Raw genomic sequence first — 72,089 nt, 5'->3', positions numbered from 1 at the left:
AGAAGTTAGCCCTGAGAAGAAGAGCACAAATATTCTTTCATAGGTCGAGAAAAAAAATCCAACTTTCCCAAAGAGTAATTGTGGGTCATGAAGTCCTTCAAATACTTTCCTTGTTCTCAATTAACATCCTTGTATATTAAAGGAAATCCCAGTGGAAGGCTAAAGACATTATTAAAACAGAGCAGAAGCTTGGATTTTGCAATGTAAAGATTTTTGATAGACACAGGAGACTGGATGTGGAATAATTTTTCACTCCTGACAATTAAAGGTCATTTTGTATGACATTGAAAGTGTAGTTTTCTTAAGGTTTTGATTCTTATTGTTTTTTCCTTCCCAAGACTTGGAGAGTTCCCCCAGTCTTGTGTTCTCCCCAGTGTTCCTTTTATAATAATATCCCAAAACATTGAGAATCCATGATGATCTTAGGAATGTCTTATAAGAGGGAGAAAAGCCAGAGGACCAAGTCTCTGCAGACAGTCTGGCAGGTCTGGAGTTTGGGCCACAGCACGTGTGCAGTAGGGAGGGATGTAGGGAAGGGATGGAGCCCCAGGTGTTTTGGAAATCTAATGGAGTCACATAGCTGTGGGAAGAAGAACAAGTAGCTCTACAGTGGCTGCAAATAGTGACACACCCTATTTATACCATCACAGCAACTATGATGTCCAAATAATTGGAACTTGCTGAACAAAGTCTCTTCCCTAATATCCAGCTCTATAGTCATGGCAGCCTTAAAGAAGTAACAGTCAGCAAGTGATTGCTATTGTTTTAGCATTTATAGAACGTCAGTTTCATGCTTGTGATACCATGAGAAATGAGGAATACAATACTGATAGCTTGATGAGATGAAATTGTCAAGTAAACAGAGACAGCCAGAACATCAGGTCATCAGCTTGGTCTAACAAAAGAGACAGGACAAATTTGCTGAATTCAGTGGTGGGTTTGTTTCCCTCCTCCCTCTTTCAATGTCCTTTTGGGTGACTCTTAGCCATGCTCAGTGGTTCTCAAACTTGGCTACATATTGAAATCATCCAGAGAGGTTGAATAAATACTGCTGCCTGCTCTTACCCTAAAAACATAAATGTGATTCATTGAGAGTGTGTTCTGGACATGAGAATTTTTTGAAGCCCATATGCAATTCCCGTATATAAGTCAGGTTGGAAACCATTGTATTGGTTTTGCTGTTGATGTTGTCCCTTTCTTTGGTCAACTGTCCCTGATAGCACTATATTTGAAACAACCTTGATCTGTCTTCTCCTCTTTTTGTGCCTTTTGGAGAAAAAGAAAATTAGTTTTAATAGCTAACTCCTCTTCTGTGTGTTAATAGAAGAGAACTCTTGCTCCTGTCCAGGTGGCATATGTGGTTTATGGGATCTTCTGAAGACAATGCCTTACCCTTTATCCACAGCTGAGGATCTAATGGTGTAGATTCTAAACAAATTGTTTGGCAACAGTCTTTACTTGTTTTATGAATTACTTAAGTCTCTTTACTTGAGACAGGTATATGAGAAAGACCTCTGTTCCATGTTGTGCTTCCTAACCAGCTCGGGTCTTTGTTCTGGATCAGGGGAACAGTTTTCTTTTAACTGGTTCCTTGAGACAGATGCAGAGAGTTCAGATTGAATCATATTTGCTCCTTTAACCACCCTCGTATTCTTTCTCTTTTTCTTCTGTCATCTAAAGTGCATATTGGATATTGTAAGGCCATAGGATGCCACTTGAAAGTAGCTATTAGGTCAAGGTGAGGGTGCCTAAGACCACAGACACAGGAGGTGTAGGCTATGTCCAACTCTCAGCCTTCAGGGGTAGGTTGGTCTATAAATAATCTATCACTATATAACAAATTGCCCCACAACCTGGAATGTTAAAATAAGAAACATTTATTATTATCTCATGAATTTCTGAAGGTCCCAAATGTAGGGGTGCTTACCTGGGTAGTTCTGGCTCAGAAACTCTCTTAGGGCTCTTGTCAAGCTGTCATCTGAAGGTGCCACTGGGGCTGGAGATTCTACTTCCAACCTCATTTGGCTGTGGGCAGGCCTCAGCTTCTTATTAGCTATTTATAGCAGACTTAGTTTGTTACTGTATGAGCTTCTCCATGGGGGTGGTCATGACATGACAGGTGGCTTACACCAGAGCAAGTGTCAGATTGGGAAGGGAAACCAGAAAGAGAAGCGATGGAGGTGGGAGGAGAAGGAGAGGGAGGGGAGGAAGATGTAAGCTGTGTTGAAAGTGATATTCTGCTGTATGTTAATGGTCACACAGGCCACCCTGGTACAAATGTGAAGAGCCTACATAAGAGAGTCAGTACTAGGAGGTAAGAGTATTGAGGGCTATCTTGGAGACTAAGTACCATAATTGGGTTGGACCAAGCAAGCAGGGAATAAATGAATTTTTGTGAGATTTATCATCTATTCCCATTCAGCACTTTTTTCATTTGTCCAATTGTGTAAGTCCTGGCCAACTAAAGGGGATAATTGAGTGAGTATTCCCACAACTGAGCACTTCTTGGATTCACAATACCCACCCACTCTGATGGGTGCTTACAAGATGCTTGGTTTGAAGAGCAGACTTTTTCCCACTGGTAGATGAACAATATTAAATGTTCATAATCTCTCTTCTGCTTTTGTTTGTATCTAATCCACACCCACATCATGACTTCTGAAATTTCCTTGTAATTCTACTCTTCTGTTTGCAACTTTAACCCACCATCTGAAGTAGTAACAGGTCATTCCTTGCTGAGGATTATGCTGGGAAAGGAAGCTTATGGATCATACAAGGAATCATGATGACATCTTGAAGCTTGTTGTCCTTCTGTAACTGTGATATTTTTGAGTAAGAGGATTGTCAAAGACCTTTGACTCAAATCATAGAGACACTTTTATTGTTGCTCTTATTGCTAGTGTTTGGATCTGGAATGTCCCCCAAAGGCCTATGTGTTAAAAACCAGATTTGCACTGTTGGCAGGTGGTAGGAACTTTAAGAGGTGGGGCCTAGTGGGAGTTTTTAGATCATTGGGGGTGTGACCTAGAAGGGACCCCAATCTCTTCCCCTTTCTCTTTTGCTTCCCTGCCATGAGGTGAACAGCTTTGCTCTGCCACATGCTTCCACCATGATGGGCTGCCTTGCCACAGGCCTTAAAGCAAAAGGGCCATGAGTTGTGGATAGGAACCTCTAAAACCAGGAGTCAGAATAAACCTTTTGTCTTTATAATCAGATCATCTCAGGTATTTTTTACAGTAATAGGAAACAGACTAACACAGTTTTTGCTCTATGAATTTATTTTTTTTACTCTTAAAAATAGCTGTAATGTGGTATAATGGACAAATAATGAGTTGCACAAATTTAAATGCACAAACTGATTAGTTTTGGCATATGTATACACCCATAAAATATCATTAAAATCAAGATAATGAATGTATCCATCACTCCTGAAAGTTGCCTGGTGGTCTTCTATATTCCCTTCCTGCCATCCCTCCTGGGCCTCTCACCCCTGAGCAATCACTGATGTCCTTCCTATCACTATAGATTAGTTTGTATTTCCTAAAACAGATTTTCTCGGTCTTGGCACTATTCACATTTTAGACCAGATAATTGTTTGCTGTAGAGGGCTTTCCTATGCATTGTAGGAGGTTTTTAGCATTCATGGTCTCTACTCACTATAGGCATGTAGCAGCCATGCCACACTTTAAGAAAAGATTTCAGCCATTACCAGATGTTCCCTGGGTGTGTGTGTGGAGGGGGAGTAGGGGGAATCTGATCCTGTTTGTGAAGCACTGTTACAGAGTTACCTACAAATGAAATTGTAGGGTATGTAACTTCACTGTGTGACCTCATTCCCTCAGCATACTTATTTGGAGATTCATTCCATAGGGATTATTTTCATCAGGGCACTTGATCAGAAGTCTCTGAGAGTGAATGTTTTGTTGTCAAAATAGGTCATAGGTATTGAACAATGTAGGAGTTCAAATCTAGCCCTCTGAATCTAACATTTCTACTTAATGGCTGTAATATATTAATGCCATGAAAATAGCTGTCTTGTGCACTTTGTAAGATTACTGTAAAAATCCAATCTGAGCTATATAACATGAAGTACTAATATTTGCATTAATTTTGCAGAGTCTGTGAAGATATTAAGTATTTGTTTATCAAATAACCTAAACTGTGTCATCTCATTTAAATTTTTATAAAGTACATTTATAGAGTAGTCAAAGTACTGTGAAACAAACCTTGGCATTGTGGTTAAATCAAACAAAAGAAATATAGCAAGATGGTGGCATATTAAGATGCAGAGGTGGCAGAAAAATGACAGAGTGAAGGATGCACTGAGGGAAGGGTTGGTAGAAAGATTTCCTGAAGGTCTGGGTGCATTTTTCAGGGTAAATTGCATCTTACTGGATGCATATCAGAGAAGGAAATTCCACTGTAATATAAACATGGAAGCAAGGAGGCATAAAATAGCATGGTGTCGCTTGGGAACTATGAGTAGCTTGATTTTTCAGTATGGGAGATGAGCAATAAAAGCCAACTGCTAGGGATATATTTGATCTTGATAATTAGTTTGGACTTTTTTTTGCAAATGGTAGAAAATTAGAAAAGTGTTTTAAAGTAAGAAATACAAACTGGTTAGTGTATTGGAAATACTACTTCAGTGTTAGAGTACAGAATTGATTTAAATGCCTGTTCTCATTACTAAAGTCTAGGGATTTTTACTTCATCAATATTTTATTGTTTCATTGTCATAAATTAAAATTGATTTGTGCAATTATGTTTCATTACTAAATGGCAAAACATGACTTCTTGAAAAAGAGAAGCAATTGCTTAATATAACTTCAATTTAGACAGCCAGGTAAATATACAGAAAGTTTTTGTTTGTGTTTTAATGGGGGCTTTAGTTCAGTAATGACAGTTTGAAACTGCTTTCTGGTTGAAGGGTGGGTCTTGGGAGCATGAGCCATGATGAGCAAAACCGCTCCCAACACAGTGAGCATGGGAAGCCGTCTGCTCTGGAGAGAAGGGAGAGGGCATGTTGCCCTTTACAAATGAAATGAGCCTCATGGCCTATTCTGTACAGAAGAGAGAAGCAGACTTCACAAGCTACAAAATTCCATGCTGTATTTTCAAAAAGATAAGAATCTTGAGTAACAGAGATCCTTACTATTTTATCCTCCTGGATGACATCAAGACTCCTTTGTATATCTGCAATATCCTCTTGTCCTGGGCACACAAAATGACACTTCATGGATCCTAGATGTCTTCCTGGACAATCCTGAGTCCTTTTTCAAATGTGTGACATCAATGCTCCTTTCATATAGCCTCTGTGAGCTTGCTTTCTTTCACATACACAATCTCCCTTTTCCTTCCCCATGAACGCCATGATATTTCATTATACTTACATGAGTGTCATGTGTTATGGTTTAGATGTGGTGTCCCCTAGAAGCTCACCTGTGAGACAATGCAAAAAGGTTTGGAGGAGAAATGATTGGGTTACAGCCTTAGCCTAATCGTGAATTAATCCCTGATGGGATTAACTGAGTGGTAACTGGAGGCAAGTAGGGTGTGGCTGGAGGAAGTGGTTCACTGGGGGCATGGCTACAGGGTATGTACTTTGTATCTGGATAGTGAAGTCTCTCTTTGCTCTCTGATCACCTTGTGACCTGCTTCCCTCCACTCTACTCTTTCGCCATGATGTTCTGCCTCACCTCCAGCTCAGAGGAATGGATCCAGCCTTCTATGGACTGAGATCTCTGAAACTGTGGGCCCCTGAATAAACCTTTTCTCCTCTACAATTGGTCAGGTCCTTTAATAACAGTAGTGGAAAATCTGATGAATACATAAGGCCATCTCCTAATCTGCTAACCACAAGGCAAATCTTAGAGGGTCTCAGACTGTACCATTGTATCAGCCAAAACTTGTCATATTAATGTTGGAGAGGAGTGTGTGGTTCCTTCCTTCAGTGAGAATTCTTGCTTACAGAGTAGTGCTTATAAATAGCAGTCTTGTTTTAATATTTTGAGTCTGAATTGATTGTTTCACAACAGTACTAAATTAGTCTACTGTGTGTGTACTGGGCCATTCATTCTCCCATGGAAAAAAAAGTGTGTGTGTATATATATATATATATATATATATATATATATATATATATATATATATAGAGAGAGAGAGAGAGAGAGAGAGAGAGAGAGAGAGATATGGGTATGTAGAAATGACACAGCCTGGCCTGAATTCTGGGATCATTCAGGAATTTTTTCTGGAACTTGACTTTTTCAATAGCTGGTCTAGAATAAATAGGGTCATGGTTGCATTGTTTCTTTGCACCTGTTGAATGTTATTGGAGACTCCAGAATATGCAGGTAGAAGGAAAGGCATGAGAATACAAAAATTACTCCAAGACATTCCAAAAGGCAACTATGATCCTGGTGAAATCCTCACTCTGGGGAGAAAGGGTAGGGAGTATTCACATATGTTATTCCTTCCCATGGTGAACCTGGAGACCTGGACAGGACCCATCACGACCATGGTTATTCTCCATCAAGTATGTCAACTGTCCTATTGAAACCCAGATGCACATGTCTTAGGAAATCAATAGAAATAAGTGGTACTCAAGGAAAATGGGGCTCCCAAAAGGGAGAACAAGAAAACATAAAAAAAGCCTTTAAATATTTGGTGGGTCATTGCAAGTTAGAAGGATTAGATTATTTGATGTAGTTCTCAGCAATAAAATTAGAACCAGAAAGAAGATAGGTCCAGATAGGGAAGTTTTTAAAAAGCATTTTTATTAATGTATTACAGTTATACAAAATAGTGGGGTTCCTTTTGACATATTCATAAATGCACTTAACAGTTTGCTCCATTTCAATCCTCAGTACTTCTCCATTCCCTCGCCTCCTCCCTCCCCTTGCTCTACTCTCCTGACCTCACTATATATACATGTAATGGAATTCACTATAACGTGTTCATACATGCACACAGCATAACTCGGTCAATTTCATTCCTGATAGGGAAGACTTTTATACAGTAAATGGTGTAAGCTTTTCACAAGCAGCTTTTCACCATTTGATGTGTTCAAGTAGAGACTTCATGCTGTCCTGTGAGATCACAAGGGGTGCTTTTGAGTCAGGTTAGATATGGTCTATGCCTCTTTGAAATGTAATATTCTAAAATTCAAACAGTAGGATAAGCTCGATGTCAATATTGTGAACTGTAATCTTTATATAACTTGTTTTCTCTCATTGGAGGAATCAAGGCACTACTAATTTTTGTTCTGGATTCCGAGATGCCCTCGTTCCTCCTCTGTGATTGTTGCCACCTTTAGTCTGGCAGCTGTTTTATTTTGTGTTTTCATCTGTTTGTTTGTTCATTCCACCGATTATTTTTTACAAACAGTGACATTGAATTACTCATCTATATTAGATACTGTGCTAAGGACACAAAGATGGAAATGATACACTCTCTCTCTTGTCCCCACGAAGGTGGGTGTCTGCTTGGCTCTATGTGATGCTTCTAACTTTTTATTGATTATTTAGGCCCTTAAAATATAGTGTTATTCATTCACCCTGAGGTTCCAAGGGGGCATAAACTGAAAACAGATGTCCCAAGAATTGGGAGAGAAGGTATTTGAGAGATATCTCTCAGTGTCATATTTAGATACTTTCTTCTTGACCATGACTCAGTGGTTGAATTTGTCTATGGTCAGTGTTGAAGGGCACAGGCTTCAGACTCCAACGGCAGGGTTTGCATTGTGCTTTCTCTGCTGATTAGTTATGAAATCGAGTTACTTAACCTTTCTGTGTCTTTATCCTCTCACTGGGAAAGGGGAACTCTAGCTGACCCTATCTGTGAAGGTTCTCATGCACATCAGAAGTAATGTTTGTAAACTGCTTACCACAGGGCTTCACACATGGTAATTACTCAACGATGATAAACTATTGTTGTTGCATCTTAGATGATTTTACTTCTACTTTAGCACATATTGCATTGAGTTTTAGTAACTACAGTTACTTGCTTACAAGTCTGTCTCCTTCACTGCACTGTGAAGTTTCTAAAGCCCTGACCTCACCTTCATCTTCACTGTATCAATGTCATAGTGCTTTCCATTGTTGTTCACGTCAGGGCAAATGCTGAAAATCTTAATGTTTAAGTGACATATTAGGAAAATGAGAAAGACTTGATCTGGCCACAGCGGACTAACCCATGACCCCAAATTCTGCCCAATGTCCCTGAAGGCTGAGAACACTACTCTCTTGGGACAGTAACAGGGGCATATCTGTTAGGAAGCTCTGACCTTGTCCAGTGCCCGACATAGTGGTGAACAAGGAGTAGCTGAGTAAATCTTCTATTGATTTTTTTTCTGCCTTGAGAAGATTTCTACTTCACCTTCCAGCTCCATTGTGGTGCTTTAGAAATGAAATGCTCTTTTTCTGGCTTTTTTAGAATAAAGTGTATGTCTTGAAATCTTTAGCTGTTTTTTTCCCCTCAAAATTTCCTTCTTGGTTTCAAAAGGAATCTGTGAGCTTTTTTTTTTTTTTAAAGAAGGCATATTTAAATGTTTCTTCTGATAATGTCACCAGATGCCCTGAAGTTGCCAAGGAGGTTAGACCTCGATTTGCATCTTAATTATCCATCACTTGCACATGCATCTCAATTTTATAATGAATCATCAGGATCTAAATACATAGTATTTTGGTACACATTTGTAAGTACTTTACCTTAAAATCTCTTAACAATTGTTAAGGGGAAATGCCTACTTCTCAACTTCCCTATAGCCCATGAGGAAGACTACTGTCAAATAACTCAACTGGAAAGTAGGAATGGAATTTGAGTAATTTCTCCCAAGAAGTTATACAAGTGGCAAATAAACACAGAAAAAAATACTCAACATTGTTAGTATTATGGTTTGGATGTGAGGTGTCCCCCCAAATCTCATGTGTGAGACAATGCAAGAATGTTTGGGGGAAACCTAATCAGTGAATTAATCTCTGATGGGATTAACTGAGTGGTAACTGGAGACAGGTGGCATGTGACTGGAGGAGGTGTGGCATTGGGAGTGTGGCTATGGGGTATATGTTTGTTTTTCTTTTTCTTTTCACAGACTGCATTTTGATTCATTGTACACAAATGGGGTACAACTTTCATTTCTATGGTTGTGCACAATGTAGATTCATACCATTCATGTAATCATACATGTACATAGGGTAATGATGTCTGTCTCAGTACACTATCTTTCCTTCCCCCACCCCTCCCCATTTTCCTCCACACAACCCAGAGTTCCACCATTCTTCTCTTACCCTCCTACCACCCCCTCTCACCCCCATTATGTATCATCATTCACTTATCAGAGATATCATTCAGTCTTTGGTTTTTTGGTATTGGCTTATTTCACTTAGCATAATATTCTCTAACTCCATCCATTTACCAGCAAATGTCATAATTTTATTCTTCTTTATGGCTAAAGTAGTATTCCATCATATATATATACCACAGTTTCTTTATTCATTCGTCAACTGAAGGGCATTTAGGCTGGTTCACAATCTAGCTATTGTGAATTGAGCTGCTATGAACATAGATGTGACTGCCTTACTGTAGTATGCTGATTTTAAGTCATTTGGGTATAAATCAAGGAGTGGGATAGCTGGGTCAATGGTGGATCCATTCCAAGCTTTCTGAGGAATCTCCATACTGCTTTCTAGAATGGCTGCACCAATTTGCAACTCCACCAGCAATGTATGAGTGTACCTTTTTCCCCACATCCACGCCAACCTTATTATTGCTTGTGTTATTGATAATAGCCATTCTAATTGGAGTTAGATGAAATCTTAGGGTGGTTTTAATTTGCATTTCTCTAATTACTAGAGATGATGACCACTTTTTCATATATTTGTTGATCACCTGTATATCTTCTTCTGTGAAGTGTCTGCCCATTTCCTTAGCCCATTTATTGATTGGGTTCTTTGTATTTTGGGTGTAAAGTTTTTTAAGTTCTTTATAAACTTTGGAGATGAGTGCTCTGTCTGAAGTGTGTGTGGAAAAGATTTTTCTCCCACTCTATAGGCTCTCTTTTCACATTATTGATTGTTTCCTGTGCTGAGAAAAAACTTTTTAGTTTGAATCTATCCCATTTATTGATTCTTGCTTTTATTTCTTGTGCTATGGGGGTCTTGTTCAGGAAGTCTGGTCCTAAGCCACATGATGGAGATTCAGGCCTACTTTTTCTTCTATTTGCTGAAGGGTCTCAGGTTTAATTCCTAGATCCTTGATCCATTTTGAGTTGAGTTTTGTACAGGGTGAGAGATAGGGGTTTAATTTCATTTTACTGCATATGGAATTCCAGTTTTGCCAGCACCATTTGTTGAAGAGGCTATCTTTTCTCCATTGTAAGTTTTTGGCACCTTTGTCTAGTATGAGATAACTGTTTTTATGTGGGTATGTCTCCGTGTCTTCTATCCTGACCATTGGTCTACCTGTCTATTTTGGTGCCAATACCATGCCGTTTTTGTTACTATTGCTCTATTGTAGAGTTTAAGGTCTGGTATTGTGATACCTCCTGCATCACTCTTCCTGCCCAGGATGGTTTTGGCTATTCTGGGTGTTTTTATTCTTTTATTTATTTCATGATTGCTTTCTCTATTTCTATGAGGAATATCATTGGGATTTTAATTGGAATTGCATTAAATCTGTATAGCACCTTTGGAAGTATGGCTATTTTGACAATATTAATTCTGCCTATCCAAGAACATGGAAGATCTTTCCATATTCAAAGACTTTCTTTAATTTCTTTCTTTAGTGTTCTGTAGTTTTCATTGTAGATGTCTTTCACCTCTTTTGTTAGATTGATTCCCAAGTATTTTTTTTTTTGAGGCTATTGTGAACGGAGCAGTTTTCCTAATTTCTCTTTCAGAGGATTCATCACTTATGAATAGAAATTCATTAGATTTATTCATGTTGATTTTATATTCTGCTACTTTACTGAATATATTTATTAGTTCTAGAAGTTTTCTGGTGGAGGTTTTTGGATCCTCTAAATATAGAATCATGTCATCAGCAAATAGTGATAACTTGAATTCTTCTTTTCCTATTCATATCCCTTTCATTTCTTCGGTCTAATTGCTCTGGCTAGCATTTCAAGGATGAGGTTGAATAGAAGTGATGAAAGAGGCCATCCCTGTCTTGTTCCAGTTTTTAGAGGGAATGCTTTCAGTTTTTCTCCATTAAGAATGATGTTGCCTGTGAGCTTAGCATTTACCATAGATAACATTTACGATGTTGAGGTATGTTCCTACTCTCCCTATTTTTTCTAGTGTTTTGAGCATGAAGGGGTGTTGTATTTTATCAAACTCTTTCTCTGAATCTATTGAAATAATCATATATTCTTAATCTTAAGTCTATTGATGTGATGAATTATATTTACTGATTTCTAGATGTTGAACCAACCTTGCATCCCTGGGATGAACCTCACTGGATAGTGGTGCACTATTTTTTTAATATGTTTTAGTATGCAGTTTGCCAGAATTTTATTAAGGATTTTTGTGTCTATGTTCATCAGAGGTAGTGGTCTAAAGTTTTCTTTCCTTGATGTGTCTTTGTCTGGTTTTGGTATCAGAGTGATACTAGCTTCATAGAATGAGTTTGGAAGGGTTCCCTCTCTTTCCATTTCATGGAAAACTTTGAGAAGTATTGTTATAAGCTCTTCTTTGAAGGTCTTGTAGAACTTAGCTGAGAAACCATCTGTTCCCATGCTTTTCTTTACTGGTAGGCTTTGGATGACTTCTATTTCATTGCTTAAAATTAATCTGTTTAAATTGTGTACATTCTCCTGATTCAGTTTGGGTGGATAAGATGTCTCTAGAAATTTGTTCAATGTCTTCTAGATTTTTTATTTTTTTTGGAGTATAGATATTCAAAGTAGCTTCTAATTATGTTTTGTATTTCAATAGTGTCTGTTGTGAAACTTCCCTTTTCATCACAAATTTTAGTAATTTGAGTTCTCTCTCTCATCTTCGTTAGTGTGGTTAAGAGTTTATTTTGTTTACTTTTTCAAAGAACCAACTTTTTGTTTTGTCAATATTTTGAATTGTTTCTTTTGTTTCAATTTCATTGATTTCAGTTCTGATTTTAATTATTTCCTGTCTTCTAGTGGTTTGGTGTTGATCTGTTCTTCTTTTTCTAGGGCTTTGAGATGGAATGTTAGGTCATTTAGTTGTTGACTTTTTATGCTTTTCTTGAATGTGTCCCATGCAATGAATTTTCCTCTTAGTGCTGCTTTCATAGTGTAACAGAGATTTTGATATGTTATATTGTTGTTCTCCTTTACTTCTAAGAATTTTTTTTATCTCCTCCCTGATGTCTTCTGTTATCCATGCTTCATTCGATAGTATATTATTTAGTTCCAGGTGTTGCAGCAGTTTTTGTTTTTTATTTTGTCATTGATTTCTAATTTCATTCCATTACGATCTGATAGAATACAAGTAGTACAATAGGTAGTATCTCTATTTTTTTGTATTTACTAATGATTGTTTTGTGTCGTAGCATAAGGTCTATTTTAAAGAAGGATCCATGTGCTGCTGAGAGGAAAGTGTATTCACTCATTGATGGATGGAATATTCTATATATGTCTAAGTTATTGATTGTGTTATTGAGTTCTATGGTTTCTTTGTTTGGTTTTGTTTGGAAGATCTATCCAGTAGTGAGGGTGTTGTGTTAAAGTCACCCAGAATTATTGTGTTGTGGTCTATTTGGTTCCTGGAATTGTGAAGGATTTGTTTGATATACATGAATTCGCCATTGTTTGGGGCTTAAATATTTACAATCGTTATGTCTTCCTGATTTATGTTTGCCTTAAGCAGTATGAAATGTCCTTCTTTTTCCCTTCTGACTAACTTCGACTTGAAGTCCACTTTATCTAATATAAAGATGGAAACCCCTGCTTTTTCACTGAGTCCATGTGCATGGTATATTTTCTCCCACCCTTTCACCTTTAGTCTGTGGATGTCCTTTTCTATGAGATGAGCCTCTTGAAGGCAGCATATTGTTGGGTCTTTCTTTTTAATCCATTCTGTAAGTATATGTCTTTTTTTTTTTTTAATTTGTTTTTTAGTTGTAGATGGACACATTACCTTTATTTTATTTATTTTTTATGTGGTGCCGAGGATCAAACCCAGTGCCTCGCATGTGTGAGTTAGTAGCTCTGCCACTGAGCCATGACCCCAGCCCCAGTATGTCTTTTGATTGATGATTTTAGGTCATAAACATTCAGGGTTATTATTGAGATATGATTTGTATTCTGGGTCATATTGGCTTATTTTTGCTTTTTAACTTGACTTGGTTTCTCCTTTGATTGGCTTTTCCTTTAGGGTGGTTCCTCCCTTTTCTGACTTACATTGTCTTTTATTTACTTCTCATGGAATATTTTGCTGAGAACATTCTGTAGTGCAGGATTTCTATTTGTAAATTCTTTTAGCTTTTGTTTATCATGGAAGAATTTTATTTTGTCATCAAATCTGAAGGTTTTGCTGGGTATAAAATTCTTGGTTGGAAACCATGTTCTTTCAGAGCTTGAAATATATTCTTCCAGGCCCTTGTAGCTTTTAGGGTCTGGGTTGAGAAATCTGCTGATATTTGTATTGGTTTCTCCCTATATGTAATGCTTTTCATATAGCATTACATATGCTGATGCTTTTCTCTCGTAGCCTTCAAAATTCTATCTTTATTTTTTATTTTAGGCATTTTCATTATAATGTGTCTTGGTGTGAATCCGTTGTAATTTTGTACATTTGGTGTTCTGTAAGCCTCTTGTATTTGACTTTCCATTTCATTCTTCAGGTTTGGGAAATTTTCTGGTATTATTTCATTGAATAGGTTGTTCATGCCTTGGTTTGTATCTCTGTGCCTTCCTCAATCCTGATAGTTCTTATATTTGATCTTTTGATGATATCACATAGTTCTTGGATATCACATGATATGATATGATCTTTTGATGATATCACATAGTTCCATTCATGATTTCTTACCATCTTCTCTGTTTGGTCAACTTCATTTTCAAGATTAAATATTTTGTCTTCATTGTCTGAGGTTCTGTCTTCCAAGTGATCTAGTCTGTTGGTAATGTTTTCTATTGAGTTTTTTTATTTGGTTTATTGTTTTCTTCATTTCAAGGATTCCTGGTTTTTTTTTTTCTTCAGAATATCTGTCTTTTTACTGAAATGATCTTTTGCTTCCTGCAGTTGCTCTTTTAACTGTTTACTGGAGTTAAACAGTTTGTTGCTTGCATTTGCTCTCTTATCTCATCCTTTGCTTCATAGACCATTTTAATTATGTATATTCTGAACTCCTTTTCTGACATTTCTTCTACCATGCTGTCATTGGATTCTATTAATATAGAATCTTGGTTTGTTTGGAACACTTTTTCCCTTGTTTTTTCATGTTGTTCATGTATCTTTCCCTCTAGCAGTGCAGATCTTGGGTATTGCAGTTTCCCCCTTGTCGGTTTATAGTGACCCTGCAGGTTTCCAAAACCTCTCCTTTAAGGGGGAGATCAATAATAGCAGCAGCACTTGGCACAGACAATATGTAGTCCTAAGCCAAATAGCCCCTATGATGATGTGAAGAGTGTTGTCATCATAAAAAGAGAGGATAAGTTCAATTATTATCTATAGTATATTCAATAGTTTTACAATGAGGTCTACAGTGTCTAATCATGGACAAAGAAGATGGGGAGGGGTGTAGGATGTAACTATTAATGGGATAAAAAAAGAGTATCTAGAGGCACTAGATCATAGGAAGAATGAAAGCAGAATCAAAAGAAGTTGATTGTTAGCATGAGAAAAGGGAGAAAGAGACTCTGAGGAAAGAGGTAAACAAGGAAAATAGAGTGAGAAAAATAAAGGAATAAAAACTTAAAAATTTTCAAAAAGGAGAAAAAAATTCTACACTATAACAGTCATATACTATTCAAACCTCCCAGTCTTCAGTAGCCTGATGCATGAGAGTTACCTAACAGTGAGCTTCCAGTCTCCAGCAGGCATCTCAAGATGGTAATTTCCCCAACTAAAGATGGCTGTTTCTGCTTCCAGGATAATCCAAGATGGCTTCACTGACTTAGAAAGGATTGGCAAATGAGGAGCTGCAGCATGGGGCCTGAGCACTGAGCCCACACCAGGTGTGGGTGGGTCATGGGTCTTGAAGACGGGGAGCTGTCAGTTGGGCTGGGGGGTCCTGCAGGTCCTGACTGTTGTCACAAAATGTCAGCAGCCATGTGTAACCAAACTTGCGGGTACTATGACAATGAACTTCCAGGTAGCAGGAAATCAGCTAGTGATTTGTGGGTCGTCTGCTGGCTAATGGTGGATGATCAGCAGGTGGACCTCAGGCGATGGGTGATTGGTGTGTGAAAGGCAGGTGATGGGCTGGCAAGAGGTGGGCAAATGGGCAAACAGTGGATGATAGATGGCAGTCAGTGAGTGATCTGCACTCAAAAAGTAGGTGATATGCTGGCAGACAGGGGAGATCACTATGGATGAAGTGGGTAAACAACAGGGGATGAATGAGCAGCAAAGACTCGGGGTATATATTTGTATCTGATAAGTGGAGTCTCTGATTCCTGATCACCATGTGAGCCACTGGCCTCCACCACACTCTCCCACCATGATGTTCTGCCTTACCTCCAGCCCCCAGGAATGGAGCTTGCTGTCTATGGATAGAGATACCTGAAGCTATGAGACCCTGAATAAACTTTTCCTCCTCTACAGTTGTTGTGGTTGGGTCTTATAGTGGTTAAAAAGCTGACTAAAAAAGTTAATCATTAGGAACATATGAATGGAAACCAAAATGAGATGCCTCTTGGATGTAGACTATTTGAATGATTGTAAGAAAAAAGATGGGAAACAGCAAGCATTGTGGAGGATGTAGAAAAATTGGGATCTATTCATATATTGCCAGTAGTGATGTCTATAAAAACCATTTTCAAAAAGAGTATTAGGCTTTCTCTACATGATAAACAGTTATAAAAAACCAACAATTTCATTCATATCTATATGTATATACATATTAATGTATATATATATATATACACACATACATACACACATGTATATATATATATGTATATATACACATACATACATACACACATACACTTAAGGGAAAAGCATATTTACTCAAAAACTTGCACATGGGTATTTATAGCAGCATCATTTATAATAACTACAAGGCAGAAACAATCTGGGTGTCCATCAACAGATATCTAGATAAATAAAATGTGATGTGTTCATATAATAGAACATCAGTCAGCCCACAAAAGATAGGCTCCAATGTGGATGTATGTTGAAAACATGTTATGTGAAAGAAACCAGTCACAGAGGCCACATATTGTATGAGCCTGTTAACATCAGGTGTTCAGAATAAGCACATTCGTGAAAAGAGAAAGTAGTTGAGTGGTTACCTGGGGCTGGTGGGAGAGAGAATAGTGAATGACTGCTAATGGGTACAGGGTCTCCTTTTAGGATGATGAAAATGTCCCATGATGAAACAATGGTAAACTTATTATATATAAATTATATCTCAATGGAATTATTAGAAGAAATGAAAATGTATGCATATATGTTCACAGTTTACACACTGCCATTCAGCTTATATCTAACACATTTCTAGTCTCCCCTCCCCCACTTGAAGCTTGGATGTTTGGGTGTTTTTAAATGGCTGTGCAATATCCCAAATTATGGGGCATTTGATCGTTTCCTATAATTTGACTTTCTATCACAGAATTGCCTGAGGCTGAAAGACCCTTGTTCTTGGTCTCTTTGCATTCTACAAATGACCACAGTGGGGGAATGAGAAGCATTTAGAACTGATAGGTCAGAACAGTGGGGAAAAGAGGGGATTGAGCCGTTTCTGCTGATGAAGCTGGAGTCCTGGAGAGGACAGGAAGTGGAACAGCTGCAGCCCAGCCATTGGCTCCTGAGGGCCTTTCCTTGTCTGACCCTGCAGTTTTTCAGTTATTAAAATTGGATCATCTGACTTGTCCCCGATATGATGAACTTCTTCAGAGTTAACTCAGTGTACCTCTGTGGCTGATGATTTTGCTTTTTGACTAGGCCTGCTTTGCATTTCTTTGTGGAAGTCAATAGGTCTTTTCATATTTTAGACCTTATTTTAATATTTTTGCCTTCTTTCCTATCTCAGGCTTGTGGGTTTATTTTTATCATTGCTGAGACCTTGAAAGTGGTAACTATTCTTTCTTTTATGAATATTTTGAAATCTATTTGCTGTTGGTTTCTGATAAGTTCTTTTATCAGGTTAATGATATTTCTTCTATTTCTTGATAATAATTTTTCTTAAAGATTGGGAGTGGATATGGAATTTCACCCATTTTATGGAACATCCATCATGATGGTTGTGTACATATTTATTTATTTTTCTCCTTTAATCCGTTCATGTGGTGAATTGCATTAATGCATTTCCCAGTCGTTTTCAATCATTCATTTGGCATTCATTTCACACATATTTATTTAGTGCCTTCTATGTGGCAGATGCTGTTCTGAGCACTGGTGTTATAGTAATCAGCTAAACAGACATTATTCTTTAAAAATACTGCTAAATGCAATCTGCTAACATTTAATTTTTTGCCTTTAGATTTAAGAATCTATCTCAAGAAATATTCAGAAATATGCACAAATATATATGATAAGGAATACTTATTAGACATTGTTTATAAATGTTAACATTACCATTGGTGGGGGAAGGTTGAAATACATTTTAGTTCCTCCAGAGTGTGACATAATATATAGTAGTTAAAAAGAGCCTGAGAACTCAGTACCTATAAATGCAAAAAGACATAAAATTTTAAAGTTGTGGGATATATATACATATAATATATACGTAAATATATGTATTTTATATTCATATGTAAATATATCATATACTGACATTTTTGTAAAACTGAAAAAAGAAACCCCCCTATGTTTACATTTTCTATAAGCATAAAAATATCTGAAAAGAAATGAAACAACAAACTATTAACAGGGGATTTCTTGGGGTTAAAGGATGAAGGGTACAGAGCATGAAAATGGATTTTTAAATCTCAGTCTCAATGTATAGCTTTTGTATTGCTTAATTTTAATTTTAATTTATTTAAGCAAGCAGATATTAATGTTGTAATTACAAAAAGGAGAAAAATTAATGATAGAGCTTGAGGATTAGAAGAGGGTGTACAAAAACATGTTGAACATAACTCCATGGGTTAGTGTTCAATTGCAAGCAATGAAACGTGTTAGCTAGATTTAAGCAGAATGGGATTTCTTACTATGTTCTTACAATATTCATTGGAAAATCTAGTGAAGCAAGGCTATGTTAGTATGTTTTGTGCTGCTATAATAGAGAAACTGAGACTGGGTAATTTATAATGAACATAAATACATTGGCATATGGTTCTGGAGACTGGAAAGTCCAAGATCCCAGGGTTGGCATCTGACATGAGCCCTTTTGCTACATCATCCATGGTGCAGCAGAAGGGTAAAATCTCATGCATAAGAGAGAGCAAAAGGGAGCTTTTGATTTTATAATGAACTCGATTCTGTAACAAACCTACTTTCTAGCTAGGGAACCTACACCAGGAATCATCGCATCAATTTATTCATGAGGACAAAGACCTCATGACCTAATCACCTTTCAAAGATCCTACCTCTAACACTATTGCATTGGAAAATTAAGTTTTCAACACATGAATTTTGGGGGAACACACCGAAGCCATAGAACGGGTGGTAACATGATTTGCAGGAACCAGTCCTAGCCTCAGAATCATACTGCCTCCGTTGTGATCAGGGTAGTAGTCACAATTGCTGCTAGAAGCTGCAGCCAGGCAGCTGGGAATTACAGAAGCATGCCACTTCCATGTTCTGCACCATCTGCATCCCACAACCTCTCTCCCTCCCTATTTAACTTCCAAATTCTAGCCCTGCATGAGGGTATCTAAGTGTCAGAACCTGTCTCATCTCAACCTAACTACAAAGAACTCTAAAAATGTAATTCTCAGCTTTCCAAACACTGCAGCATAGGAAGATGTTCAAGGAGGTTTGAAAGATATTGAACCACACACAGTGTTCACCACAATGAGCAAATAGCACAGTGCTTTTCAAATATAATACATGGTTATTTTCCCACAAAAACTGGGAAAATCATTGATTTACTGGCAAAAGCTTTTATTCATATGTAAAAAATATATGTTTATTATGGAAAAATGCCAAAATAAGCAAGCATAGAAAAGAAAAAGGTAATAAAATGATCTGAAATCCCACCATGTGTTAATGTTTTGATTGTTAATATTGCTAATATTTTGATCTTTCACACCCACCCACACAATCCCTGCCTCACACTTAAAAACATAGACTTATAATATACGACAGAAGCTGATTTAAATGTGACAAAGTTAGATGTAATGTTTAAAAAGTAAAGTTAATTAAAAATCATAAAACATGTACTGACTTAATAACTTAATTTAAAAACTCATTGAAATAATAGACCCTAATTTTTTTTTAAGTTCACTTTTAAATCATTTTCATCAAGTCAAAAATAATTAGGTTATCTTTTCTTCATTTTTTAATAAACTCTCATTTTTGGCTCAATAAGGGTTTGTTTTTAATTAATTTTCTTGTTTTTTAATTTAGGAAAACATATATTTTAATATTCCCTCCTTTCCCTGTATTCAGGAAATTCTGTATACATAGTTTTTAAACAATGGAAATATCAGTCCTTGGCCATCTGCATGGCCACACAAGCCATAAACCTCTCAGTACTTTTGTTTCCATGTTGGTAAAGTCAAGAGGTTGAAGCAGATTCTCTCTCAGGTACAGATCTATGAGGAGACTTCCATCCTTAGGGAGAAGTTAGAGGCTGCACAATCCGGGCTTTGATTTCCAGGCCTGCTTTCATATACCGGGTGACCTTGAGCTCACTATGAACTGCTGGATGCCTCCATTTATGAATCTGAGCACTGAGATTAAAGGAGCTTCTATTTACTTCCTGGAGTTTGATGAGGGCTGCCAGCTCCCTTGCAGCGAATGTCCTATATACATATTATAACTAATTAAAGTAAGAACAATAATGTGGTCCAAGAGATAGCTAAACAGAGTTCTTTAATTCACTGTAGATTTTAATCTTGGGTCGACATTGAGAGATATAAAAGCAACAATGACTACATTTTAAGGTAACATCAACAACCAAAAGCACAGGAATTTATTTTGGATCATGAATGGATTATGTGACCACTCCAGATGAAAAGTTCACATAGCAATATATATTACTCTATAAATTTATCTATCGAGTGACTTATATTCCATATATCTACATGTATTTATTTCTAAATAAATAAAAATGAAATGTGTTCATCTCTGGGAATAGAATTACAAATCATATTCTGAATTTTCCAAGGTAGTAATTGAATTGTTATTTTCTTTTAGTGAGCAAATAATTCTTCCTGTATGTAGAAATATACAATCAAGTGCTTTGTTTGAAAATATTTTTAAATGGAAGTTATACTTCATTGCACATAACCTAAGGCTGGGCAGGTAGGTGGGATAAGAAGAGATTGTATCTATTAAGTTGTTCTTTGTGTTAGAGAAAATACTAGTCAGTAGAGTGCTCCAGGGCTTTGATTAGATTCTCACCTGTCCAATGACCTTAACTTTTGCTTCCAGTTTTAGATTTATCTGTAGGAATCAGTGTCCTTTCTCCATCATCATTTAAAAGTGTCCTGTGTAGCATTTGCAGCTTCAAATTCCCTTCTTTGAAATACTCCTTACCTTCCTCTCACCTCCCTTAACATGCTGTCTTTTCTTCTCCTAGGCACCTACATCTTTCTGCCATGTATTCTGGTAATTTGTGTTCTCTATGAGTTTAGCCATAAACACACTCTGCCTCTGTTCTGAGTTGGTATTTTCTTTTGTAGGCTCATAATAAATACATGTTATTAAGAATTGGATTCAATATTGTTTCTGGGCTAGATCCCACAAGAGTAGCTGTTCAGTGGATACCTATTGAGCTTCTGGAAAACAAAACAAAACAAAACAAAAAAAACACCAAAAAAAAAAAAAATTCCCAGGCCACAGAAGCACCATTTAGTGCCACAAGGGCTAAAATTTATTAAATGACTCTCTTCTCAGACTGTTATTTTCTTTAGGATGAGTTACCCATAGTTAAAACTACATTGTCTTTGAGGGAGGATTGTGAGCTCTTTCTTGGTACCAGCTCCTAAATCCACGTGGGTGTCTCTGAAGTCAGAAAATGGCAAGGTAGTTTATCAACAGCATTTGAAATTGCCGGCAATGGAATACTTTTCAAGTTCATGCCACATTTCACCCACTTTTTCTGTTCAAACTTCTTGCCCCTCTGATTTATTAGTTAATATTTCCTTTTCTTGTATAGATTGACTCTAGGCTGTTTATTTTTTAGAGTGATTCTGCTGGGATAGCTGCCAACCTCTATTAATGGCACTATGTGAATGTTTAGGGAGATGAGTGGGAGTTTGGGGAGAAGTTAGGGATGACTTTTCTTTTCCCTAGGGAAGTAGGCATTTCATCAATGATAGCAGGAGATCAGATTGCTCTTCCAGCATGTAAGCCACCCACTTCTGCCTGTGTGGATACCCTGAACTGATTAAGGAAAGCTGAAGTCAAGAGATTACCATGAAATGGCCATTATTGAATTTCCCCATTCAGCAACATAGAGTCACAAGAGAGAAACCAAATTCAAATGGAGAGCATAAGACAGTAATACTTGTTGAATAACTAGGTTTGTGATCTGAAATTTGGACCCACTACATATATATATCATATATATTTCTCTTAGGTGATTTTGTCTAATTACCCTGAGTCTGATACATTGTCTGCCCCAATCAAGTTGAATTTCTAGACTACAGTTCTTGGATAATGATGATTTCACCAGAGATGTGCTAAGCTCAACAACCTTTTCTACTTAGCCTTTTCAGCCTTCCCTTAGTAAGCCTTTGACCTTATTACCATGATTCTTTAAATTACAAGAGAGATTTAGGGAGAGGAGAAAGCAGCCTTGATATGGGCTTGGGGACATGTGTTAGAGGTAGTATGTTTGGGTTATACATGTGGCAGAATTCTGAGAGAAGCTTGGAAGAGTTTTTATAACAAATTTCAAGAAAATTATCTCATGTTGATTTAGTTAAGAAATAATGTTTAAAAGTATTATTGAACAAATATATACAACTGCCTCTAATTGTTTTCAGAATTTCCCCTGAATACTTATAAGGTAAAAATACTATTTTTTTCCTGTTAATCAAATAATTCATGTGAGTGTAAGAAAATTTTTTAAAAAGAGAGAAAAACAGAAAAGAAAGTAATGCAGCTGTGTATTAAAATGGCATTCTTTTTTCTCTATTTTTTAAATTGGTGCATTATAATTACACACAATAGTGGGATTCGTTGTTACATATTCATAAATGCACACATTATAACTTGGTCAATATTGATCCCTTTTCTCTGCCCATCTCTTTCACCCTGGTCTCTTTCCTCTACTCTACTGATCTCCTTTCTATCTGCATGAAATTCCACCCTTCCCCCCACCATCCCCTTCCCCCCATCTCTCCCGCCTCCACATATGAAAGAAAACATACAACTTTCAACTTTCTGAGTTTGGCTTATTTCACTTACCATTATGTTCTCAAATTCCATCCCTTTTCCTGCAAGACATACTTTCATTCTTCTTTACAGGTGAACAAAAATTCCATTGTCTATATATACCATGTTTTCTTTATCCACTCATCTGTTGATGGACACCTAGGCTGGTCCCATAATTTGACTATCTGTGAATTGAGTTGCTATGAATATATATTGCTATAGTATGCTGACTTTAATTCTTCAGTATAAATATCAAGGAGTGGCATTTATTTAGCTTTATCATATGGTGGTTCTGCTCCTAGTCTTTTGAGGAACCTCCATACTGATTTCCATAATGGTTGTAGTAATTTACAGTCTTACCATCAGTGTAGAAGTGTTCCTTTTCCCCACACCCTCTCCAGCATTTTTATTGTTTGTATTCTTGATGGCTGCCATTCTAATTGGAGTGAGATGAAATTTCAGTGAAGTTTTGATTTGCATTTCCCTTGTTGGTAAGGATATTGTACATTTTTAAAATATATTTGTTGACCATTTTATTTCTTCTTTTGAGAAATGTCTGTTTAGTTCATTTGCCCATTTTATTTATTGGATGTTTGTGGTTGTTGCTGCCAAGTTTTTTTTTTTTTTTGTATTATTCATATATTCTTGGTATTAATCCTCTGTCAGCAGAGTAGATAGCAAAGATTTTCTCCTATTCTGTAAGTTTTCTTTTTATGTTTTTAATTGTTTGCTGCACAGAATCTTTCTAATTTGATTGCATTCCATTTATTAATTCTTGGTATTATTTACTGAGCTTGAGGAGTTGTTTGGAAAGTTGTTAAAGTGTTGATCCTATTTTTTTTTTTTCCAGTAGTTGCAAAGTTTCTGGTCTAATTCTTAAGTCTTTGATTCACTTGGAGTTGACTTTGTGTAGGATGAGAGATAGGAATCTAGAGTCATTCTTCTACATATGGATATCCAGTTTGTCTTTTCCCCATTTGTTAAAAAGACCGATTATTTTCCGTGATGCATGTTTTTTGTGGTTTTGTCAAGGATCATATGACTGCATCTGTGTGGATTTGTCTCTGTATCTTCTATTCTGTTCTTTTGGTCTGTGTCTGCTTTGATGCTAATACCATGCAGTTTTTGTTATTACAGTTCTGTAGTATAATTTGAGAGCAGATAATGTGATGTAAATAGCACTCTAATTATCAAGTTTCAGCAGAAGCTAAGGAAAATGTAGTAGGTTTTGTATGCTCCACATGCTGAAGTGAGGTATGTACCACACAGGCAGGATGCTTGAGAGATGAAAGAATTAGTCAACAGCTTTAACCCAGGGTCATCTCCTGTCCTGAGAGCACAGAAGAATCACTTATTCCTTGCCTCAGTCATATGAGTCTAGGGTTTTCAGGAGATCTACTGGGAGGACTTGACATTTGCCCGCTGGAATTTGGTAAACTCAGAACCGAGGCCCGATTCTTTCCATAAGAAATCCCAAGGTAAGAGGCTGATCAGAGCTGCTCGGATTGAGCTGTGCTTCCTTTGAATGTGAGACAAAGGTATGTGTTTCTGGTGGACCAGTTGTTAGCTCCACTGAAAGGAACAACCTGGGATTATATTAAAATAGAACCTGTCCAGAATACTTTGTGAAGATGCCATGTCAGCTCGACCTGGATATGGACTATTGACAATCAGGAGCATTAGAGGGGAGGCTTGGAAGGTGTGAGACAGAATTATAAACAGAGGCACCCAGAGATGAATTTCAGAGGAATTTTGCTAAGGATCCCTGTGAAAGGAACTGTCAACTCTGGACTGTCATTTCCAGAGGTCTTCAACACTTAAGAACCCTGGAGTCCTTCAAGGAAAACCTTCCCTGCTTATGTCTATTAACCCTTTGCCCTCAGCCAACCCTGGAGAGGCCACACCTTGCAGGTAGCAAGTTGTTCAGGGTGCAAAGCACAAAAGAGAAGCTGAACTGTCACCTCCTTGTCCACCGTGCATTCTCAGAGCTGAATTGGATCCAGGCCTTATTGCTCATTACAGGAAAAGAGTCATTCTAATTGGATATGAATTTGAAGTTTTAATATTACAGCTGGTTGTGCTTCTGTGATCCTTAGATTAGATTGAACTTTTTATTATTCAGAGAAACAGATTATTCCTTTATTAAATACTCACCAGAATAATTTATGGAAACTCTGAAATCTCACCTAAGGGGCAGAGCTTGATGAATCCCTAGATTAGACCTGTAAGAGCACAGTGCATTTGCAGAAGCCACCATTCTTTCTGGAAAACCTTCCTAATTCATATCCCTGTAATATCTTTTGTCCTACTGCAGGATCAGTGTGCTCAGTACACAGTGGCCCTCTGTGACCTTCAGGATGAACTTCACAGTAATTAACATCTTTCCAAAGTCTTCTATCTTCCACACCTGCCCCTATCTCCATTGTCTTTCCAGAATCCTTGTTTATTTTTTCTCAACCTCTGTACTCTCTCTGGAGAGCCCTGCTCTTGCCACACAGTTGTCTTAACCTTCTACACGTTAAGCCATTACAAGGTGCCAGAATGGTTACTTTCTGCTTTCGTCAAAACCGCAGTCAGTCACCTGAGATTGTGACCATGCAGAGATGACCAGTGCATTCTGGTTTCTTTCTTTTTCTTTGCCTACCTACATTTTATTAAAACAAAATTGGGATCATATTGTGTCAATTACAGTGTATGTTTCCCATCTATTATTCATAGCCTAGCCCTTTACTAAAGTCTTTAAAAAAGCAGATGAAAATAATGAAATCCTTTAAAAAATAGATTGAGATGAACCTGGATAAATAAGGCAATTTAATGCTATTAATTTTCAGTAAAGGTCAAGGCAATTGTGTGATTGTTAAATGACTGCCATTAAGGACTATTACTATGCTCTGAAAATCTGTTTTCTGGCTGCATGTTGTTGAAGAAGTAAAGCACTATACATGGGAGAGCTTTACACACCATTTCAGCCCCAAATAGCGCTCAGAGGCTGTGAATAACAGAATTGTTCCTTTCACCATGAGCCCGGTCTCTGTTGAACTATCAGAAACACCTGGTAATTGTAGGGAGACAATAATCTTGGCACTATTTCATTAATTATGCCTCCTTCCCAGCTGGTGTTTTTATTTCTGGAATGTTTTGTCTTCTTTGTGTAGACTTCATGCCCCTTGGGCAGGGAACACATTTTCTTTTTTGTCTTGTCTTGTGCTGTTGCCTAACAGACACTGAAATATCATTTAAAAATGGATTTGATTCATTTAGCACTTCTCTAAATGAATTTAGTACTCATCAAAGATTGACAATGCCGAAGGTATTTTTCAGCCTTGTGTCCTGCAAAAAATATTTTCCAAAGTTTTAGTTTTTCTAGCATTGCCTGCTGAATGGGGTGTGTGGGCAAAGGTGATTTCTTTGGAAATGAGAATGCCAGACATTAAAGATATTCATGGCAGAAAGGACGAACCCTTTCAACTAAGGCGTGACTGAGAAATCGTGGCAAAGTTGTACTTGTTTGTCCAAGTGCAATTGCAAATTGACAAGCTATGATAGGCTTGTTTCATTTGGTTTACACATTTGTAAGAAGTTGCATAAGTTGACAATTAGGAGACTTGCATCAAAGCAGAAGATAAAATAGAAGAAAAAAAAAAAAAAAGAGCTGGCCACTCAAGGCCCACATTCCTTCATAGCAGTCTTCAGCTGAGTAGTCGCCATTTTGCTTTTGGACAAAGGCCTTCGTACTCCCTAAGGCCACAGGGCCCACTCCTCCCTAATGTGTCTCCAACCGTCAGGCAAGGTGATTGGTACCATTCACCATTGTGCTTGCAGTGCATCCCCACCCCACATTTAGCTGCTTCAACCATTCATGCAGCTTGCCTCTGCCTCTGTGAGCATTTTAATTTTCATGAGCATCTACCTGCCCAGCAGTTGCAAAGTGCAAATCCAGGTATCCATCAATCACTGGAGAATTCTGAAGACAATGGCATCACAAAGTAATCAGTTTTGAGAGAGATAATAGAAAGGATTTGAAAACAAAAAGCGTCTTTGAAACTCCTTACTAATAAAATAAAAACAGATACCAGCCTGAAGCCATAACACTGTTGCCAAGTTCTGGAAAGCAAGTGGCCTACCACAATACTGTGCTTGAGCTAAGATGTATACTTCTGGATTCTAGTTAGAACTGATGCAGGAAGGAGCACCTGCTGTTTGTTGGGATCATACTCTGGTTGATGAAGTGATGGTAATCTCTGCATAAGGTCATTGCTTATTTAAATAGTTAGGATTATGTATTTCTCTTCAGATCCCAGCTGTCAGGAGGATCATTTATCTTTCTGAGGACTTCTGAAAGCTAATCACTTACTCCCAGATCCCTGACAATTAAGTTCTAGAACAGCTGCCTATGCTGCCAGCCCAACTTCTCATTAGGAAGTACAGACGTTATTTCAGAATTTTTTTTAAGTGGTTTAGAGTTTCTGTTTCGTTGTTTGCAAGCCTCCTGTCTCCAGTGCCTTCTAGTCCCGTAAAATGCATCCTTTCTATCTGGTTATTTAAGACAGATGTTGGGAGTCATATTTGGCAATTTTCTCCCCCCACTCATATCCAATCAAGTCCTGTTGATTCTACCTCTTAAATCCTCAGGATCCATTTGCTTCTGTCTTTGCCAATTGCCACTCTCTGGTTGAAGCCAGTACCCTTTCTAGAAGAGCCTCCTAACTCATCTCCCTGCATTGTTTCTTGCTGTACTGGAGACCTATCTCCTGGGGGCCACTGTGGCTGTCCACTGCTTTCAGGATGAGGGCCACAGTCACTAATAGCTCCCCAGGCCCTCCACCTCCCACACCTGCCTCCATCTCCGTTGTCTTTCTAGGATCCTAGTGTCTTTTTCCCCAGCCCCGAATGCCCGCGCCTCAGGCCATCATGCATTCACTCTGCTCTTGAAATACGTAGCTGGCCTTGACTTCACATCTACTTTCCATCTTAAACCTTCTTCCTCCAGTCCTTCTTTGTACTCTGGAGTACTATCGTAGCATCTGTAATTTCCCTTTTGAAACAACTCATATTTTGATTTATTTGTTTTCCACTAAGCTGTAAGGCTTATGATTTTGTCTTATTCACCATTGTAACTCCACTGCTGAGCACTGGGCCTGGAACTTGCTTCATGCTCAAATATATTAAAGAAGCTAAACATGAAACCACAAAACTCGGACTACATGAGACTGTATGAGAGGTGAAAAGCCTGAGCAAACTGGTAATTAAGCATTAGGAAATTGTGCAGTTTTATTACAGAAGTCAAGTGGAAGGATCATAAAATGCAGAAAAATAAAGATACTAAAAGTCTCTCCAAATCCTCCCTTCGAGATAAATAAGAACAAATGTAAATATTTCCACATAAATCATTCCTATATTTGGTCTATATACATGAAGATGTAGATGTAGCTTGGTCATCTGATTTTTTTTTCTTTACTTATTATGAAACCATTTCTGTGCTATCAAATATCATTTTTAATGCCCATGGTATGAATGTTTTAATATTGATATCTGCATTCTTGCCTATCATAGACTTTGTAGATGATTGCATTGTGATTTTTACTTTTATTTATGCCTTAAGTATTTGTGTTTATTAAAGGTCATTCCATCACCTTGCCCTTAGCCTTTGGAATGGCTGGCAAAAGTTTTATTACTGAAAGGTAATAAGGTCAAGGAATGGCTAAGCATGAACTCTGGAGCAGGGTTTCCCAGACCTGAGGCATTGTTTGTCACTAACCAGCTCTGTGACTTTGAGCATGGTATTTACTTATTTTATTCTGGTAAGAACATTTAATATGAGAGGACTGTCTTAACCCTGTTTAAGTGTACAACATAGTTTTGTTGACTACATCATCATGTTATACAGAGATCTCTAGAACTATTATTCATCTTATGAATAATAACTTTATATCCTATGATAACGATCTTCCCATTTCTCCTCCCCTGCATCTGTTACCTCCATTCTACTCTGATTATATAAGTTTAACTATTTTACATATGTCATAAATGTGGAATCCTATAGTATTCTGCCCTTATTTCACTTAGCATAAAGTCTTCAAGATTGATCCATGTTGTCCCATATTGCCGACATTCTTTTTAAATTTAAGTCTAAATAATATTGCATTTTATGTATATACCATATTTTCTTTATTTATCCACTGGTTGACATTTACCTTGTGTGTATATCTTGGCTATTGAACAGTGCTGCTGTGACACTTGGGAGTTCCTTACTTTCTGTGGATTTAACTTCCTTATCTGTAAAATGTAACATGATCCTAAATCAGATTTTCTACAAATCTTACTCAGAATGCTTCAATAAACCTTTTCCTTACTTTCCTGCAACCCTCTCTTCCAATCCAACTTCATCTGACTCTTGAAGTACAGCTCTGATATTTTTATTGTTGTTCAGTAATCCTCACTGCCTCTCTAGGTGGAAAAAATGTTTCTAATCTCCTTAACTGTGTGTTTGAGGCCCTCCATGAGGGTCAACCCTACCTCCATGACCCACTTGTTATTTTCCTGTGCTTTATCTTGGCTCCTGTCAGTGATTTGGCTTGGAATGTTCTACCTTACCTTCACTCATTCATATACTTATAATTAAGGGTTCAGTTCAAACTTCTAGGAAGTTGCTCCTATTTCCCTTCCCTTAAAGTGCACCCTTTCTTCTGAATGTTTATAAATCTTTACTTCTCTCCAGTCACTTATATGGCTTTAAGTTTTATTTTGGTTATTTGTGACTTAGGGATCTCAGTGTGTAGGGACATGGACCCATCACTCTCTTATCTGGCTTGGTGTTTGCCCCAGAACCATGCCTCTGTAGGCACTCAGTTAATATGTACTCAATTAATGAATGGATTTCAAAGATTTGGGGCCTAGATCTCACTGTACTTTTTTTTTTTTTTTTTTTTTTCCCCGTGCTGGGTATTGAACTCAGGGCCTTGTGCATGCAAGGCAAGCACTATACCAACTGAGCTATATCCCCAGCCCGATCTCACTGTACTTTAAAAGAGAAATTAGCTTTCTGAGTCACGGTGTTTAACTCATATGTTTGTGTGATGTGAAAAATGCAATAATAATATGCATCTGATTTAATTCTGCTTTATGAGTTGCTGTCTTTCCCTAAACTCACTGTTTTTTTCTTGAGTGTTCTATGCCAATAGAATTATTCAGTACCAATGGATTCAAAAGCTGTTTTCAGCATGAATTGCTCTCAGTCTTTTTCTTTTCTTCACTCCATGTGTATATATAGCATTTTTCTTATAAATAGGTGCCATTTATCATCACTGTTTATTGTGGAAACATGGTTCTGCCTATCACTCTTTCCCCATTGTGCTTGCTGCTACCTGCTTGCATTCTAGAATTTTGTCTGTCAAAGCATAGCAAAAAGACAAGGGTGAAGACGAGGTCATGAGTCAGGTTCTTCATCTATCTTAGAGAGCAGCGGTCTTGTGCAAGTTGGAGGGTGGCTGCCCTTTAAGTTTTGGTTGGCATCAATTGTAGAATGCTTGAGTCAGGGAGCAGACAGCAAGGGAACTGATTTGCCTGAGTTTCATGAAGCAAAGTCTCAATCCATCATCAGGTCAGCATCTCAGTCCACTTCCCTCAGAGTTAGGGCAGAGACCACCAGATTTTGGCAATGGACTACCCAGTAGTCTTCATTATAAGTTTAATTGTAAATATGGAGTTTAAGTGGGAGGTGGGGAAAACATGTTCCAGGTGCTAGTAGGCAGATGTCTTTGTCTACAGAAAGCTATGGGGATTCATTTTCAAAAAGTTTTAAATCTAAACATTTTTCATAATTGAAAGTTTGTGTATGTAGCTGGTAGAACCCAATATGCCACAAGAGCAGCTTGTTGCAGTGTTTAAAAGCTAAAATCAGAACTACAGTCTGTGAACACCCCCCTCCCCCACAGATGGTTTCCCACTTCCTTGATGGCATTTGCATAAATATCCAAATAATTTCCACATGGTATAACTTCGATTAGAATGACAATGAGCCTTATCAATTGCATTTGGGAAGGGGAGTCCCCCTTCAGTTTGGCATTAGAAATAAAAAAGCCAGAAGGAGATGAGAGGAAAGAAAGAAAGGTTCAGACCCAGAAGGCAGAAGCTTAGGTCAAGTTCAGCCATCTTTCAGTGACTCTGTTGTCAGAGACAGGGGACTGATTAAGAAAGCAGGATTTTCTACGAACATGAGCACAGGACTCCAGGTTGTTGTGTTCCTTTTTATTAAGATCCAGTTGTCTGCACACAGGGAATAAAGAGAGAATGTATATTGGTTTTAGATTTCAGGAGTCTAGATTTTCTCTTAATCATCACAAGCCCTAAAGCTTGCTTCTCGCTGCACAGAGTATCATAAAACATACATAAAGTTCACACAGTATAAATATTTTTCAAATATCGGCATATGGACTTACTACGGAACTGTGTTAAAAAATTTTAAAATCAAACCATCAACAGAAACAAGGAGTTGATATTATTGTTTTATAAAGAGGGTTTGAAATTATTAACTTAATCATCAAGTGGTTCATGAGCTTAAAGCTGTTGAAAGACATAAAGAGCTATGAGAAGACTTGAGAAGAAAGGTCAGATGGCATCTTTTAAGTACATCTTAAAGGAAGTGAATGAAGGCGGTTTGGAGTTTTCCTTTGATAAGATAAGACTTTGGAAATTCTTGACATATTGCCCTGTCACTACAGATCCTCATCTCCTGCCTTGTGTCGCCTCCCCACCAGCCTTGACTTTCTAGGAGCGAGTGAACAGCTGTAGCTGCCAGCCTGCATGATCTCAGCAGGGCCTTCCCACCCCAGGGTAAAGGCTTCTACGTGGTTCTGTCTTGAGGATTGGAGGCTTCCCTACCACATGCATCTAAGGGCAAAGGCATCCTCTTCTGCTGCTTGTTCTTTCTACTCAGGATGTCATTCAAAAATCCTGTTTGGCTATGACAGAATTCCTAGCCATTATCTCTGGTTTGCATCTGGGTTTCCCTGCACTTGATCAGCATTCACCCAAGTTTGGTCTTTTCCTATCTGCTCTGCAATCCCCTGAGACACTAAAATGTCTCAAAATGGTAAAAATGAAGATTCCTAGTGTTCACCCCAGACCTAGTGAACAGCACTTCTGGCAGGGACCATCATCCTCAGCTGTCCCAGGGATTCTTTCTTAGCAGTACCACAGCAGGATGTAGTGAGTTATCTCCAGCCTATGCTTCCAGTGATTATTAGGGTCTCCATATGTGAAATCCTCCCAAGCATTTCTTGGGATATTTGTATACTTTAAAAAATCCTAACTCTTAAGAAAAATCAGTTGGGAAATTGGAAAAATGAAAAAAAAAATTATGATTCTCTTGGAGGAATTGAAATTTATCAATTGATATAGCATACTGTTGATTAGGAGGAATCCATTAATGGCAAATAGAAAGCAGAAAACATGAACAAGAAGAGTGGAAAGTTAAGGTCAATACTGTCAGGAACCAGGACAAACATGCAGGACAGAAGTAGTCACCATCTCATCAGTGTTGCTGGTCACCGTGGCCATATTATGAACATTCAGTTGTGGTCCTATCTACTGCCAACAAGTGAGTTGATCTTGCAGATAAAACAGCTATTTACAAATTTATCTATATAGAATACTTTAATCTTATAAATGGTATGCTGAGAAATGGCAACTTTGGGGCAAAAAAATTCTTAAGTTGGTAATTTGTCATGTGGTTCTGTGTAGTGTTGTTAATTTTGCTTGGAGTTTTAAATATTGCAGAATATGAATACTGCTTAACCATGTTTGCTGACTTTTCTGGTACTTGAACATATGTTATAAATTGTAATTCATTGAAAAGCCTAAAATTATTTTTCTTGCTAACAAAAAAATTTGTTCAGGTTTAACAACATGTACTCTAACATTCAATTTGAAGGTACCCTTGTATTCATGCTTAAAATTTTAGCTAGTGCCAATGTAAAATGAAATCAACATTTACAAGCATTATATTTACAATCTTTCACTTAAAATGACATATATTTTTTTGTGTGTTAATGTTGCCTTTTAAAATATTTTCTATTGTCTAATATCTATTAGGTAGAGATATTTTTATGACATTAAATATATTTGTGTGATAATAAATGGGAGATAATAATGACCCCTGTATAATTATTTTCAACAAGGTATCTTTAAAACTTTTAGCTTAAATTTATTACATGAAAATGATTTGTTATTTTTCACTCTTTATTCTCACTGTTATACATCTTCTAATATGTAAAAAAAAATTTATGGAAAACCAGAATAAATTGTGATTTTTTAAAAAATTTACTTTTATTGTAAACAAATGGGATACATGTTGTTTCTCTGTACATGAAGTAGAGGCATTCCATTTGTGTAATCATACATTTACATAGAGTAATGTTGTTTGATTAATTCTGTTATTTTTCCCCTTCCCCCCTACCCCTCCCACCCCTCTTTTCCCTCTATACAGTCCCTCCTTCCTCCATTCTGGCCCCCCCACCCCCATTATGCGTCATCATCCACTTATCAGCGAGATCATTTGTCCTTTGGTTTTTTGAGATTGGCTTATCACACTTAGTGTGATATTCTCCAATTTCATCCATTTGCCTGCAAATGCCATAATTTTATTATTCTTTATAGCTGAGTAATATTCCATTGTATAAATATACCACAGTTTCTTTATCCATTCATCAATTGAAGGGCATCTAGGTTGGTTCCACAATCTGGTAAATTGTGGTTTTGAAAAATTCAATTTTGTGTTCCAAACCTTATAGATAAATATGCAGAAAGAGGATGCTACTCTATTTTCTTTTTCTATATTGTTTTCAGGTGGATATTAGCAAAAAGTAAACACTTCTAAAGAGTTTGCTGCCTATTAGACTATTCTAAGTGCTTTATGTGTATAAAGTTACCTAGAGGTAGTTCACCATTATTATAATTTTTGATGAAAAACCAAGGAAAAGGATTGTATTGATTTTTTATTGCATTGATGCACAAAACCCTAGTTCATTTATTTAACTGCTGTAAAATATTTCATCACTGATCTCAATATCAGGGATCTAGTACCTATGAATGAACATCTGTTTTTAATTTTCCACTTTAAGGGACAATGCTTGTTTGTATAGATCTCCTATGAGATATGTAGGTGCACACAAGTGCTACCATTGTTTCTGGCTTACAAGACACATAGGTTTTCAATGTTTAAGCACTAGGTTTTACCAAACTGTTTCCCTAAGGTCAAACAATATTAGGCTCTCTCCTATGCGGTTCAAGAATGTTCTTATATTCCCATTTTTTCCCCAACAATACTTGATGTGGTCATGTTTTCTTTTTCTTTTTTCTTTTAATGTTTGCTTGTCTGATGAAATGGTATCAGGTTGTCTTCATTTGTTGGTTGCCATTATCCTTATTTTAAAAACAATAATAAGGTTTAACAAAATTTCATAATCAATTCAATGTGATGGACCTAGATTTATGGAACATAGAAAAGCAAAATTGGATCAATGAAATATATTTTTCCCTTTTTGATAATTTTTTCTATGCTTAACTTTCCAGTTGTATATGGCATGTTATAAGAAGAAAGTTGAATCTGACTTCTGGAAACTTCTAATCCCATGTATACTCCCGAGAGTGTCTAATGGTTATCATTGAAAAACAATAGTGCTGGGGTAGGTAAGAGTTGCATAGTACGTCTGACTTTACCAGCAGAAAATTGTAGTAGTGAGCAAATCTACCTAGTACTTAGGTTTGTCATCTATAAAAGGAGTTGGACCAGACAGTTTTATTTCTCTTTTCTCAAATGAAATTTTGTGTTTTCCCCCAAGTTATAAGACAGATAAAAACTGAGAAACTTTTGTCAAAAGGTGATAGAGGCCTACTTAGCTCTTAGCTTCTCTTTTCCCCTGTTGTTTATGCCACCTCTGTGGAAATTCCCAGGACTCTAGGACATAATTTAAAAACCACTGGGCAAAATGGTCTCTGAGACCTACTCCCATTAATAATATTCAGCAAAAGTGAATTTATGTATTCTCAAAACTGGTCCAATGTTGTCAAAAACAAATGCTCCCTCATTTGTGACTATTTTGATGAACTTGAGAGACCATGAATCAGATTGCATCCTTTAAATACCAGACAGCCTTTAATGAAATGGATAATGCTGGTATTTGTCCCCATTACAAGTTTTTATATGTACACTGGTAAGAGTCTTGGGGCAAATGTTCTGGATTAAGTGACCAATGAGGGAGACATTTCATACATGAGAAATTGTACTCTGTATTTACATTGGGCTTCTACTTACTTCTTTATCCAAATGGCTATAGTTGCAATAACTAACCTCAAAATGTACTAGATGGAATTCCAGAAACAATTTTAGTATTGTATATGATTTTGGGTTTCTGGTCTTTTGGTACATACTACTTTAAATGTCTCCTCCTCCAACTCTTTATTAAGAAGGAAGATCAAAATGGATTCAAGGAAGCCAATTAGACTATATTTTCCTTCCTTTTGCCAATTTTCTTTCAGCTTATGCTATCTTTTCTTCTGAGAATAAATCAGTTTACATTTTGCATAGAGAGATCTTTTGCATTTTTAATATTCAATTCCCAGAAAAATACTCCTTGATGCAGTGGAAAGCTTATAGTAATTAGTCCCTTGAATTTGATAAACATATTTATGCGATTAAACCTAGCGATCACCATGCAGACACACATATTTATTAACTGGTATCTGAAGTATTATGGAACAGAAAAAGGTACATGTGGAAATGATGGAAAAAAAATTAATCAGGGATTTAAGACAAAGCAACATGATGAATAATTTATTGCCGTTAGATAATTTTATTTATTTATTTTTAAATTCCTGAAAGCATGAAAAATTAGGTTTCTCAACTATTTCCCTCTGCTAAGGGAAAGAAAGCAACTAAGGCCATTAATATCACATTACTTTATAGGAATTGGATCTCACTGGAGGTGCTTGCAGTTTTTAAACCAAATCATGAAACTTTATTCAGCGATGATGATAAACTCAGATTGACCAATTTGATACAGACTGATGAAATATGATGCTGTCTTTGTTAATGGGGAAACAAAAGATGATAACTAATGAGAATTCCCAAGAGTTGCTCTTCCCAGAAATGTAGATATTTTTTAATTGCATATTCACAGTGTCAAAGGTGAACCTCATACAAGATAAACAAGCAACTAAGAACAGAGAGAAGGGAACAGTACATTGAGTAGGGAAGGGATTTAAAGAAGAAAGTGACTTTGTCACATCATAAGAGTATGAATGTAGAGAGAACCCTATTTAAGCTTGATCATCATAATTCAAAGATGAGTTTGGAATTTTAAGTATCAGAGAAACTTTTTTGTTTGAGTAAATTTTCATCCTCTTTTGTCTTGAATAATTGAAAAAGTTGAATCACTATTTCTGCCCTAGGATTTTCTTATAGTTTATTAAAGATATTTTTTTATAATAGAAAAATTTTAAAGCATAAACATAAAACAATTGGGGATTAATAAAAGTATTTTATGACTCAACCATATGCTAGAAGGTACCCATTGAAATTACGTCCAGAGAGTTACTAAGAATTATTTTTTAAGGTGATATTAAATAATATAAGAAATGTTCATAAGAAATATAAGAAATGTTATGTGAAAAAAGCAGAGTACAGTCTGGAATGTTCTTGATTTTACAAGGAAAAGATATATGCTTAAAAAAAGGATAGGTAGGAAATAAATGACAATTCATTTTCTAATCAGTGACTATAAACAAAAATATATGAGTAGTTTCCTTTGATTATTACATTGTTCTATTATAAGTTTCCTTGCATAAACATTTTATTTTTTCTAATTATTTGTCTCATACTACAATGTCTGATAGCTAGCATATTCTTGCTAATTATTTAATAAATATGACAGTGTATTTTCATGAATTTAAAATACCCAAAGTTCAAATAAGGAAAAACATGATTAATTGCTTGGTCTAGTACTGAGTTGTTTTAATGAGAGGTTTATGAATTTTGTATGGCCTAGTGCTTAAGAAGGCAGACTTTGGAATTCAAATGCCTGGAATTTGGATTCAAATTCAAATTTGATATTTAGCTGTGAGGCTTAGAACATAGTGTCTCAACCTCTCTGTTAAGATTCAATTTGTTATAGGCATATGGAAAGATCTGAATGAAATAATTCTAGTAAAAATAGTTAACACATTGCCTGACACATTGGAAATGTTTAATATACGAGCGATGCTTTTATTATTATGAAAACAGAAATTATAAACTTAAAACAACTTATTTTAGATGGTTTAAAACTAAACCAGAAGAAACCTATAGGCCACAAGACCCAAAGATTTTAATGAGAAACTTTAAGGGATTATTATCACCCCAACTATTTTAAGATTTGACACACAGTTGATTACTCTGTTGTAAGGATTAGGGAGATTGTATAAAGTAGTAGGTACATTTAATACCATTTATATAAATGTTTTTCATCTCTTTCTCTCTATCTCCATCCATCAATCTACCTACCTGTTTGTACAGAGAGATATCTAGAGTGATGTTGACACCAATTATTTTGGACTGGTGAGATTTTCAGTGATTAATTGCTTTATTCTTCATACTTTACAATAATCATTGAATATTTATGACTATGTATTATTTTAATAAAAACTATGAAGATATTATTTTAAAAATTGAAGAATAAAAATGTCAATCTATCCTCTGTTACAATAATTATAGATCCAATTTAGTGGAAACAGAATTAGCAAAATCTTACTCTACTTAATAACTGATAGGCAAAGAAGTGATGGAATTGAATGTACCTATTATCTCTTCATAATACAGACTAGAAGTAGAGTAAATTTACCAGAGAATTTGTAATTAGGAGAGATGTGGCTTTCACACATTTTAAAAGTTTCATTTTGCACAAGAAGAGGAATATGTTTTATGTTTTGGAGACTAAGCAATTGTTTTAATTGAATATGATTTTGCAGAGTCTATTACAAAGAAAAACTCACATTGGAAAGAATGATTTGAAAATATTTCTGTTATTTCTAGCAAAGTATTTTTAATATAAATGAGAAAGAACCACCTCATAACTACTGAGTAACAGGAAATCTTTGTACAACAATATCCTAAATAGTGAATATAATATAATACAAAGCTGCTCCCCTGCCCTTTACGCTGCCGTCATTTCCCCGCCTCCCAACCACTTGTCAGTCTGTGAACATCCTAGCTAGCTATTGGTTCATCAGTCAGCTTGCAAGTATCCTTCTCCCGTTATTGGTCCCCTGTTAGCCCGCAGATTTCGACTGCTTAAGAACAGCTCCCCTGCCATTTTCACTCTCTCCTCCTCAATTTCATGCTCTCTCTCTCTCTCCTTCTCGCTTTCATGCCCTCTCCTCCTGGCTTTTCATTCTCTCTCTTGCCTGCTCTCTCTCTTTTCCTCTCATTTTCTCTCTTACCCTGCAGGGAGACACTGTTTGCTTAATAAACTCTCTTATGTGAGTTCCCATGTCCGGAGTGGTTTCTGTGTTCTTACATTGGTGCCATGACTCCGATGGGTTCTTCCACTGTCTCTTAAGCAAGTGGAACCCCATCTGACACCCCAGTGCCCCCTGGACACGTTCTCACTTTCCATTCGCCTGGACGCTCTGCTCTGCATTCATCACTGGACTTCAGATTGGTGAGTTCCCTAGGCGGGTTCCCCTAGGCCAACTCAAACACTCCTCTGCTGACCTGAGAAGCGACTGTTGAGTGTCTGGGGCCCTCAAGGTGGCTGAGGGGTTGGGGTACCCCCAGTCATGACTTTTATAGTTATGGCTGGCCCCCTTAGTCGGTCTTATCTGCTGGGTGGGTTCCTGATTTTATAGTGGAGATTCTCTCTCAGGGTTGAGGCCCCTCTTCACGCTCAGCTCATGCGCTCTCTCTCTCTCTCTCTCTCTCTCAAATCCTGATGTCAGGTCCTCAACTCTCTCGGCTTTTGCCTGGCACAAAGACTGATGCTTGGGTGACAACCCCTTCTCGTCTCCAACCAACTACTGACTCAGCTGTATCAGTCTCCACCATGGGATCTGGGTCCTTCCTTCCAGCAGATTCACCCCTGGGATGTCTATTAGACAACTTTGGAACCCTTCACCTGACCCCTGGCTTAAAGTCATCAAAACTGAATGATATTTGACCACAGTACCCTTTAGATAATCAATTCAAAATGGCCACATAATGGCACACAGCTTCTGTAAGTGAGCGGGCAGATGGAAAGGGATTCCTTATCTTCAAGTCTTTTCTTTCTTGCGCTTCTTTGCTCTTCCTGCAAATAAACTCTTGCGTGAGTTCCCGCATCCGGAGTGGTTTCTGGGTTCTTACAGTGAACCCCTTCATATAAACTCAGATTTTAACAACTCCAGCTGTTCACATAGTGGATGCTGTGGGGTACCTCAGAGACCCCTCCAGGACTGTAGTGCATAGGCCCCCAGGTGCTTAACAGGAAAGGTCAAAAAACGTTATGCCCCTTCCTGGGGATAATCAGGTATCTCTCAGGCTCCCTTCCCATCCCTGCCTTCTCAAAAAAGTTGTTTGTCTTGGTAATATTAAGTGGTACATGTATTGATTTATCTTTTGGGTGGTCCTGGGGCTAAAACCTCAGGTTCTAATACATGCCAAGCACATGGTCTCCTACTGAACTACACTCCAGGTCCCTATTTCTTTATTTAATATTTTAAGTAACATCTATATATTATTCATTAGAAAAAAAAATGAGGAATATCTGTATACATGCTACCTTCTACTCTTTCCTGGATATTTTTAGTTATTTTATTCTTTTCAGCTCTTCCAATTGTTACTTTAAAATTACATATACTTAAATCTCTTGGTTTTTGAACTAGTAATCATAAGCAGTGTCTATTTGTATAAAATTGGGAAATTTGCATGTTGATCTTCTCCATCACTCTTTTCCCCTGCTTCTGCTCAGCTAGTCCATTGACTTTGCAGAGGAGATATCTGTAAGTAAAAGTTCGATGTGTGTGTGTGTGTGTGTGTGTGTGTGTGTGTGTGTATTTGTGGGGTTTGTTCCTATGTGCACAGGTATAAACATTTGAGAGGGAGACAAAGAAAGATTCATTATTCTGGACTTTTAAAAAATTTGTATATGTCTGTAAGTAGATTATATAACTTAAAATAATAAACAGTACATAATACATCATGATTATATAAGTTTTATTCATTACAGAACTACACCAAGATGCTGATGATTAAATCCGAGGAAATACAGAGCTTGTCACTCAACCTGTGACATCTAAAGGATAATATTCTCAGTACTAAGATCAAATGGCTTCTTTGTTCTTTTACTCAAAGGTCAGCTTCACATGTGGATGATGACTTTCTTATGGAGCTTTTTGTCCTCTCTCCTCAAGAATTTCTAAATGCATTTTATGGGACTCTCATTTAGATTTTCCACATTCTCTGAACAATTCAATTGAACCATTCTTCTCAAGGTGTCCAGCATCTTGCCTTGTTTCTGTGATACTAGATACCTGTCTTGTTGCTCTCTTGGCTTGGTTCCACAATTTGGTCCCACCTCTCTTTTTTCTACTTCTTTTTTTCATTTAAGTGCCATGTCTAGAGAAGATTTTGGAGGATGAGTTTTCTGAGTCCTCATTGGTCCAAAAAGATATTTATTTTGTCAATACATTCATTTGACAGTTTGGCTAGTCATAAAATTATAAGTTCAAATCATTTTCCCTCACACATGGGAAGGCTTTATTTTCTTTCAGAGTTTGACATTACTAATGTTCATTCTTTTTCTTTTACTATCAGATATTTGTCCTCCTTCCTAGAGTCTTTTAGAGCTTTCTTTTTTAAACTTAAAGTTCAGAGATTTCACTAGAAAATGGATCAGTGTGAATCTTTTGTCATTCACTCTTTTTGACATTGATGACTTTTCAATCTGAAAATGCATACTCTTTTGTTAGGGGAAGTTTTTCTTATGCATCTCTTTCCTTTAATTCTCTCTCAATTCTCCTTATGGAATGCATAGTGGACAGATGTTGTGCCTTCTGGATCGAGCTTCTGTGTGCTTTAATTTTTCTCTGCTTTATCATTTTTGTCTTTTAAGCTTTAAATTCAGAGTGATTTATTTTTGTTTTATCTTTCAGATGTCTAACTTGGTTGTCAGCCATATCCATTCTAAGATTCAATCTTGTAGTGAATTTTATATTTTGATAATTAGATGTATAGTTTCCAGGAATCCTTTTTTATTCTTAGATCATACTTTTTGAAAATGGTAACTTATGCTTATTTTATGTATATAATATCCACTCTATTAATATCTTTGGTGATAGTTACAGTTTAATTAGAATTGTTTTCAATGATTTGTATCAGTTCTGTTTCCTCTACCATTATTTGGCTCATCTGCTTTGATCATTCTTTTTCCTACATTTGTTTTTGCCAAATGTTTGGCAAGAGCACTAGATTAATTTCTATAGCTAGTGTAAAGAAATTTTTTTACTAAAAGGACTTATCCCTTGAATGGAAGATGTGGTAGATTTAAAAGTGGCTGCAACTCTTTGGTACTTTCTCCCTCTATAGGTAGGGGTCCATATCTCTGCCCCTTGATTCTGGATAAGCTCTGTTACTGCTTGACTAGTAAGATCCAGAGAAAGTAATTGCCTCAAGTTCTGTGTCTAGGCCAGAAGAAACAGCAGTTTCTACCTCTATTTCCTGTCTCTTAAATACTAGCTCTTAGAATCCAGCTGCTATGTAGAGGGGAAGCCCAAGCAACCCTGCAGAGAGGTTTATATAAAGAGGAACTAGGCCCCTGTCTAAGGCCCTGGTCAAGCTCTTAGCCAGAAGCCAGCATCGTTTGTATGAATGAGTCATTTTGAAAGCAGAGACTCCTCCAGCCCCAGGTGAACTGCCCTACCAATGCCATGTGGAGCACAGATGAGTGTTTCCATCAAGTCCTGCCAAAAGGATAATTTATAAGAAGAGGAATGCAATATTGCATTTTGCTGTTTTAAGTCACTGAGTTTGGGGGTCATTTGTTACACGGCAATAGGTAATGGGGATAGAGGCCAATTGTAGGATCTGTTCTTTGCCTTTCCCAAACTCTTCCCTCAGAAGGAAACCTTCTGAGGTTTGTAGGCAGAGAGCAGCAAAGCAACAATAAGGCCCAGGCAACATTATGCCAATTAAATAAGGCTAGACACAGAGTATACACGACATAATTCCATCTACATAAATTTTTTGAGTCCACAAAACTCATCTATAGCCATAAAAGTCAGATCAATAGTTACCTGGGAATAGGGATAGCAATGTTCTTTATCTTGATTGGGGTGGTGGCTATATAAATACAACCATTTGTCAAAACTCATCAAACTGTTTTCTTAAAACAAGTGCATTTGATTGGATGTAAATCAGCAATGATTGATTTTTAAAAATATATGATTACTTTTCTCTTTCACTAAATATTTCAGGGGCTCCACATTGCTTAAGCATTTAAAATATATCCAAATTCCTTCCTCTGAGATTCCAGACTCTTCATGATGTAGAAAACACATTTTCTGTGGCATGCCCAGATTCATCCACGTCCACACTCACCCACCACCTGCTCACCACTCCCAACATGAGTGCTTCTTCCCAGATTCCAGCACTTGATGCTCCTGGTTTCTCCTCATGAAAGACTTTCCTACCATCATTTCTTAATTTTCAAAATGCTATGTATCTTTTAAAGCTAAAATCTATAAACACTCTAGATTCCAGAGCATACTCTGGCAAACCATATTTGCCTTTCTTTTTGTGAGCTGCCACAGTGAGGATGCTTCCTCCATCCTCATGGAATGCACGTTAGTAAGTCTTGCATAAGGATCAGGTGTATGTGTGTGTTTCTCCCTCACCAGATCTAAGTTCCCAAAGAAGAACTTTCTTATTGAACTTAGAATTCCAACAGTTCTTCCTATGTGATAAGTGCTCAATCAATATTTTAACATATCTAGTTCTGTTTTAGGTCTGATTGATACTTATGATTACGTTCTTCCTTATGCAATAATTGTTTTTCTTGATATTACAACTTATCTTTACTTTTGTCCTGGTATATGACACTCCTATTTATGCTTCTCAGAAGTCCCACTTTGCTGACATTCACCTTTGATTCTAGGAAACTTCCTTCCCAAAATCATCTGTTCCTCTGGTGTATGCTTGCTGGCTTTTCTCTGTGTCTACTGGACTTTGGCAACCTTGGGACTTCCTCACCTTGTGCCACCTGCCCTACATGTTAACATCACTACTACTCATGCTACTTCTGCCTTATTCCATTAATTATCCCTTCTTTATCTTCTTCAGCCACCTCTGTGCTCTAGAAATCCTTGGAATCTCTCACCTACAGGCTTTCTACTTTCCTATTTTGTTGATGTTATCATTTCATATTTAAAAACTTTTATTTAACATTATTTCAGTAGAGGTGAACTTATGGTTTCAATCTGCTATCTTTAGTAGAAAACTCCATTATAATATTCTAAGTATCCCATATCCCATGCAGTTATACAATATGTTCCATTATTGTGTTGTTTTTGGTAAAACCACTTCTCTCTTTGGGACTTTACTCCCTCATCTGTAAAATAATTGGGGTGGACAACATAAACTTTAAAATACTATTTCGATTTTAACAGTGTTAGCACACTGGGATTTAAACAGATGAAGACATATTTTTCTAATACCAAGGATTATTTAATTGCATACACCTATTATAAGATGCCATTACTGGGGTTAGAGAAGAATGATGTGGTTTTAAGTGAGCCTATGATACAATCTAGCACCCATTGCCACGAATACTTTTTAAGTGAGAAGGAGGACATTCCCCCTTTTACACCATGAACCCTTATGTCCAGTTTGCACAGAGACCTGATCTTCCTGCAAGAAACCAAAAAAGTGGTTAAGAAATGGAATCAATCTCTTCTAATTTCAAAATGATCCAACATGTGAGGTAGCAGCTCTAATGTGTATGGGTAGTTTTTTAGGATGATCTTTATGGTGTGCAAAATGAGGGTAATCTTTTAGATTATTATTTATTGACATGCTTTATAAGTAAACACAAGTGATAACACATGATGCTTGCCCGTCCAAACTCTGGGTCCCATGTTATTTATCAGTGACTACAATATTTGCTCAGACATCTTCTCCAAATTTCCAAAGGCATGCACCACTGTAACAGGAGTGAGAGTCTCAAAGCTGTGCTCATGTGAGTTGAAACCCTTATCCTGGCAGAGTGAAATACAGTTTTCTTCTGGTGGAATGTTCTAGAAACTTTAGAGATGTACTTAAAAATATTAGTTATTTTTTATTTAATTAACTTAATTAAATACTTCAGAGATTTGGGGCTATTACTAGTGAGGATGGAGGATACACAGGAGAAAGAACCGAAACTAGAGGAAGGAAGAAGAAAGGGAAATCCTTTTGTAACAATGGCACTAAGTACAGTCATGCACTCCATACAATGTTGCAGTCGGTTATGGCTGCATATTCAATGGTGGTCCCTTCAGATTATAATGGGGCTGAGAAATTCCTGTTGCCTAGTGAAGTAGCCAATGTAACTCCATAGCACAGTGTTCACGTGTGTGTGATGATGATGGTGTAAACAAACCTACTGGGCTGCCAATCACTGACAACGATAATAAAAGACTATGCTCCTAGTTTATGTATTTGCAGCACTGCACTCTTTATCATCATATTAATGTACTCCTTCTACTTATTAAAAAATGTTTATTGTGAAACAGTCTTCTGGTTTAAGTTAGCAGCAGCCTCATACTTCTCTGGTTTGCTGCATCTCTGGTTTACTGCATCTCTGGATGCATCTCTTGATCTCATAATTTCTCTTGTGCTTGATTTAATCATATTATATAACCTAGTTTGTGGTAGGCTATACTATCTAGGTATGTGTAATTGTGATGTTTGCACCATTACCTAACAAAGTATTCCTCACAATGTATCCCTGTTATTAAGTGATGCATGACTGTATGTATTACAACTAAAGGATGAATTTGGGCTCTTTTTGACCAATAAGGAAAGGAGCAATCTGCAAGAAAATACTACCATCCTGGTGCCTGTATTTCAGAGTCAAGAAATAAGAAGCAAAACCAGGGGGATTGCAAATTCTGGAGAGTACCTTGGGAATAGGAGTTGCTTGCTAAGAAAGTAGACCTAACTCACTATTAATATTAATGCTCTGGTTAGACAGAAGCAAGATCACATTCCTGCACCTTCCAATTCCCCCAGGGTGCATTTTAGCTTGCCTTTCGTTCACCATAGAGACTCGTGTTACCAATTTAATATGTAAACAGTTTCATTGTTGTTCAGGACCTCTACCTGGAAGGGGTAACAAGGGAATGTTTGCCAGTTCCCTTTAGGAGAAAGGTACCTTAAGACAAGATTTATTTTTCATTTTCTTCTTCAAAATGACACAAGAAACTTAAATACTGACAACGTCAAAAGGAAGACATCAAACACAGGCACATACATAATTTATTGAGTGTACAGTACTGACATGAAGCACGTGCATTCTGAAAGCTCATGCTTACAACTGGAGTTGCAATGAGAATAAGAAATAGTGCAACAGGCATCTGAAGTTCCAGGCAAACGCTGCTTTGAACCTGGTGCGGTGAAACCCACAACTGCCATCCTCAATATCATTCCATCCCAAATCCCTTAGTTTTCTCACGAACATGCGCCAAAGTAACAATGTATTCCCTAAATGACTCAAATCCTTCCTTTTCTTGCTCTGGGGAGGTCTGATGGGGATATATACAGCAAGTTGACTCCTTTATCTTCAAAAACTACAAATGGTGATTTTTGAGCCTAACACTGTGGAGTTCTCAATTTCAAAATGCACTTTTAAACAAAACTTTCTCAAACTTCAGCAGAACAGTTCCTTGAGTGGCTCCCAGAACACACAGGGTTTATTGGAGAATATCCTCGTGAGACCCACTCAAGCTTTCAGAAGCAGAGGTGCTTCCTAGTGATTGTCAAGGAAGTGAAGGAAACCCTGTTTGCAGGGTGATGTCCTCCATACAGCTGCTTAGCAGTGGTTTCTCAGGCATACAATCAGCTCCAACAACAACTCCTACATTAAACAAGAGAATTCAGTCCACCCTGTGCGTGGAGCCAAACGGGCCACTGTGAGGATAACTAAGAGCAACAGGCAAGGGCAGAGCCAACTCCAGGCTTAGACAGTCATTTCCCTTCCATGTAGGATGCAGTGGTGACGTTTCCAAGCACTTTCTCAGCAGCTTCGTTGCCTTCCTTATTTCTACCTTGACTGCACATGCCCTGTTGGATTTCATGGGAGATGATGGCATAATTTCTAAAAGAGCCTTTCAAGTCAGGATATAGCAAGACTCAAAGCTTCATGGGAAATCTGCCTTTAGAGGGATGGAATGATTATGTGGGCCTGTTTTCTTTCCAAATTTATCACTGCCCAGAGAGCTTACTGAATTGATTTTATGCATGGGTGCTTTATTTGTTTCATAGGAGCTGTAGCACTAGGCTTCTGGAGCAAATAGCATTAGGTCTGGAAAAGGATTGGGTCACTAAGGCTTTGTCATCAAGGATCATTGGACACAGATTCAGTGCAATCTTTCAAGTGTTTATTAAGTGATAAATATCAAATAAAGCATATTGGTGTGCACATGCCAAGGAGTGGTGTTTGAAAGCTATTCATGAAGTGACATTCCATTTAAAGCAAAATACAAATCAGCGGTTTTGTCACTGGTCCACTTCAGGTCACCTCTGATTTTTGATCATCTCTTCTATTTTTTCACTCTATGGCATCAATCGGGGAAATAACCTTGGCCTGAGTTTTCTTCTTGGACTATTTCCCCATGGGTCTAGGCTTTGTGACCTACTTCTTTAAAGAAAAGGCAGGAGCAGGGGTGTATAAGGGGGAGTTATAGGTGCTTGTGGATATTTTGATTGACCCATACACTGATTTCAGAAATGAAAACCATCTATGTATTATGTTTAACACTTATTATTCCTTCATGTGGTGGTTGGTGGTAGACTCAGGTTACTTGGGTTTGGTTCTCAGCCTTAAGACCTTGGTGTTGCCGCCTGCAGCAACAATCCCGTGGGAAAGAATCAGAGGCGGACTGGGAATGAACTACTTTATCTTTTTTGTGCTGCTTCCCTGCTTGCTTTTTTGCTTGCTTGCTCGCTTGCTAGTTTATAGAGAAAGAGAGGCTTGCTTGCTTTTAGAGGTGCTACGCTTTCAAAGGTGCTGCTTCTTAGAGGTCTGCTGCTTCTTAGAGGTGCATCCTTCTCCCAGGTGAAGAGAATGTCTTATATACACTAAGGCAGTCAATCAGCTTAGGATTAAGTAGCACAATTGGAGCACGCGCCACGGTACCAGTCAAGAAAGAATGAGGAACATCTGTTGACCATGAGCACGGAAGAGACATCAACCAATCAGGCAAAAGGTCATGAGAGATCCTGCTATGTTAACACTAATTATGCACCACCTCTTGGCCCAATGCCAGCCACCATCTTAGAGCTACTTCCTCAAACAGCTGTGAACATGTCTTTACACCTCGGGCAGGTTAATCAAGCTCTGGTTTTCAGTCCACAATTCTACATTATTTTCATTTTACTGCTGGGGAAGCTCAGGCACAGATAATTTAATAGTTTTCCTGAGACCACACATTTAGTCAGTGGTAAAGCTGAGGTTTGAACCCAGTTAGCTTCCGAGTGTATGAATTTCACACTACCACTTACCGACATCTATTTGTGTAAACATTTAGAACACTTAGTATATGCTTCATATAGAAATATTAATGTAGAAAGCTTGCTATTATTGTTTTACTATTATTAATATTATTCAAAATATTTGTAGAGTGCCATTATGTGTCACTCCACTAGGTGATCAGAGCATGAAGTCAACTAAAGCTGACAGTACTGCCACAGGGATGATGATTTGTTTAGTCAGCTTTTTTGCTACTGTGACCAAAGGACCTGACAAAACGATTAGATGAGGAAAAGTTTACTGGGCTCATGGTTTCAGAGGTCTCAGTTCATAAAAGACTGACTTCATAGCTCTGGGACCGAGGTGAGGCAGAAGAATACTGGGGAGGAGAGCAGCTCAGGACATGGCAATCAGGAAGAAGAAAGAGCTCTGCTCACCAGAGACAAACTATAAACCCCAAAGGCACACATCAAGTGACCCACCTCCTCCAGTCGCACCGTCTACCTTCGGTTACCACTCAGGTAATCCCTGTTAGTGGATTAATCCCCCGATTGGGTTATAACGCTCATCATCTAGTCATTTCACCTTCTTGCCTGTTTCACACATGAGCTTTTGGGGAATATGTTATATCTAGACCATAACAATGATAGATTGGCAGAGAGTGACACTCAAAAAGACACTCAAAGTGTCTAATCATAAGCTAGGATAATGTACAGGGAAGATTCATGGAACTCTAATAGTAACTAATGGGAATCTGACCAGAATTAAGGGGAGAGGCAAGGCTTCCCCAAGAAGTGATGTTTGAACTGAGATTGAAGAATGCGTACCCTCAACTAGGTAAAGCAAGTGGACAGGGCAATGAAGTAGTGTTTGGGGGAAGGTGTTCCAAGCAGAAAGGAAAACAAGCAGTAGCAATGCTCCTTTGGGAAAACTGAAGCTGATAGGTATGTTTCTAGTGCTATGGTTGCAGGAGATGGAGGCGCAGAATGGAGCAGGAGAAACTGTCTGGGAACAGATTTTGCAGGACAACCTGGGGAAGGTCAGGGTTGGATTTTTCTTATGCACAGTCATCGCAGGGTTTAAAGCGGGGAGTAACAGGACAGGCTTCACCTGCACTGTGAAAAGATCATCTGGCAATATGCTCCTCCTGCCTTCCTTCCTAACCTCTGTAGTCCACAGAAAGTGTGGCTGTTCAGAGGGAGGCTGTGGGAACCTCAGTCTCCCTCATCCTTTTCTACTCCTAACATTTTTCAAAACCACCCGTCGACTTTTAATGCTACGATTTTCATTCCCGGAGTACACAAATATCCTTGGTACAAATTCTCTCCTGTCTCCCAGTGAACTTAAGCATGTGTCATAACTTGCTTACTCTAAATGTTAGGAATCATGATAGTCATATCACGACACTCCCAGGATAGCACTGCCGGTCTTAGATGGCTTTCTTTCTCTTGCAAAGTGAAATTTGTAAGTGTTGTTTAATATTCTTTCTTGGCCATTTTTCTAATTTCTATACTCATTATACTCTGCTTTCTTAATTTTCCCCATTGAGTCCTCTATAATTCTTATTCTTTTATCCAACAAATAACTTCTTAAAAAAAACACTCAGTAGACACCAGATTATGCACCGAGTGTTCGGTGGTGAAGAACCACACCCAGTTCCTGTCTTTGTGGAGCTTCTGGGTTAGGTCTGGCACTGGTACACCTCACACTTGGGAGATATATGGTGTTTTCCCAGCAAACTTACCACGATTCCAGATTTTAAACTTCAGAGCTTTCTTGGATGATTCTCTCTCTGCTGGGTGCTCTCTGTCCTATGACCTCAGTTCGTAAATTCTCCCAATTGAGATATTGGGCAGAAGCTTCCTCACGTTCCTCTTCTTTCGATTTTCAGATCTACCATCCTGGTTACAGTTTGTTCTTTTGTACTTGAATTACTGTTTTAATATCCTAACTGGTCCCACGGATCTGAAATCACGCTCTTCTCTAGCCCTTGCCGCATCCTTGATGTCAGATTCATTTTCTTAAAGTGTAACCTGATCAGCTCACCCTCCTTATCATTCCATGGCATCCACATTTCTACTGAAGGGAATTCAACTCTTCAGTGGACACTTGAGCCCCAAACTTTGGGTCCAGGTTTTTCCCCTTCCAGCTTTCTGGAACTACTTCTCTGGTGTTCTCCACACACACCCATGATTCCTTACTTCTGGGTCTTTTGCTATTATGGTTCCCTTCATCTAGAATATCTTCCTGGTGTATGTTATCTGTCACTTCCATCCTTCAAGACCCATCCAGAATACCATTCACTTCCTTAAGTTGTTCTTGAGTTCCCCAGGAAGACATTATCTCTGTCTCCCTTAGCTTGTTAGGAGACAAATACTGATTTTAAAAACTTAGAGTCAGATGTTCATTTTCACAGCTATTTATTAAATATTATGCCAGGTACATTTAAAAATATCTCTCATGTATGGACTCAATTACGTTCTATCTTATAACCCTGTAAACTGAAAGCTTATCCATTTTTTTTTCATATTAAAAACTTTTGTAGAATACTTGCTCTGTCCTGAAATGATGTCCTTGGGTAAACAAAAATGTACTCTTTGAGTTCATTAAGCTAGTGCATGTAAAGAGAAATGGGTTCAGTGCTGACCTGGCAGAAACTTTACTATTTGTTTATTTTTATTTAAAAAGCTTTGTTTTTAATTGCTATATAGTAATTGTATATATTTATAGAGTACAGTGTGATGTTTTGATACATGTATACATAGTGTAATGATTAAATCAGGATATTTGGCATATCATCTTAAACATTTATTATTTCCTTGTGGCAAGAAAATTCAAAATCCTTTTCTCTAGTTACCTTGAAATATATTACTGTTACCTGTAGTCATCCTCCTGGGTGATAGAACACCAGAACTTCTTCCTCTTATCTAACTGGACTTTGGAACTTAGTGATCAATCTCTTCTCATTTCTCTCTCTTCCTTCTCAGCTTATGGTAACTTCTTCTATGAGATAATTTTTTTTTAGATTACATAAATGAGTGATATCATGCAGTATTTGTCTTTCTGTGCCTAGCATATTTCACTTAATGCTCTCCAGCATCTTTCATGTTGTGGAAAATTGCAGGATTTGTTCTTTTTAATGGTTGAATGGTATTTCATTGCTGTGTATTCCATATATAAGCCAAATGCCATATTTTCTTTCCATTCATCTGTTGTTGGACACTTAAGTAATTCCATATTTTGCACTCTGTGAATAGTGCTATAATAAATATGGGAGTGCAGATAGTCTGTTCAACATAGTGATTTCTTTTCCTTTGAATAAATACTAGGAACTTTAATAACTAGAACTTGGACATGCCTTTGCTAAGGAGCAGAATTATTGCTTGTGTATATTAACTAACATGTGTCTGGGTATGGGTGTGGCTGGGGATATTAAAAACAACCAGCCCGGAGTGCAAGTCCCTCTCAAGTGGTGGTTAGCTCATTATGTGCCTTAGTTGCACCTGCAGGAGGGGAACCACAAGAGAGATGCTCTTTTTTTTGTATATTAGTCTTTTATATTTACTTCTTCCTGCTTCTTTGCTGCTTTAGGAGCAAACCAAAATAAAAATCTCCTTTAAACTGTGTCCAAATGGTCATCCTCACCTAGGATATTTATCTGATTGGGAACTTTAGTACTCTAATTTTGAACAAGACTCACCAAGGTGGTGAGAAGGCTTTGGAGCTCAACACCACTGTAAAGATCTTGACCTTACTTCATTATCTAAGAGTTCCTTTATACGTACGCTACAGGGCCCTGCCCACTTCAGAAACTGAAGCACACTTTTTCCGTTAGTGGAGGGAAGGCAGGTTGGTCTTATGACCTCAGTTGTCTGCACACATTTCTCCATATGTAGAAAACCCCGAAGGCCTCCCTTCTCTTTCAGGGGAACAATGATTCATCCTCTTTTCTAGTTTCCGCCAGGGGGGATTTTCCCTTAACACTCCTGCTCTGTGCACCACCTCTTCCTCCTCCTTACAGAAATGGAGTGAATTATAGAGGCGATGGGTTGATGGGTTGATTGGGGAAGTTAATTTATTATAAGTCTGTGCAGGGTGAATTTAGCATGATGTGAATAAAACATTAGGCTCCTCATTTGCACAAAGCATCTCCAAGGCCCTGGCTAGAGACTCTTCAAAGAGTGTTTAAGATTAGTTGCTGCAAAGAAATACTTAAAATGCCCTAAAATCCTACAAGTAATATATGAATGAAACCTGTTAGAGGTTTTCCCAAATTTAACAATAACCCTGCAGGCATTTCCCCTGAATTCTCAATAATAAAATTTTTTTGATTGTCATGCTAAAAGAAAAGATTGAATTATTATTTACCTCTTTGCAGAAAATATTAGAATTATGTTTTGCCACATGAAAAGGTAATCAAACATAATCTATTAAAAACAAATGTAGGAAAAGAGTATTCAGGAATTATTCTAATCAACTGATTAATAAAAGCATTGTGTTTTTTGTGGTTTATAATATCTGGTAGCATTACAAATTTAATATTTGATGTGATTGCACTCATTCTAAATGGGTATTTTCTTTTGTACCTTGGAGTTCTTTCTTTTTTTCTTAAGAATTTCTTGAAATTGTATAGACTTCCAGCTCCTTCAAGCCTGGATCTACCCTGGCCTTTTGCTCTCTGTGCTCTAGAGCAATGAGTGGTAATGACCATTGTGTCTGTCCTAGATCCAAACATCCCCTAGGTGGGCTCTTCCAAGTATTAGATAAGTAGTTCTCAAACTTCAGATTGCATCAGATCACCTGGAGGGTCTGTTCCACTGTCCTTCTTCTCAGGGTTTCTGATTCAGTAGGTCTGAGTGGGACCTAATTTTTCATGTCTAACAAGATCCCAGGTAATGCTGAGGTTGCTACTTCCAGGACCACATTTCGAGAACCAATGCTCTCAGCCAGTGATTGTGTTTGGGCTCCTTGTGTGTCTTGACACACATAAAATATGATGCCTGGGGCAAGTCCTTAGTTTTCTGACAATTGGGTAGGGTATGGGTTATTTTACAAGCTCCCCGTGTGATTTGAATGTACCCTTAAGGTTGAGAAACAGTAGCCTCGACTGTGGACAGAAGTCAGCCTACTCATGTTGCAAATCTAAGCTGTGCCCTTCAATCCAGCATTTTCTGTAATTAGGGTGACGTTTTTTATATTATTTATTGTATATTCCAATAAATATCTTGGTATTCCAATGATCGTAACACCTGAAATCTATTTAAGAAATATTTGTGATATGGATTTTACATATTATGATATAGTATGCAACAATTTAACATATTATTACATTGCTTTTGGCTCCCTTTATTTCCAAAATACAATAGGTATTTGGAAAATCAAAAATTTACATCTTGAGGTGACTTTTTGGGTCATGAAACTATTGATTAAATGTAAGACAAATAAGGGCTCAAAGATTTTACACGTATTCCTCATTTCTGACTAGAAATTGGATTTTATAGATAGTAGATTGGTATGCATATTATATGCATAATTTACCAAACTCTGGAAATCTGAAATGGCTTGATATTTCTTAATAATATTGTTTCCAAATTTTATCTTCTTAATTAATTCCATGCTATTTCCCAATTTTATCTGGTTTAGTAACTTTAAGAAAATGCACTATAATACTCTTTAAATGCTTAATTTATTATTTTTTCTCATCAGAAACAAAATCTCCCATGATGCTTTCTCTATAATAGAGCTGTTAGTGTCTTTCACTGAAAACCGAAAGGACTATGGCACCTCCAGATTTCCCCTTAGAAGGGACCTGACACAGCCAGCCATTGATCCTATAGTGAGCAGTGGCTCCAGAATGAAAGTAATTTCTTCCTTCAAATATCTGGGTGCCTCGTGGAGATGGGAAGTCTTTAACTACTCATTACATCTCTATACTTATTATCATTCCATTTGGAAAACATGTCACAAAGGGCCAAAGAGATCCAGTTATGCTGTCGATTCTGCTTAAATGAATACCTGATGAAGCGATAAACCCGTTTTTAAATGAATTTGCTGCTCCCATCAATTCCTTATGACTCCATTGCAAGCCTGAAAATGTATCAAATAATGAAACTTGATCATCTGACCCTGCTAAGCACTACAAGCAATGTCCCAGGCGTACGTATGGTGAGCTCCTTATTTAAAAAACCTGAAGCCCTCTGCAGAGGAATGTATTTTCATCTTTCGGATAATGCATTAAAAAAATCTGGCTATATATGAAACTTCAATAAATGGCATTGGGTTGTTTGGACAAACATGGACTTAATTTAGGTTAAATCCAGTGTGACGCTGTCGCCGATTTGGTTAGGGGAGAGCTTTACTGTGGAGCAAAATATTCCTGGTTCCTGTGGCTAACTGCTACTGGGCAGATAATCCAAGGAGGCCAAGTTCCAGATGGGGTGCTCTACATGGCAGTTGACATGACACCCCTAGTCAGGTTATCTTCTCTTTCACAGACTTTTGAACTCCATGTGAACAGTCCTTGAGGCAAAGGAATGTATTTCGATCCAAAAGTCATTATCAGGTCTGGCAATTCGCGCCTCCCTTCAGAAGCACAACTTTTATCTGAGTGCCTCATTTTATCCTGGTGAGAGATTAGCATGCCTCACAAGAGCATTGAAACTAATTGTTACAACAAATTAATGAATTACATGTACAGAGGAATTATTCCCTTGCATGAAGAGGGCTAGAAAAGGCAGCGTATATCATTTTTCTTAATAATTTAATTATAATGGAATGATTATTAAAGCACCTCATTCCTGTAGCTCTTCCAGAATTGAAGGCTGAGGTGTGATTTTATCGGTGGCTGGGGATCAGCTAAACCACCTTTCAGTGTCACTCTTCATTTGCTTTTTTCTGATTCCTATGGAGCAGTTTTCAAATAAAAACTGTGACTTGTTGTAATTATGTGTCCCCATGAAATGCAGTGTTGACCCACCAGCATTAGAAAATGGATTTTTAATTTACTTTTTACATCTATGATGCTGCATTTGTACTGAGCTGACCAAGCTTTCAGACTCCACCTTATTTGTGACTGAGCAGCAGCCTAGGTTCCATTTTGCTTTGGGTAACAGCATCTCAATTTTCCTTTGGGGAACTGGCCTTCACTCATTTCAATCCTGTGTGGTTGGCATGGGGTTGATCCCTTTAGTAGGGTCTGGAGTGGGTTTGGGAACCAGTCATTAGAAATGAGAATCCAGCATCTGCTTAGACACATGAATCGGTCTAGGGATGGTCACATTTTGGTGAAACCTGGAATGTTGCTGGGTTTTTTGTTTTTCTCCTGGTGTTGCTAAACTGGTAGGGCATAATTTGAGAACCTGTGTTAGACCTCTGTGCTAATGTCTTTCCATAAGCATATTTGAGGCAAGTAGACCTGAGAGGTGGAGGGGTAGAGATGCCTGTATTTGAGCATCTGGATCCAACTATGCCTGAAGTAGACTCCTGCACTTTAGCATTATGGATGCTAATTTTTTTCTTTTTATTGGATTAAATTGAATTCTATTACACATCATCAAAAGGATCTCTCACACACCCATTTTCTTGTCAATATTCCATGAAATTTAAAAGGAGAAAACTACAGATTTCCCTAAAATTATATCTATGAATTAGGATCCAGTGCTTTGTGTTCCTAGTGGTTTCTCTGAAATACAATCCAGACTGATCCTAAAGCTCCAGAGCTCTTGAGGAAAGAGGGAGCCAAGAGTTTCTTCCTATAAAAAGGAAAAACATGGAAATTTGGAATACTCTCCTGAGAGACTGGGAATGTAGTTCCTCCCTTGGTGTTTGAATGTGAAGGCCCTCATCTCTATTTGCAACCAAGACTTGAGCAAGACAGACAAGCAAGGGACAGACACACAAAACATGTCTTTTTTTGCAAGGTTTATGAATGGCCTATTTTGTAGAACGTCCAATAGTCCAATATTTTACATAAAGGGGAGTTGAGGTGGTTGACAAGTGAGGATAACATATGTGTAGCTGTAGTTTTTCACTTTTTATTTATTTATAACTATTTCAAATGAAAATACATTTAATTAGGGGGAAAAGAGAATGGTGGCCTCAACCCCAGGTCGTCGCATCTTCGTGTCTTTTATCTGAATTTGGTCCTTCCTGTCCTTGGTTTGTGGTGAAGGTTCCACTCTGCCAAGATGTATGGTGCACAGCCTTAAATACCTGATTATGGAGGTCTGGAATCACATGGGAGGGGTCGTTTTAACTGGGATAAAAGTAGCCTCCTCTTGCCTTTTTCCTGCTCGTTGGAAAGTTCTGGGACTCAAAATAGAAGTCAGGCCTTTAAACATCCAATGTCCCATTTCTGGTTGGCCTCAGTTGTTCCCTGGGTCAACAGGCCATATCTCGGGATGGTTAATTGTGGGGGTTGGTGAAGCTAACTGGCTTAGGTGGGAAATAAATGCAGGATCTTGGCATCATTAGCATCCTCTGCTTTCCACCTGAGTAAACTGGGTGTAGAGTGACATGGAAGAAGCTGGCAGGTTTGGCCACAGGCCTAACCCACACCAGGGTCATGTTGCATCTGGAAAGGAAGCCACTGAAGCCCAGACCCTCACTCTTCCATTCCTCAGACCTGTCCACTCACCTCTGAACAATTAAGTAATACCAATAAATTAAAGTCACTTTTAGTCCGGATAGGCTTGATCTTTTAAAATACATTTTTTTCCCTTTTTAAATGCATTTTAAGTACTGAACACAACCTGTAGCTGTCACGGACTGAATTGCACTCCCACTTCCCAATTCTGTGTTGAAGTCCTAACCTCTAGTACCTCAGGATGTGAGCATATTTGGAAAAAGAATGTTTCCCGTCAAAACGAGGTGATTAGGGTAGGTCTAATCCAACATGACAGGTACAATTATAAGAAAAGAAAATTTGGACACGGTCATGCATAGAGGGGAGATGATGCCAAGAGACAGGCAGAAGATGGCCAGCTAGGAGCCAAGGGGAGAGGTCTGAACCAGATCCCTCCCTCACAGCCCTCGGAAAGAGCCAGCCCTGCAGACTCCTTGACTTTGGACTTCTAGACTCCAGAACCGTGAGACAGCAGCACACTTTTGCAGTTTAAGCCATGCGGTGCAGGGCACAGTTTAGGGTGGTCTTAGCAAACTACTACAGAAGGTCAGTATTGTGGGTTCCGTGACTAGCTGTACCTCATCTGTTCTCCTCCGAGAGGGAGCCACTCCATCCTCAGTGAAGCTGCGGGAGGCTCACCCAGGCGCAGAGGGCAATCTAATAGAAATGCCTGCGCTCTGACTCATGCGTTTCACTCCAAGTTTAGCAGTTTCTCCTTTTCCAATAGCAAATGCAGAAAGCTAAAGGAAAGATATTACTCTCCTTAAAGAGGGAAGATGTGAACATTTTAAGAGTAGAATCAAAAGACAACAGTATCAACATCCATGTACCTGCCATCCAAATTCAACAAATGTTGACATAGTACTCTACTTCCTTCAGATCAACAAAATAAATCATTACAGATAATCTTTTATGCTTCTATAGATCATTCCCCTTCCTTCCCCCAAGGCAAATGCTACTATTAATGTGGTTTTTATTTAGTCCATATTTTAATATTTTCACTTTGTATATATTTATCCATAAATAATATGGTACTTCATGTGTTCTTATAAAATGACATAAGTGGCATAACACCCTACATGTCATTCTATAACTTCCTTTTGCATAGTATTTTTATTTTTTAAATTATTAATAGTATTTTTTTACTGAAGATTGAACCCAGGGGTGCTTTGCCACTGAGCCACATTCCCAGCCCTTTTTATATTTTATTTTAAGACAGGTTCTCCCTAAGTTGCTTATGGCCTTGCTAAGTTGCTGAGGCTGCCCTTGAACTTGTGATCCTTCTGCCTCAGCTTCCTGAGTTGCTGGGATTACAGGTGTGCACCACCATGCCTGGTTATAGTATTGTTTCGAGACTTACCTATGTGCACACGCATAGACTTAGCTGACTTACTTTAACTACTCAACAGTGTACTGTGATATTTTTTCTCTAGTAAAAAGAATATACTCAGAGTGATGCTACAATAGGAATTATTGAGCTTGTCCTTTGTGTAAGTATGCAGAAATTGTCCTTAAGGCAATAAAGCTAGAAGCCAACTGGAAGGATCACAGGTAGACACTTCCATTTTCTCTAAATATTGCCAAACTGTCTTCAAGTGAATTGTGTCTTATCATACTTCTAAAGTATCTGAAAATTAGGATTTCCCAACATTCGTGGTATTGTCAGACTTTAATTTGGCAATTGATATAATTTTAAAATGATTACCTATCTTTCTATCTATTCACACTATGTGTATGTATATAAGTACATTGTATACAAATAAATATATAAAAAAGTCTATGGTATTGCTTCCATGTTTTAATATTACATATGAAAGGTATTAAACTTTATATATCCTATTTAAGTTTCCTTTTTCACTCAGTAGATACATGATATTTATCTAAATAGATCTGTACTGTTCTGGTTCACTACTTTTCACTGCTATATATCCATCACATACACATTTAATTTTGTTTAGTCCTCTTCTTTTGCCTTCCTTCTTTCCTTTCTTACTTCCTCCCTCCCTCCCTCTCTCTCTCTTTCCCTTTCTTTCTTTACACAAATGTTATGAATCTTTCTTCCTTCCTTCCTCCTTTCCTGGGAATTGAATCCAGGAATGCTTTACTACTGAGCTACATCCCAATTCCTTTTTACTTTTTATTTTGAGACATGGTGTCAGTAAATTTCCTAAGGCCTCACTAATCTGCTGAGGCTGACTTTGCATATGCAACTCTCCTGCCTCAGTCTCCCAAGTTGCTGGGCTTACAAGTGTGCACTACCATTCCCAGATGCTTTATCCTCATGATGGATATTTAGGATGTTTCTGATCATCTGGCCATGGCTGTGAGCATGCTTATATTTGTTTGCTTGCACATACATGTGAGGGGTTCTCTCTATGGAGTGGAATTGCTGTTATAGTATAAAGATGCCCTCAATCTTATAGACATGACCAAATCATTCTCTAAAGTAGTTCTACTATTTTATGGTCCTTCTAGTGGAGTAGAAGCATTTTCAATATTTTGCATTTTGTCAACATTTACCATTGTTATCTCTTGAACATTTTGTGAATCTGATGGATGAGAAACAACATTTCATTCTGGGTGAAAGTCAGTGTGTGTTTGGTAAAGTCATAAATAGACAAAACAGAAATGCTCTCATTTTCAGCGTTTGCCCACTTCCACGGTGTAGGTCTTCTCACAGTGGCCAAGTCACCAACGTAACATTGCGGTTGTGACAATGCTGAGTTTGGAAGAGAGGTATGATTCCGCAGCATGGTGACACAACTGGCTTCTTGTGGCTCAACACTGGTCACATTTTGAGCCTCTTTCTGTATGTTTGTGTTTGTGTGTATTTTGCCATGTATGTTTCTTATTCAATGAAATTTCTGTTCCTACTTCTGGCCATTTTTCTGTTAAAGTATTTATTATTGATTTCTAAGAGTAAATTATAAATTTTGGCTACTAATTACTGGTTGGTTATGTACAATAAATGTCTTTTCTCAGACTTTCCAGTCTTTTTCTTTTAGTGGTGTATTTTGTTGCACAGTTGTTTTTTATTTCAATGTAAACAAGTTTGTAATTCTTATTTTATGTTTTGTGCTTTGTGTTTACACTTCTTTCCTACTCTAAAATTATATATATGCCTCTATGAATTATATTTTCAATTTTTAAAAGTGTTTACCTCAATTTCTAACATATTTAATCTTCCTAGAAATGACTTTTGTGTAAGAAATAAACTAGGGATCTTATTTCAACTACCCAAGTAACACTTGTTTAATATGCCATTTGTTTCTCATTGATCTAAAATGTTATCAGTCTCATAAATCAAATGCATAAGTTCTTCATAGTTTCATCAGTTTGTCTCATTGGCACATCTACCTATTTATGTATCATTATCATACTATCTCAAGCTATAATGATGAACATTCCCATCTCTTTTTCTTCCTGAAAATCATTTGGAACATTTTTTTTCTTTTTGCCTTGCAATATAGAACTTTTATTTTTAACATGATTTCTGTACATCAGAAGTATGAGAATAATCCTTTTACAAATGGAACCAATTTTACTGGGAAAAAACACAACAAAACTAAACCAATATTTGATGTGAATACACAGGAGATTGTTTCACATCCAACCAAGAAGTCTGCTACAGTCCCTTTCAGCTTTGCCATTGACTCCTCTGAAATTTTCCCTTCAGCCCTGTTACTGCCCAGCAGGTCTTGGTGTTAGCTGATAATATGAGACAAGAAAACATTCTTAGGTGTTGTGATCTTTCTGGGTTCTAGTTTATCAAATACTCCCTTATACCTGCATAGATAACAGTCACTTGCTCTTGAATAGCCATGGGAAAACACTGTCCTTGCTTTAGCGACTCTGGCAGATGTGCACCACAAATCAAGAGCTTTTGAGCATCAAGATCAGAACCCATAGGAGAAAGAGCAGCAACCTCATGATACTGAGCCAGTGCCAGCTTCCCGGTACCTGCTGCCTGCTGCATAGCCCTGGTTCTGGTTGCAGATTTAACACTGGGACAAAACATTAATGGCAGAGCAGATAACTTCACAGAATAATTCTGTTTCCAGGAAGACCTGTATGTCACTGAGAGAAATGACATTCATTGGAATGTAAGCAGATTCGTCACCAACTGGGTTTCTAAGACTGGTAAGGCCATCTAGGAGCCAACACCAGAGGAATCATTCATTTTAGCTGCTCTCTCCAGCAGCCAGGAGTGTAGGTAAAACACATCCTCAGGATAGGTCTCGTGATCAGAGGGTCATTGGAACAACAGAGACAGCGTGCTTGGATAAGTTATCACAGAAGATCAAAGTTAAGTTTGCCATTAGCTCTGAAATACTCTCCCAGGGAACAGCAGAGTAGGAGTCAGGCACTGCAGTTGGGGTGGCTTCAGAAGCAGAAGTTGACACCGTGATGATGTTCTTCCTGGCATTTGCATCTGTAAGTCTCTTCACCAGCGGGGCAGCAGTGGATGGCTTCTGCCCAGTGGCAGCATAGACACAGCATAGCTGCTTTTCCTCAGTTCCATCACTGAAACTTCTGGTTAATGATCGCATCACCAGCAGACAATGCTACCTGTCACCAGCAACCAGCCCAAGTAACCACAACCAACTGACGCCATGCTATCCACGGCCCTCATGCCGGTCTGCACTGGGTCCTGCATAGAGATTGATCCCAGGGGCTTTCAGACCCTTTCCATTAATGAAAAGCAGAAAGGAAGGTCAAGGCAGCTGCCCTCATTTGGTACTTGTTATGGTATGAAAATGAGGTTTCCCCCAAAGCTCCAGAATCAATGCAAGTGGCAAAAAATGATCAGGTTATGGGAGCTTTAACCTAATCAGTTGATCACTCCATTAGACAGACTATTAATTTGAATGAACTAACTGGGTGGCAACTGTAGGTAGGTGTGACATAGTGGGAGTAAGCAAGTTAGGTCACTGGGATCATGACTCGGGGGTTTATATTTTATCCCTGGCTTCTTATACTTATTCTCTCTGTCTGCTTCTTGGCTGCGGTGTCCTGTGCTGCCTTTCTCCACCATTCCCTTCTGCCATGATGTTCTGCCTCACCTTGGATCCAGAACTATGGATTCAGCTGTCCATGGACTGAATGTCTGAAACTGTGAGCCAAAATAAACTCTTCCTCCTCTTAATTTGTTCTTGTCAGGTATTTTTGTTACAGAGACGAAAAAATGGACTAACACAATACTCTGGGCAGTATTGTATGGTGGTTAAGGGTGTGAATACTAGAGACAAATTGCAAAAGAATCTTGATTTCTCTGTTACTTTTTGCCTGACCTTGGGTACATTTTTAATCTATGCCTCTGTCTTCTCCTACATAAAATGGCCATAATAGTAGTACCTACCTTATAGATATGGTTATTAAGGAGTATTGCAGAGTTGTATTTAAAGCCCTTAGAAAATTGCTGATTAGCAGAAAGTACTAATAAGTATTTGCTATTATTCCAAAAATAAATTTAGAATAAACTTATAGGGCTTCCTAAAATATTCTACCAAAAATTTCATGGGAATTTCATTGAGTTTATGTGTTTACTTGGGGGACAATTGACATTTTTATGATATTGAATTTTCCTTTGCATCCAAGTAGCATATTTCTTCAAATATTTGTCTTCCTTATTAATACATTTAAAATTTCTTTCATAATATTTATGTAGATCTTTTATTGTATCTCATATAAAGTTTACCTTTTATTTTTTGCCATTATTACATATTGTAGCCTAGAATTTTGGACATTTTCTTTGATAAGAGTTTTAAAATCAGGATAAGTTTTATAACATTTTGAAAGGATTATGATAAGACCATTATTAAATTAGTAGATTTATTTGGGAAGAACTTTTGTCTTTGTAATATTCCATTTATATATGTGGTATATTTTTTATTTATTTTGAATTTTTTTGTCCTTGATTAATGTCTTTCAAAACATGTAAATGTTATACTTAGGTACTTTATATTGTTGGTTGCCACTCTGAAGAACTTTATTTCCATTACCTGTTTTTATTTGTGTGTGACTATAGACAGGGATGCCATTGAGTTTTTCCTTTTGGACTTGTTGCTGAAATTATTGTTTTTATAGTTTTATATTTTCTTGGATTTCACATGTAAACAATCATCTCATCTGCAAATAATAGCCATTGTGTCTTATTTTTTGGTATAAGTAATATTTATTTCTTTTATCATTTTCTTATTGACTGTGAATTTCAAAAATATGTTGTACTGTAGGAAAGATAGAACATAAATGTGGACAATTTTCTTTGAACAATTAGTGGTAAGGTGAAATCTGAAATCATATCAATATATTCTTTGCAATCTCTTGTACTGATGTCCATTAATATTTCTTGCACTTTCTTTTGCATCTGCTTGATTTTGTAACAGTATGCATTGTCATTTGGAAAACACTAGTTCACTGAATTATGCAGATTATCTGAGGGATGGATTTTATTATATAGCACCAAAAAAAAAAAGAACACATTTATGAATATAACCACCGATCTTGCTAGAACAGTTATTACCTATTGCTAAGTCATCACACCAATGGATACAAAAAATTTTCCAAAATTCTGATTTTCACTTGAAAGCTTAAACTTTATCATTGGCAATAGATATTGTTGTTAGTTGTTATCCTTGAAGTGTCAGACTTACTACATTTATTTTTGAGAAAAATATATGCCAAAACCCAAACATGGATAGCTATAGTTTGTTTATCATTCTTTCAAGTATAGACGATGTTCCATGGAAAAAAATGGTAGTTCATTTCACAATCAAACACCGGAACAGTAGCTTTTCCTCAAGAAAACAGAAATACTCCATATGCAACAGGAAGTGCTTTATTTGTACTTTGTATTCTGTCACACTGAATATTAAAAAGACATGTACTCAAGGGTTGAGATTTAATAAGATTAATAATATCACCACATGAAGGACATTCATGAGCAAAACTGGCTTTGTGGAGTGTGGTAGGGATTTGTGTGTTGCTTTCTACATGTGCCTGTGAAAACTGCAGAACTCTCAGCACAGGACAGTCTGTTCCAACCACGGCACTAAGGGATGAACCAAACTCAAGCATGACTTCTATCAACAGACACCCGCATCCCTGGGACAGTCCCAGCCCTCCCTGAAGAGCCCGCCTGAGAAATCAGTGCTGGCCAACACACGCCCAAGGACAGGGTCCTGACTCTCCTTTCTTAGAGCAATTATCAAAATGTCAAAATGGGCTCACAGTTTTAAGTAGGTAATACTTGCTACTCTCAAGAGCCTGGGTGTCATTCCTTTAAAATGTGATGTCAAGAAGGATAAGGCCTCTGTCCCCCAGATTCTGTGGAAGATAGGACACTGTCCTGGAAAACTGGAAGCTATTGGTCACACTGGTCTGTTCATAACAACATTGACCAATCCTTTGTACCTTGACACTACTACAATTCTACGTTCTTTCTTGAAAATGCCCAAATCATCTCTACCCAAATTGGAATAGAGCTCAATTTTTTTTCCAGCTGTCATTTTACTGAGTACAATCTGCTCTCTCTGACTTAACTAACGCCCTGCTATGTTGACTTTGGAAAGTGGCAGTGACTTCTGGTACACTAATACCTTGACTTGAGCAGTTTTATCCACTGTAGCTTTTGTAATATCAGAGCAAATGTAACACAAGAAAAGTGGCAAATAACAGCATACTCTGTAAAAATAGTCTTGGCCTAGTGTATCCTTTCTTCTTTTTTTTTTTAGATATTTCTTTCATAAGTAACATGATGCTAAATCGAAAACATCTTATCTGAGGGTCTTTTATTAGATAATTTTAATCCATTTATATTTGTTGTTATTACTGATTTATTTGAACTTAATTAAAAATCTTTTATTTTCTGTTACCATGTTTTTTTCTCTCCCCTTTATTCTGACTTAGATTGACACATTTTTCTCATCTTTTAAATCCTTACTTTCACATCGGCCTTCAAATTAATTTGTACTTCAATTGTATTGAGGGAGGGAATCCTTTATCAAACATATTAAACTTTTGATTTAACTAAGTTTTAATTTCCAGGAGTTCTAATGGCTTTTTTCTTATCTACCTATTCTTATTTGTATCTGCATGCTTTGATTTCATAATTTTTGTTCTTATGCTACAGATGTTATGAATTTCTTGAAGATATAAAACATTTCTTTTTTGAAGTCATTTTAGACTTCCTGATTGGGTTTTATTTCCTTAGCTTTGCTATTTTTAATATGCTTGAAATTTCAGCTTGCAAGCTCATCCTGAGTGACAATTCCTTTTCACAGCTTCTGTGCTTCTAATTTCCTTTCTTTGACTTTGTAGACTCAATCTCTCCTATGAAGAGCCAGTTTTTGTAATGATGTCTCTATGCTCTTGTTCCATGGTGATATCAGAGAAAGTGAAGACCCAGTTATGATCCTTCAGGCCGCCAGTGTCTGGGGGTTTTCACAGGCTCTTCAATTAAAAAAAAAAAAAAAAAAAGAATGCATATATGTCAATATACTATTAAAATTCCTGGGATCTGGTTGATCTGGTGACTGTAGACTCCACTTACCTCTGTTTTCTTTGTGTTCTATTTTCAGCTCTTTGACATATTTATATATAGCTTGAATTTTCATGTTTTACATCTTTTTAAAGGATCCAATCTTTTGGTGCTTCTGTGGAGTGTCATAGAGAAGATTGTTCATTAATTCAAGGCACCGTCTTGACTAGAAGCCTTTAGGCTATTTCTTTAGGAAGTTCTATTGAATAAAAATGTCAGCCTAAATAATAATACAACAGAAATAAGGGTACTGGATTAATTAGTAGAATGTTTAGAACAGAGACAATTATGTATATTGAATTTTCTGCAGCAGTCACCAGTGTCTTATATGTAATAGGCACTCAGCAGCCATCAAACTCTTGGCATTGAGATTTCACATTTGTGGTTTTGGGTTTTCCTATGACCTCTGCAGGGTTCTGAAATCTTGCTGCTCCCAGTACCTGCATCTCAATATAACCATGTTCTTTATTCTTTATCAAGTGATCTTTATTGGATGTCATCAAGTGCTTACAACTATATTTTTTAAGTGTGTAGAATAGAGGTGAGATAGAGATTTGGTTTGATACAAATGTAAAAACTGTCAAACTTTTGATCAGGTATGGAAAGGAAGCATGATTTTTAGTAGTATATGATTTTGGAGAAAAACATGATCCTTTGTAATAAAGTTCTGAATTTAAGGATAATAGGGGACTTGATTCCTCATGAATATCAAATGTCTACTGTAAATATTTGTTAACTTCATATAATTCAAACTTGTTTTTGAAGTTGTCTATGGGATAAGATTTGGAAAGCAACAGGAAGAAGACTCCACTGTCCCTAAATTCTTACTCTACTATCACATCATGAGAGATACATTATACTTTTAGTACAGATTGGGCATCTCAAATCCAAAAATCCCAAATCTAAAATACTCCAAAGTCCAAAACATTTTGAGTGCTGAAATGCCACCACAAGTGGAAAAGTCCACACCTGGCCCACTGCGATGGGTCACAGCCAAGATGCACAGTCACTGAAAGTGTTATATGAAATTACCTTCAGGCTATGTGTCTATGGTGGATATGAAGAAATGACTTTTGTGTTTATATTTGGGTTCCATCCCTAAGATAGCCCATTGTATATCCAAATATTCCCAAATCTAAAAAAGTTCCCAAATACTTCTGTTTCCAAGCATTTCAGATAAGGGCCACTTGACCTGTATTGACCTCTTCCTGATGATGTGTCTTAACATTTGTATACATCTGTTAATGTGGTGGGAATAAGCATATTGTCACAACACTTTAGACTAAAGGTTTTCAGACCATTCCCCCAATGCTTGTTGAGCTTCTATGTGTCAGAGACTGTTCTAGATACTACAGATGATATAAGGATGGAAAATAAGCATATTTGGGGGGAAACTCACAGCTCTGATGAAAAAGGAGAGAAAGAAATATTAAAGCATAAGGTAATAGGTGCTGGCACGATGCATGAGCAACGCTGTCCTCTGACAGCTCAAGGAAGCAACAGTAAGAATTCCAATTAAGGAATTAAGGAAAGTCTTCAGAGACATCACATTTGTGTGTTGTGAAGGACTGGTAGGAATTTTCCTAGTAGGAAAAGATGGGAATGACATCTCTGAGGACACACGGGCATCTTGAGAATAAGTCCAGCTCTGGAAGGTGGGAGGATGGGGAAAGAAATAGGCTCTGGGAAAAGGGTAGGGAAGTCAAAGACAAAGTTCATTTTTGTAAGAAAAATCCTTTATTCCATGATATGAGGCCTGAGACTGAAAAAGACCTCAGCCTAAGACCTCAGTGATTTTTTCTTTCTTTCTTTCTTTCTTTCTTTCTTTCTTTCTTTCTTTCTTTCTTTCTTTCTTTCCTTCTTTTCTTTTCTTTCTTTCTTTTCTTTCTTTTCTTTTCTTTCTTTTCTTTCCTTTCTTTCTTTTTTTCTTTCTTTCTTTCTTTCTTTCTTTCTTTCTTTCTTTCTTTCTTTCTTTCTTTCTTGTCTGGGGTAGAGTGAGGAATATTCTTGCTTAGAAGTTGAAAGGTGTTTCATTTCTAGATAAATTCCACTATTTATTAATCATATAATAACAAAGAACTCAATTTCTTCAGTAAGAGAACACAATAATAACAATTGCTCAGCCCCTGCAGTGAGTTCTTAAAGTATAAAATTAAATAATATATTTGAAAAAATGTTGAAATTTTAAAATATTATACAATTATAAGATAAAGTATGATGTTTCGTTCAGCAAATTATTGGATCAGCATGTTATTGGATCAGACTGACATAGGAATTACCAGGTAGGTATGAGACCCGTGAACCTGTAGAATGGTACAGGAGGATTTTGCTCGGAGGACATTTTATGGATTGTGTTTGGGTTGCTGCTCAGTGAACTCTCATATACACATGGTCAACCCTGGTCTTCCATTTTGCAGGCAGGGATATGAATGATATATGACTATAGTTGAGGATGGGCAAACCCACCTATAATATAAAGATCAGTTCAGACAAATGCCACTTGGTCAGAGGATAGGAGCATCACCATTGTACACAGAGAAGCACTACCTTAGGCACACATAAAAGTGATTTAACCTATTCCTTCTTCAGAAAGAATAACTGTCCTTGATATTCATAGGCATTGGTACTGGAACCTCCCAAGGATATGAGTATCTGTAGCTACCTGGGATCTGTATATAAAATGGTATAGTGTTTGCATTAAAACCTAGACACATCCTCTTGTGTATTCTAAATCATCTCTAGATTATTTATAATGCCTGATACATTATAAATACTATGTGAATTGTTATATTGTTGAGAGAGAAATGACAAAAGAAAAAAACCTGTACATGTTCAATATAGATGCAATTATTTCTTTCCAACTATTTTCAATCTGCCATTGGTGAAATCCACAGATGTGGAACCTACAGGTGCAGAGGACCAACTATACTTGCTAATTCAGCAGATACTGGACACTGGACACACATCTTCATTACACTATTTTTTTGTATTTTAGGGAAGAGCATTCTTGCCTTTGTTTTTTGTGCATGATACAAAATTAACTAACATAATAAACTAAAGATGCAACCTTGGATTTTGTGAAAGTTAAGGAAAATTTAATGCCAAGAGCTCTACATCTGCAACTGAAATTAGTCCCAGTGCACCCCTTCTGCTCTCAGATCCTGGACAAGCCAATAAAATACTAGAAGACATGCAATACAATGAAAATTGGTTCTTTGGGTATCATAGCATCTTGACTTAGAAGGGCTTTAACCTTGGCCTTGTGCTTCCTGTGGGGCCTGTTGCTGATGCTGCTCAAGTGCTGGAAATATCCAGCAGTATAAAGAATTTTTCATCTGAGTAAAATTAAAAATGAAACCTTCAAAGTCTTATTGATTCTAGACATGTTCTATATGCATTAAATTGAACCTAATGGACTGAGAAATGAGCATTTCAGCACATATAGGTAAGAATTATTTGTGTGAGAATAAATTGCTCACATGCCCTTTATCCAGCAATACATGTATCTGTCGACATGGGTGTATAACACTAAAGCATTCTGTTGAATATTTCTAAGATAACTGAGAATCAGTTTTCATTCAGGCCACTAAATTCTGTTCATGGCTAATCCATCATTAGCTCTTGACTTTGCTTCTCTAAAATACTGATGAATATTTGACTATGGGAAACGTGAATGAGATTTTAGCATGAAGAGCATATGGAAGAATATATTGCTCTGTAATGTTTGTGATCTCCTGATCGAAGTTGCAATGTATTATTTGGCTTGCTTCCATGGCCCAGTTCTGTATTCTATTCATGTGCAATCTTACCTACCTTGTGATTTTAACTGTCATCTATGTTGTTAAGACACTTCAACCTGTATTCCTATCTTGACCTTGGCCATCAACTTCCAGTGGATCCTGGAGAGATACTTAAATCTTACTGGGGCTTGGAATTCAACACATCTAAAGTTTAACTCATTGTAATTCCACAAACCAAACCAAATTCTCCTGTACTTCAGGCTTCCCTCAAGCTGTATGGCTACTTCCCTTCAATTGCCGTATTCAGTCAGTTGCCAAGTCCTCCCAATGGTCTTGCCTAAATTTAGCTTGAATGGACCCAGTTTATTTTACCCTCTGGTCTGTTTCCCAGATGCATTTGCATGGTGTAGTTAGAATCAGAATCCTCTCTCCAAGGAGCACAGTTGACTGTGCTTCTTCCCGTGAGAACCCCTTGGTGATTCCCTAACTCTGTAGACTGAAGCATGGCTTCCTAGCAGGGTTCACAGGGCCCTTGCTGGCTTGGCCGCCCCCAACTCCCTGGCTTTTCCTCTCAGTCTGAGTGAACCTCGGGTGTGCTTGTAGCTCTCTGCACGTGCTTGGGTGCGCCCCAGCCATGTTTTTATTCATGGTGCTCCTTCAGCTGCATCTCTTTGCATCTCATTAGCCCTTTCTCATCTTTCAAGACTCAACATCTTTTTTCTCCAGAAAGTCCTCTCTGAAATTCAATTTAAAATAGTAAATGCTCGCTCACGCGTCTTCACATCCTCTGCAAAACTCTGTGTACTGAATTTTTACTGACAGTTTTTGTCTCCTCTTCACTAGATTATAAGATTGTTGAGAAAAGTCCTATTTTGTACTCATCTTTGCATCCACAAAATCAAACCAGTGCCTTTCATGTGGTAAATAATAAAGGATTCTTGCTAAATTGTCTTTGAGTTAGATTAATATACTCAATAGTTTTATATAAGGTTTCCTTTCTTTGAGAGTTCTGGGCAATTTGATTATTGAAAAACACCTTGGAAGAATTATTAATTGAGATGCTGTCTGCGTCACCTGAAAACAGGTTGTAAGCAACCGTTGTATTTTTAAGAAGCCCTAATGGATGGACATCAAAGCGTCAGCTTAGTTTTTTAAGATACCGACTACCAGTTTTTGGGACCTGGTTGTCCTTCTGGGATTCATGGTTGCTGCTATCATATATCATAAGTACTATCAATATGTTTGATGTATTGGACATGTAAATACCTTTATATAAATTACTCCTAATAATTAATGACCATCAAATTGACTCATTCAGTCTCTGAGCTCCCTTCCAGTTTTGAACTTTCCCTCACTGCTGAAGAAATCTCAGGACCAATGAAAAGTTTCGACTTTATCACGGATGCTGGATCGGAACATCCTTTGATCATGTCGGTCATCTGCAATCTCCAAGAGTAGCCCCATCATATGGCCAGCTGCATCCCATTGAAGAGAAGCTCAAATGCTTCATATTAATGTGCTCTCTTGATCATTTTGATAAGCTCTCTCTCATCCTAAGAATCTCAAATGTAGAGGCCAAAGAGTCTAATTTCTCTGAAGAAATAGGTTAACAACCAAAACAAAAAAGTTCCAATACAAAAATACACATCTTAACTAGGTCCTCCCTCTGCCACGTGATTCGCCCTGAGTAGATCTACTAGATGGGAAGGAAAATATGCACAAATCTTTATGAAAATGTCATTGCGTAGTCTACATTGACTCATTTTCCTGAGTTGGGATAATACATTTCTTTCTAATCAAATGCACTTGCTCTACTGACTTTCTATTCATTTGGTGGTTTTAGCATCAAAATGTTGAACAGCTAGACCTCAAATTTAGGGTAACTATCATGCACATATTCTTGGAAATGAGAAAAAATATCTCATTTAGAAAATAGTAATTTTTTTTGATGATGAAGCATTTTGTTCATTTAGAGAGACTTATATGTGCCTCCTACAATAAAAAACATTGAAAAGAAAGGAATAAGTCAAAAGATTCAGGTTAAAATTAATTTTGTGTTTTGAGGATGTCTACAATATTATTTATTTACTCATCCAAAAGATACAAATTGAATATCTTCCATGTGTCAGGGACACTACTAAGGGCCTCCTTGAGTCTGGGGAACATAAAGTGTCAGTAAAGCAAGATGAATAAATTCTGGGAATTTGCTGCACAGTATTGTACCTATCACCAACAATACTGTATTATACACTTAGAAATCTGTTAACAGAGTAGATCTCATGTTGTGTTCTCAGCACAATAAACTCAACTAAACAGATATTCACTTAGAATGAATTCTGTATATCAAGGCAGAAAACTTTTTTTTGGCCTTGCAAGCATGATTCTGGCAATATCTACAGAGCTGTTAAGAAGTGGACCTTTACAATGATGCAGTTTATTTGACCCAACTCAATAGACATAAATCAAGTCTGAAATCAAATTACTTCAGGCTGAATTAGTCAGTTCTGATGATGCTAAATATGCCATTGCTCAAATTAACCCATTTTAAAAATGTGTATTTTATTGTGTTCCCGAGAAGAGGGTTACAGAACATGTTTCTAGTTGTATTTCAATGGAAAAGTGATGCATTTCCAATATGCCCTGTTATTTTTCTGGAAGACAGCTAAAGAAACAGTATGGTGCTATAGACCCAGTCTACATGCTGTGGATTTATACACACTGAAATATAGATTATATAGTAAACAGAGAGTATTTTTCTGAGTTGCCATCATTTCAATAGGCATATGAGTTTGATGACTAGCCTTCCATTTTCTTCAAGTGCAAATCAATGGGGTGGAATATGTGATTACAGATGTATGTTCTAGTTTTACTTCTTCAAGTGCAAAGAGGGAAATGTATCATTGCACGCTACATTGGTGTTATGAGATACCATAATTCTGTACACCTCCCCCATTTTTTAAGTTACTTTATGCCTTTTCAGTTGCATCATTTCACAGCTTTGCTGCTGTTATGTGCCTGGCCTCCCTGCTCATTGGAGGACATTGATTCCAAGGTGTTTTTTAAAAAACGAACACCCAGTTGCGATGTTTACTGAAGCTATTGTAGGCTGCTGACTCTGTAGTCTTGGTAGGCAGTCGCCTGCTGATAAAAATCATTTTTTGGAGGGAAGGGTAGGGAAAATGCGACTTGGTTGGTTCTGTTCTCATTTATGAGTGGTTCAGGATCTCTCAGAATACTATGTGTTTCCAAAGTGTGCCTTGTACTAAATAACCCATGAACTAGAAGGTGACTGGGGGGTATCAGTAACAAACTCAGGCAATTAAAGTTAACATTCCTGAAAGCAGAATGCTTGTCAGCTTGGAAAAACAGGCAGTTGAGTGTTGAGAATGTCCTAGAACTTCACTGGGTTCTCTGGGGGAAGTAAAAGCAGTAGCTAGCCCAACCAGCAGTATGCAAGTGTGCCTTGTATGAATGAATGAAGTGACTTGGAGAATATTCTCCTCCAACTGCTTGTACGTGCTCTCCTGCACATCTAAGTACCCAGGGAAGCTGTTCTCCATACAGTTCATGGGAGCAATGACCAGCAAGGCCACATCAGACAGTAAATAGCAGGTGGATGGAAGAGCCCTTTCAAGCAGAAATGATTATCTAGTTGCCAACAAATAAAAAAAAAGAAGAGAAGAAAACAAAAACCCCAACCATAGGCTTATGTCAATAATTTACACATTTAATAAGAAATATTTTATACATACATTTCATTGTCACTGCAAGGATTTAAGATTCCATGGCAGCTTGGTTTTCATCCCCCTCTGCAACTCT

The 72,089-nt window shown here is 37.4% G+C and overlaps 1 pseudogene; it reads right to left on the bottom strand.

Moving 5' to 3' along the window:
• Positions 1-19,863: 19,863 nt before the first annotated feature.
• LOC124979531 (ATP synthase subunit alpha, mitochondrial-like) lies at positions 19,864-69,700 on the bottom strand (annotated as a pseudogene).
• Positions 69,701-72,089: the final 2,389 nt, after the last annotated feature.

This window comes from Sciurus carolinensis, chromosome 3 (genome assembly GCF_902686445.1).
Source record: "Sciurus carolinensis chromosome 3, mSciCar1.2, whole genome shotgun sequence".
Classification (NCBI taxonomy): domain Eukaryota; kingdom Metazoa; phylum Chordata; class Mammalia; order Rodentia; family Sciuridae; genus Sciurus; species Sciurus carolinensis.
This window is presented reverse-complemented; position numbering and strand designations above follow the sequence as displayed.